This window comes from Hypanus sabinus, chromosome 10 (assembly GCF_030144855.1).
Source record: "Hypanus sabinus isolate sHypSab1 chromosome 10, sHypSab1.hap1, whole genome shotgun sequence".
NCBI lineage: Eukaryota > Metazoa > Chordata > Chondrichthyes > Myliobatiformes > Dasyatidae > Hypanus > Hypanus sabinus.
Genome location: NC_082715.1, coordinates 154,516,073 through 154,588,161, shown reverse-complemented (window position 1 = coordinate 154,588,161; position 72,089 = coordinate 154,516,073). Strand labels below are relative to the sequence as shown.

Here is a 72,089-nt window from a genome sequence, read left to right as displayed (position 1 = left end):
GGTATCGACACTGTACAGGGAGGGGATGGAATGGTATCGACACTGTACAGGGAGATGGAGGGGTATCAAAATGGTACAGGAGGGGATGGAGGGGTATCGACTGTACAGGGAGGGGATGGAGGGGTATCGACACTGTACAGGGAGGGGATGGAGGGGTATCGACTGTACAGGGAGGGGATGGAGGGGTATCGACACTGTACAGGGAGGGAATGGTGGGGTATCGACTGTCCAGGGAGGGGATGGAGGGGTATCGACACTGTACAGGGAGATGGACGGGTATCAATATTGTACAGGAGGGGATGGAGGGGTATCGACACTGTACAGCGAGGAGATGGAGGTGTATAGAGACTGTACATGGAGGAGATGGAGGGGTATCGACACTGTACAGGGAGGGGATGGAATGGTATCGACACTGTACAGGGAGATGGAGGGGTATCAAAATGGTACAGGAGGGGATGGAGTGGTATCGACTGTACAGGGAGGGGATGGAGGGGTATCGACACTGCACAGGGAGGGGATGGAGGAGTATCGACTGTACAGGGAGGGGATGGAGGGGTATCGACACTGTACAGGGAGGGGATGTAGGGGTATAGACTGTACAGGGAGGGGATGGAGTGGTATCGACTGTACAGTGAGGGGATGGAGGGGTATCTACACTGTACAGGGAGGAGATGGAGTGGTATTGACACTGTACAGGGAGGGGATGGAGGGGTATCGACACTGTAGAGGGAGTGGATGGAGGGGTATCGACTGTACAGGGAGTGGATGGAGTGTTATCGACTGTACAGGGAGGGGATGGAGGGGTATCGACACTGTACAGGGAGTGGATGGAGTGGTATCGACTGTACAGCGAGGGGATGGAGGGGTATCGACACTGTACAGGGAGGGGATGGAGTGGTATCGACTGTACAGGGAGGGGATGGAGTGTTATCGACTGTACAGGGAGGGGATGGAGGGGTATCGACACTGTACAGGGAGGGGATGGAGGGGTATCGACTGTACAGGGAGGGGATGGAGTGGTATCGACACTGTACAGGGAGGGGATGGAGGTGTATCGACACTGTACAGGGAGATGGAGGGGTATCAATATTGTACAGGAGGGGATGGAGGGGTATCGACACTGTACAGCGAGGAGATGGAGGTGTATAGAGACTGTACATGGAGGAGATGGTGGGGTATCGACACTGTACAGGGAGTGGATGGAATGGTATCGACACTGTACAGGGAGATGGAGGGGTATCAAAATGGTACAGGAGGGGATGGAGGGGTATCGACTGTACAGGGAGGGGATGGAGGGGTATCGACACTGTACAGGGAGGGGATGGAGGGGTATCGACTGTACAGGGAGGGGATGGAGGGGTATCGACACTGTACAGGGAGGGGATGGAGGGGTATCGACTGTCCAGGGAGGGGATGGAGGGGTATCGACACTGTACAGGGAGGGGATGGAGGGGTATCGACACTGTACAGGGAGATGGAGGGGTATCGACTGTACAGGGAGGGGATGGAGGGGTATTGACTGTACAGGGAGGGGATGGAGGGGTATCGACACTGTACAGGGAGTGGATGGAGGGGTATCGACTGTACAGGGAGGGGATGGAGGGGTATCGACACTGTACAGGGAGGGGATGGAGTGGTATCGACTGTACAGTGAGGGGATGGAGGGGTATCTACACTGTACAGGGAGGAGATGGAGTGGTATTGTCACTGTACAGGGAGGGGATGGAGGGGTATCGACTGTACAGGGAGGGGATGGAGGGGTATCGACACTGTACAGGGAGGAGATGGAGTGGTATCGACTGTACAGGGAGGGGATGGAGGGGCATCGACCCTGTACAGGGAGGGGATGGAGGGGTATCGACACTGTACAGGGAGGGGTTGGAGGGGTATCGACACTGTACAGGGAGGGGATGGAGGGGTATCGACTGTACAGGGAGGGGATGGAGGGGTATCGACACTGTACAGGAGGAGATGGAGGGGTATCGACACTGTACAGGGAGGGGACGGAGGGGTATCGACACTGTACAGAGAGATGGAGTGGTATCGACACTGTACAGGGAGTAGATGGATGGGTATCGACTGTACAGGGAGGGGATGGAGTGGTATCGACACTGTACGGGGAGGGGATGGAGTGGTATCGACTGTACGGGGAGGGGCTGGAGTGGTATCGACACTGTACAGGGAGGGGATGGAGTGGTATCGACACTGTACAGGGAGATGGAGTGGTATCGACACTGTACAGGAGGAGATGGAGGGGTATCGACACTGTACAGGGAGGGGACGGAGGGGTATCGACACTGTACAGAGAGATGGAGTGGTATCGACACTGTACAGGGAGGAGATGGAGGGGTATCGACTGTACAGGGAGGGGATGGAGGGGTATCGACTGTACAGGGAGGGGATGGAGGGGTATCGACACTGTACAGGGAGGTGATGGAGGGGTATCGACACTGTACAGGGAGGGGATGGAGGGGTATCGACACTGTACAGGGAGGGGACGGAGGGGTATCGACACTGTACAGAGAGATGGAGTGGTATCGACACTGTACAGGGAGGAGATGGAGGGGTATCGACTGTACAGGGAGGGGATGGAGGGGTATCGACTGTACAGGGAGGGGATGGAGGGGTATCGACACTGTACAGGGAGGTGATGGAGGGGTATCGACACTGTACAGGGAGGAGATGGAGGGGTATCGACACTGTACAGGGAGGAGATGGAGGGGTATCGACACTGTACAGGGAGGGGACGGAGGGGTATCGACACTGTACAGGGAGGAGATGGAGGGGTATCGACACTGTACAGGGAGGGGATGGAGGGGTATCGACACTGTACAGGGAGGGGATGGAGGGGTATCGACACTGTACAGGGAGGGGATGGAGGGGTATCGACACTGTACAGGGAGGGGACGGAGTGGTATCGACTGTACAGGGAGGGGACGGAGGGGTATCGAAACAGTACAGGGAGGGGATGGATTGGTATCGACTGTACAGGGAGGGGATGGAGTGGTATCGACACTGTACGGGGAGGGGATGGAGTGGTATCGACTGTACGGGGAGGGGATGGAGTGGTATCGACACTGTACAGGGAGGAGATGGAGGGGTATCGACACTGTACAGGGAGGAGATGGAGGGGTATCGATTGTACAGGGAGGGGATGGAGGGGTATCGACACTGTACAGGGAGGGGATGGAGGGGTATCGACACTGTACAGGGAGGGGATGGAGGGGGATCGACTGTACAGGGAGGGGACGGAGTGGTATCGACTGTACAGGGAGGGGATTGAGTGGTATCGACACTGTACAGGGAGGGTACGGAGGGGTATCGACACTGTACAGGGAGGGGATGGAGTGGTATCGACTGTACAGGGAGGGTACGGAGGGGTATCGACACTGTACAGGGAGGAGATGGAGGGGTATCGACTGTACAGGGAGGGGATGGAGGGGTATCGACACTGTACAGGGAGGAGATGGAGGGGTATCGACTGTACAGGGAGGGGATGGAGGGGTATCGACACTGTACAGGGAGGAGATGGAGGGGTATCGACTGTACAGGGAGGGGATGGAGGGGTATCGACACTGTACAGGGAGGGGATGGAGGGGTATCGACTGTACAGGGAGGGGATGGAGGGGTATCGACACTGTACAGGGAGGGGATGGAGGGGTATCGACTGTCCAGGGAGGGGATGGAGGGGTATCGACACTGTACAGGGAGGGGATGGAGGGGTATCGACACTGTACAGGGAGATGGAGGGGTATCGACTGTACAGGGAGGGGATGGAGGGGTATCGACTGTACAGGGAGGGGATGGAGGGGTATCGACACTGTACAGGGAGTGGATGGAGGGGTATCGACTGTACAGGGAGGGGATGGAGGGGTATCGACACTGTACAGGGAGGGGATGGAGTGGTATCGACTGTACAGTGAGGGGATGGAGGGGTATCTACACTGTACAGGGAGGAGATGGAGTGGTATTGTCACTGTACAGGGAGGGGATGGAGGGGTATCGACTGTACAGGGAGGGGATGGAGGGGTATCGACACTGTACAGGGAGGAGATGGAGTGGTATCGACTGTACAGGGAGGGGATGGAGGGGCATCGACCCTGTACAGGGAGGGGATGGAGGGGTATCGACACTGTACAGGGAGGGGTTGGAGGGGTATCGACACTGTACAGGGAGGGGATGGAGGTGTATCGACTGTACAGGGAGGGGATGGAGGGGTATCGACACTGTACAGGAGGAGATGGAGGGGTATCGACACTGTACAGGGAGGGGACGGAGGGGTATCGACACTGTACAGAGAGATGGAGTGGTATCGACACTGTACAGGGAGTAGATGGAGGGGTATCGACTGTACAGGGAGGGGATGGAGTGGTATCGACACTGTACGGGGAGGGGATGGAGTGGTATCGACTGTACGGGGAGGGGCTGGAGTGGTATCGACACTGTACAGGGAGGGGATGGAGTGGTATCGACACTGTACAGGGAGATGGAGTGGTATCGACACTGTACAGGAGGAGATGGAGGGGTATCGACACTGTACAGGGAGGGGACGGAGGGGTATCGACACTGTACAGAGAGATGGAGTGGTATCGACACTGTACAGGGAGGAGATGGAGGGGTATCGACTGTACAGGGAGGAGATGGAGTGGTATCGACACTGTACAGGGAGGGGATGGAGGGGTATCGACTGTACAGGGAGGGGATGGAGGGGTATCGACACTGTACAGGGAGGGGATGGAGGGGTATCGACACTGTACAGGGAGGGGACGGAGGGGTATCGACACTGTACAGAGAGATGGAGTGGTATCGACACTGTACAGGGAGGAGATGGAGGGGTATCGACACTGTACAGGGAGGAGATGGAGGGGTATCGACACTGTACAGGGAGGAGATGGAGGGGTATCGACACTGTACAGGGAGGGGACGGAGGGGTATCGACACTGTACAGGGAGGAGATGGAGGGGTATCGACACTGTACAGGGAGGGGATGGAGGGGTATCGACACTGTACAGGGAGGGGATGGAGGGGTATCGACACTGTACAGGGAGGGGATGGAGGGGTATCGACACTGTACAGGGAGGGGACGGAGTGGTATCGACTGTACAGGGAGGGGACAGAGGGGTATCGACACTGTACAGGGAGGAGATGGAGGGGTATCGAATGTACAGGGAGGGGATGGAGGGGTATCGACACTGTACAGGGAGGAGATGGAGGGGTATCGACTGTACAGGGAGGGGATGGAGGGGTATCGACACTGTAGAGAGACGGGACGGAGTGGTATCGATTGTACAGGGAGGGGATGGAGGGGTATCGACTGTACAGGGAGTGGATGGAGTGTTATCGACTGTACAGGGAGGGGATGGAGGGGTATCGACACTGTACAGGGAGGGGATGGAGGGGTATCGACTGTACAGGGAGGGGATGGAGTGGTATCGACACTGTACAGGGAGGGGATGGAGGGGTATCGACACTGTACAGGGAGATGGAGGGGTATCAATATTGTACAGGAGGGGATGGAGGGGTATCGACACTGTACAGCGAGGAGATGGAGGTGTATAGAGACTGTACATGGATGAGATGGAGGGGTATCGACACTGTACAGGGAGGGGATGGAATGGTATCGACACTGTACAGGGAGATGGAGGGGTATCAAAATGGTACAGGAGGGGATGGAGGGGTATCGACTGTTCAGGGAGGGGATGGAGGGGTATCGACACTGTACAGGGAGGGTACGGGGGGGTATCGACACTGTACAGGGAGGAGATGGAGTGGTATCGACTGTACAGGGAGGGGATGGAGGGGTATCGACACTGTACAGGGAGGGGATGGAGGGGTATCGACTGTACAGGGAGGGGATGGAGGGGTATCGACACTGTACAGGGAGGGGATGGAGTGGTATCGACTGTACAGGGAGGGGATGGAGTGTTATCGACTGTACAGGGAGGGGATGGAGGGGTATCGACACTGTACAGGGAGTGGATGGAGGGGTATCGACTGTACAGGGAGTGGATGGAGTGTTATCGACTGTACAGGGAGGGGATGGAGGGGTATCGACACTGTACAGGGAGTGGATGGAGTGGTATCGACTGTACAGCGAGGGGATGGAGGGGTATCGACACTGTACAGGGAGGGGATGGAGTGGTATCGACTGTACAGGGAGGGGATGGAGTGTTATCGACTGTACAGGGAGGGGATGGAGGGGTATCGACACTGTACAGGGAGGGGATGGAGGGGTATCGACTGTACAGGGAGGGGATGGAGTGGTATCGACACTGTACAGGGAGGGGATGGAGGTGTATCGACACTGTACAGGGAGATGGAGGTGTATCAATATTGTACAGGAGGGGATGGAGGGGTATCGACAGTGTACAGCGAGGAGATGGAGGTGTATAGAGACTGTACATGGAGGAGATGGAGGGGTATCGACACTGTACAGGGAGGGGATGGAATGGTATCGACACTGTACAGGGAGATGGAGGGGTATCAAAATGGTACAGGAGGGGATGGAGGGGTATCGACTGTACAGGGAGGGGATGGAGGGGTATCGACACTGTACAGGGAGGGGATGGAGGGGTATCGACTGTACAGGGAGGGGATGGAGGGGTATCGACACTGTACAGGGAGGGGATGGATGGGTATCGACTGTCCAGGGAGGGGATGGAGGGGTATCGACACTGTACAGGGAGGGGATGGAGGGGTATCGACACTGTACAGGGAGATGGAGGGGTATCGACACTGTACAGGGAGGGGATGGAGGGGTATCGACACTGTACAGGGAGGGGATGGAGGTGTATCGACACTGTACAGGGAGATGGAGGGGTATCAATATTGTACAGGAGGGGATGGAGGGGTATCGACACTGTACAGCGAGGAGATGGAGGTGTATAGAGACTGTACATGGAGGAGATGGAGGGGTATCGACACTGTACAGGGAGGGGATGGAATGGTATCGACACTGTACAGGGAGATGGAGGGGTATCAAAATGGTACAGGAGGGGATGGAGGGGTATCGACTGTACAGGGAGGGGATGTAGGGGTATCGACACTGTACAGCGAGGGGATGGAGGGGTATCGACTGTACAGGGAGGGGATGGAGGGGTATCGACACTGTACAGGGAGGGGATGTAGGGGTATAGACTGCACAGGGAGGGGATGGAGTGGTATCGACTGTACAGTGAGGGGATGGAGGGGTATCTACACTCTACAGGGAGGGGATGGAGGGGTATCGACACTGTACAGGGAGGGGATGGAGGGGTATCGACACTGTACAGGGAGTGGATGGAGTGGTATCGACTGTACAGCGAGGGGATGGAGGGGTATCGACACTGTACAGGGAGGGGATGGAGGGGTATCGACTGTACAGGGAGGGGATGGAGTGGTATCGACACTGTACAGGGAGGGGATGGAGGTGTATCGACACTGTACAGGGAGATGGAGGGGTATCAATATTGTACAGGAGGGGATGGAGGGGTATCGGCACTGTACAGGGAGGGGATGGAGTGGTATCGACTGTACAGGGAGGGTACGGAGGGGTATCGACACTGTACAGGGAGGAGATGGAGTGGTATTGTCACTGTACAGGGAGGGGATGGAGGGGTATCGACTGTACAGGGAGGGGATGGAGGGGTATCGACACTGTACAGGGAGGAGATGGAGTGGTATCGACTGTACAGGGAGGGGATGGAGGGGTATCGACCCTGTACAGGGAGGGGATGGAGGGGTATCGACACTGTACAGGGAGGGGTTGGAGGGGTATCGACACTGTACAGGGAGGGGATGGAGGGGTATCGACTGTACAGGGAGGGGATGGAGGGGTATCGACACTGTACAGGAGGAGATGGAGGGGTATCGACACTGTACAGGGAGGGGACGGAGGGGTATCGACACTGTACAGAGAGATGGAGTGGTATCGACACTGTACAGGGAGTAGATGGAGGGGTATCGACTGTACAGGGAGGGGATGGAGTGGTATCGACACTGTACGGGGAGGGGATGGAGTGGTATCGACTGTACGGGGAGGGGCTGGAGTGGTATCGACACTGTACAGGGAGGGGATGGAGTGGTATCGACACTGTACAGGGAGATGGAGTGGTATCGACACTGTACAGGAGGAGATGGAGGGGTATCGACACTGTACAGGGAGGGGACGGAGGGGTATCGACACTGTACAGAGAGATGGAGTGGTATCGACACTGTACAGGGAGGAGATGGAGGGGTATCGACTGTACAGGGAGGGGATGGAGGGGTATCGACACTGTACAGGGAGGGGATGGAGGGGTATCGACACTGTACAGGGAGGGGACGGAGGGGTATCGACACTGTACAGAGAGATGGAGTGGTATCGACACTGTACAGGGAGGGGACGGAGGGGTATCGACACTGTACAGGGAGGAGATGGAGGGGTATCGACACTGTACAGGGAGGGGATGGAGGGGTATCGACACTGTACAGGGAGGGGATGGAGGGGTATCGACACTGTACAGGGAGGGGATGGAGGGGTATCGACACTGTACAGGGAGGGGACGGAGTGGTATCGACTGTACAGGGAGGGGACGGCGGGTATCGAAACAGTACAGGGAGGGGATGGATTGGTATCGACTGTACAGGGAGGGGATGGAGTGGTATCGACACTGTACGGGGAGGGGATGGAGTGGTATCGACTGTACGGGGAGGGGATGGAGTGGTATCGACACTGTACAGGGAGGAGATGGAGGGGTATCGACACTGTACAGGGAGGAGATGGAGTGGTATCGATTGTACAGGGAGGGGATGGAGGGGTATCGACACTGTACAGGGAGGGGACGGAGGGGTATCGACACTGTACAGAGAGATGGAGTGGTATCGACACTGTACAGGGAGGAGATGGAGGGGTATCGACTGTACAGGGAGGGGATGGAGGGGTATCGACACTGTACAGGGAGGGGATGGAGGGGTATCGACACTGTACAGGGAGGGGACGGAGGGGTATCGACACTGTACAGAGAGATGGAGTGGTATCGACACTGTACAGGGAGGAGATGGAGGGGTATCGACACTGTACAGGGAGGAGATGGAGGGGTATCGACACTGTACAGGGAGGAGATGGAGGGGTATCGACACTGTACAGGGAGGGGACGGAGGGGTATCGATTGTACAGGGAGGGGATGGAGGGGTATCGACACTGTACAGGGAGGGGATGGAGGGGGATCGACTGTACAGGGAGGGGACGGAGTGGTATCGACTGTACAGGGAGGGGATGGAGTGGTATCGACACTGTACAGGGAGGGTACGGAGGGGTATCGGCACTGTACAGGGAGGGGATGGAGTGGTATCGACTGTACAGGGAGGGTACGGAGGGGTATCGACACTGTACAGGGAGGAGATGGAGTGGTATCGACTGTACAGGGAGGGGATGGAGGGGTATCGACACTGTACAGGGAGGGGATGGAGGGGTATCGACTGTACAGGGAGGGGATGGAGGGGTATCGACACTGTACAGGGAGGGGATGGAGTGGTATCGACTGTACAGGGAGGGGATGGAGTGTTATCGACTGTACAGGGAGGGGATGGAGGGGTATCGACACTGTACAGGGAGTGGATGGAGGGGTATCGACTGTACAGGGAGTGGATGGAGTGTTATCGACTGTACAGGGAGGGGATGGAGGGGTATCGACACTGTACAGGGAGTGGATGGAGTGGTATCGACTGTACAGCGAGGGGATGGAGGGGTATCGACACTGTACAGGGAGGGGATGGAGTGGTATCGACTGTACAGGGAGGGGATGGAGTGTTATCGACTGTACAGGGAGGGGATGGAGGGGTATCGACACTGTACAGGGAGGGGATGGAGGGGTATCGACTGTACAGGGAGGGGATGGAGTGGTATCGACACTGTACAGGGAGGGGATGGAGGTGTATCGACACTGTACAGGGAGATGGAGGTGTATCAATATTGTACAGGAGGGGATGGAGGGGTATCGACAGTGTACAGCGAGGAGATGGAGGTGTATAGAGACTGTACATGGAGGAGATGGAGGGGTATCGACACTGTACAGGGAGGGGATGGAATGGTATCGACACTGTACAGGGAGATGGAGGGGTATCAAAATGGTACAGGAGGGGATGGAGGGGTATCGACTGTACAGGGAGGGGATGGAGGGGTATCGACACTGTACAGGGAGGGGATGGAGGGGTATCGACTGTACAGGGAGGGGATGGAGGGGTATCGACACTGTACAGGGAGGGGATGGATGGGTATCGACTGTCCAGGGAGGGGATGGAGGGGTATCGACACTGTACAGGGAGGGGATGGAGGGGTATCGACACTGTACAGGGAGATGGAGGGGTATCGACACTGTACAGGGAGGGGATGGAGGGGTATCGACACTGTACAGGGAGGGGATGGAGGTGTATCGACACTGTACAGGGAGATGGAGGGGTATCAATATTGTACAGGAGGGGATGGAGGGGTATCGACACTGTACAGCGAGGAGATGGAGGTGTATAGAGACTGTACATGGAGGAGATGGAGGGGTATCGACACTGTACAGGGAGGGGATGGAATGGTATCGACACTGTACAGGGAGATGGAGGGGTATCAAAATGGTACAGGAGGGGATGGAGGGGTATCGACTGTACAGGGAGGGGATGTAGGGGTATCGACACTGTACAGCGAGGGGATGGAGGGGTATCGACTGTACAGGGAGGGGATGGAGGGGTATCGACACTGTACAGGGAGGGGATGTAGGGGTATAGACTGCACAGGGAGGGGATGGAGTGGTATCGACTGTACAGTGAGGGGATGGAGGGGTATCTACACTCTACAGGGAGGGGATGGAGGGGTATCGACACTGTACAGGGAGGGGATGGAGGGGTATCGACACTGTACAGGGAGTGGATGGAGTGGTATCGACTGTACAGCGAGGGGATGGAGGGGTATCGACACTGTACAGGGAGGGGATGGAGGGGTATCGACTGTACAGGGAGGGGATGGAGTGGTATCGACACTGTACAGGGAGGGGATGGAGGTGTATCGACACTGTACAGGGAGATGGAGGGGTATCAATATTGTACAGGAGGGGATGGAGGGGTATCGACACTGTACAGCGAGGAGATGGAGGTGTATAGAGACTGTACATGGAGGAGATGGTGGGGTATCGACACTGTACAGGGAGGGGATGGAATGGTATTGACACTGTACAGGGAGATGGAGGGGTATCAAAATGGTACAGGAGGGGATGGAGGGGTATCGACTGTACAGGGAGGGGATGGAGGGGTATCGACACTGTACAGGGAGGGGATGGAGGGGTATCGACTGTACAGGGAGGGGATGGAGGGGTATCGACACTGTACAGGGAGGGGATGGAGGCGTATCGACTGTCCAGGGAGGGGATGGAGGGGTATCGACACTGTACAGGGAGGGGATGGAGGGGTATCGACACTGTACAGGGAGATGGAGGGGTATCGACTGTACAGGGAGGGGATGGAGGGGTATCGACTGTACAGGGAGGGGATGGAGGGGTATCGACACTGTACAGGGAGTGGATGGAGGGGTATCGACTGTACAGGGAGGGGATGGAGGGGTATCGACACTGTACAGGGAGGGGATGGAGTGGTATCGACTGTACAGTGAGGGGATGGAGGGGTATCTACACTGTACAGGGAGGAGATGGAGTGGTATTGTCACTGTACAGGGAGGGGATGGAGGGGTATCGACTGTACAGGGAGGGGATGGAGGGGTATCGACACTGTACAGGGAGGAGATGGAGTGGTATCGACTGTACAGGGAGGGGATGGAGGGGTATCGACCCTGTACAGGGAGGGGATGGAGGGGTATCGACACTGTACAGGGAGGGGTTGGAGGGGTATCGACACTGTACAGGGAGGGGATGGAGGGGTATCGACTGTACAGGGAGGGGATGGAGGGGTATCGACACTGTACAGGAGGAGATGGAGGGGTATCGACACTGTACAGGGAGGGGACGGAGGGGTATCGACACTGTACAGAGAGATGGAGTGGTATCGACACTGTACAGGGAGTAGATGGAGGGGTATCGACTGTACAGGGAGGGGATGGAGTGGTATCGACACTGTACGGGGAGGGGATGGAGTGGTATCGACTGTACGGGGAGGGGCTGGAGTGGTATCGACACTGTACAGGGAGGGGATGGAGTGGTATCGACACTGTACAGGGAGATGGAGTGGTATCGACACTGTACAGGAGGAGATGGAGGGGTATCGACACTGTACAGGGAGGGGACGGAGGGGTATCGACACTGTACAGAGAGATGGAGTGGTATCGACACTGTACAGGGAGGAGATGGAGGGGTATCGACTGTACAGGGAGGGGATGGAGGGGTATCGACACTGTACAGGGAGGGGATGGAGGGGTATCGACACTGTACAGGGAGGGGACGGAGGGGTATCGACACTGTACAGAGAGATGGAGTGGTATCGACACTGTACAGGGAGGAGATGGAGGGGTATCGACACTGTACAGGGAGGAGATGGAGGGGTATCGACACTGTACAGGGAGGAGATGGAGGGGTATCGACACTGTACAGGGAGGGGACGGAGGGGTATCGACACTGTACAGGGAGGAGATGGAGGGGTATCGACACTGTACAGGGAGGGGATGGAGGGGTATCGACACTGTACAGGGAGGGGATGGAGGGGTATCGACACTGTACAGGGAGGGGATGGAGGGGTATCGACACTGTACAGGGAGGGGACGGAGTGGTATCGACTGTACAGGGAGGGGACGGCGGGTATCGAAACAGTACAGGGAGGGGATGGATTGGTATCGACTGTACAGGGAGGGGATGGAGTGGTATCGACACTGTACGGGGAGGGGATGGAGTGGTATCGACTGTACGGGGAGGGGATGGAGTGGTATCGACACTGTACAGGGAGGAGATGGAGGGGTATCGACACTGTACAGGGAGGAGATGGAGTGGTATCGATTGTACAGGGAGGGGATGGAGGGGTATCGACACTGTACAGGGAGGGGACGGAGGGGTATCGACACTGTACAGAGAGATGGAGTGGTATCGACACTGTACAGGGAGGAGATGGAGGGGTATCGACTGTACAGGGAGGGGATGGAGGGGTATCGACACTGTACAGGGAGGGGATGGAGGGGTATCGACACTGTACAGGGAGGGGACGGAGGGGTATCGACACTGTACAGAGAGATGGAGTGGTATCGACACTGTACAGGGAGGAGATGGAGGGGTATCGACACTGTACAGGGAGGAGATGGAGGGGTATCGATTGTACAGGGAGGGGATGGAGGGGTATCGACACTGTACAGGGAGGGGATGGAGGGGGATCGACTGTACAGGGAGGGGACGGAGTGGTATCGACTGTACAGGGAGGGGATGGAGTGGTATCGACACTGTACAGGGAGGGTACGGAGGGGTATCGGCACTGTACAGGGAGGGGATGGAGTGGTATCGACTGTACAGGGAGGGTACGGAGGGGTATCGACACTGTACAGGGAGGAGATGGAGTGGTATCGATTGTACAGGGAGGGGATGGAGGGGTATCGACACTGTACAGGGAGGGGACGGAGGGGTATCGACACTGTACAGAGAGATGGAGTGGTATCGACACTGTACAGGGAGGAGATGGAGGGGTATCGACTGTACAGGGAGGGGATGGAGGGGTATCGACACTGTACAGGGAGGGGATGGAGGGGTATCGACACTGTACAGGGAGGGGACGGAGGGGTATCGACACTGTACAGGGAGGAGATGGAGTGGTATCGACACTGTACAGGGAGGAGATGGAGGGGTATCGACACTGTACAGGGAGGAGATGGAGGGGTATCGACACTGTACAGGGAGGAGATGGAGGGGTATCGACACTGTACAGGGAGGGGACGGAGGGGTATCGACACTGTACAGGGAGGAGATGGAGGGGTATCGACACTGTACAGGGAGGGGATGGAGGGGTATCGACACTGTACAGGGAGGGGATGGAGGGGTATCGACACTGTACAGGGAGGGGATGGAGGGGTATCGACACTGTACAGGGAGGGGACGGAGTGGTATCGACTGTACAGGGAGGGGACGGAGGGGTATCGAAACAGTACAGGGAGGGGATGGATTGGTATCGACTGTACAGGGAGGGGATGGAGTGGTATCGACACTGTACGGGGAGGGGATGGAGTGGTATCGACTGTACGGGGAGGGGATGGAGTGGTATCGACACTGTACAGGGAGGAGATGGAGGGGTATCGACACTGTACAGGGAGGAGATGGAGTGGTATCGATTGTACAGGGAGGGGATGGAGGGGTATCGACACTGTACAGGGAGGGGATGGAGGGGGATCGACTGTACAGGGAGGGGACGGAGTGGTATCGACTGTACAGGGAGGGGATGGAGTGGTATCGACACTGTACAGGGAGGGTACGGAGGGGTATCGACACTGTACAGGGAGGGGATGGAGTGGTATCGACTGTACAGGGAGGGTACGGAGGGGTATCGACACTGTACAGGGAGGAGATGGAGGGGTATCGACTGTATAGGGAGGGGATGGAGGGGTATCGACACTGTACAGGGAGGAGATGGAGGGGTATCGACTGTACAGGGAGGGGATGGAGGGGTATCGACACTGTACAGGGAGGAGATGGAGGGGTATCGACTGTACAGGGAGGGGATGGAGGGGTATCGACACTGTAGAGAGAGGGGACGGAGTGGTATCGATTGTACAGGGAGGGGATGGAGGGGTATCGACTGTACAGGGAGTGGATGGAGTGTTATCGACTGTACAGGGAGGGGATGGAGGGGTATCGACACTGTACAGGGAGGGGATGGAGGGGTATCGACTGTACAGGGAGGGGATGGAGTGGTATCGACACTGTACAGGGAGGGGATGGAGGGGTATCGACACTGTACAGGGAGATGGAGGGGTATCAATATTGTACAGGAGGGGATGGAGGGGTATCGACACTGTACAGCGAGGAGATGGAGGTGTATAGAGACTGTACATGGATGAGATGGAGGGGTATCGACACTGTACAGGGAGGGGATGGAGTGGTATCGACTGTACAGGGAGGGGATGGAATGGTATCGACACTGTACAGGGAGATGGAGGGGTATCAAAATGGTACAGGAGGGGATGGAGGGGTATCGACTGTATAGGGAGGGCATGGAGGGGTATCGACACTGTACAGGGAGGGTACGGGGGGGTATCGACACTGTACAGGGAGGAGATGGAGTGGTATCGACTGTACAGGGAGGGGATGGAGGGGTATCGACACTGTACAAGGAGGGGATGGAGTGGTATCGACTGTACAGGGAGGGGATGGAGTGTTATCGACTGTACAGGGAGGGGATGGAGGGGTATCGACACTGTACAGGGAGTGGATGGAGGGGTATCGACTGTACAGGGAGTGGATGGAGTGTTATCGATTGTACAGGGAGGGGATGGAGGGGTATCGACACTGTACAGGGAGTGGATGGAGTGGTATCGACTGTACAGCGAGGGGATGGAGGGGTATCGACACTGTACAGGGAGGGGATGGAGTGGTATCGACTGTACAGGGAGGGGATGGAGTGTTATCGACTGTACAGGGAGGGGATGGAGGGGTATCGACACTGTACAGGGAGGGGATGGAGGGGTATCGACTGTACAGGGAGGGGATGGAGTGGTATCGACACTGTACAGGGAGGGGATGGAGGTGTATCGACACTGTACAGGGAGATGGAGGGGTATCAATATTGTACAGGAGGGGATGGAGGGGTATCGACACTGTACAGCGAGGAGATGGAGGTGTATAGAGACTGTACATGGAGGAGATGGAGGGGTATCGACACTGTACAGGGAGGGGATGGAATGGTATCGACACTGTACAGGGAGATGGAGGGGTATCAAAATGGTACAGGAGGGGATGGAGGGGTATCGACTGTACAGGGAGGGGATGGAGGGGTATCGACACTGTACAGGGAGGGGATGGAGGGGTATCGACTGTACAGGGAGGGGATGGAGGGGTATCGACACTGTACAGGGAGGGGATGGAGGGGTATCGACTGTCCAGGGAGGGGATGGAGGGGTATCGACACTGTACAGGGAGGGGATGGAGGGGTATCGACACTGTACAGGGAGATGGAGGGGTATCGACACTGTACAGGGAGGGGATGGAGGGGTATCGACTGTACAGGGAGGGGATGGAGGGGTAACGACACTGTACAGGGAGGGGATGGAGGGGTATCGACTGTACAGGGAGGGGATGGAGGGGTATCGACACTGTACAGGGAGGGGATGGAGTGGTATCGACTGTACAGTGAGGGGATGGAGGGGTATCTACACTGTACAGGGAGGAGATGGAGTGGTATTGTCACTGTACAGGGAGGGGATGGAGGGGTATCGACTGTACAGGGAGGGGATGGAGGGGTATCGACACTGTACAGGGAGGAGATGGAGTGGTATCGACTGTACAGGGAGGGGATGGAGGGGTATCGACCCTGTACAGGGAGGGGATGGAGGGGTATCGACACTGTACAGGGAGGGGTTGGAGGGGTATCGACACTGTACAGGGAGGGGATGGAGGGGTATCGACTGTACAGGGAGGGGATGGAGGGGTATCGACACTGTACAGGAGGAGATGGAGGGGTATCGACACTGTACAGGGAGGGGACGGAGGGGTATCGACACTGTACAGAGAGATGGAGTGGTATCGACACTGTACAGGGAGTAGATGGAGGGGTATCGACTGTACAGGGAGGGGATGGAGTGGTATCGACACTGTACGGGGAGGGGATGGAGTGGTATCGACTGTACGGGGAGGGGCTGGAGTGGTATCGACACTGTACAGGGAGGGGATGGAGTGGTATCGACACTGTACAGGGAGGGGACGGAGGGGTATCGACACTGTACAGGGAGGAGATGGAGGGGTATCGACTGTACAGGGAGGAGATGGAGGGGTATCAACACTGTACAGGGAGGAGATGGAGGGGTATCGACACTGTACAGGGAGGGGACGGAGGGGTATCGACACTGTACATGGAGGAGATGGAGGGGTATCGACACTGTACAGGGAGGAGATGGAGGGGTATCGACACTGTACAGGGAGGGGACGCAGGGGTATCGACACTGTACAGGGAGGGGATGGAGGGGTATCGACTGTACAGGGAGGGGATGGAGTGGTATCGACACTGTACAGGGAGATGGAGTGGTATCGACTGTACAGGGAGGAGATGGAGGGGTATCGACACTGTACAGGGAGGTGATGGAGTGGTATCGACTGTACAGGGAGGGGATGGAGGGGTATCGACACTGTACAGGGAGGAGATGGAGGGGTATCGACACTGTACAGGGAGGGGATGGAGGGGTATCGACACTGTACAGGGAGGGGATGGAGGGGTATCGACACTGTACAGGGAGATGGAGGGGTATCGACACTGTACAGGGAGGGGATGGAGGGGTATCGACTGTACAGGGAGGGGATGGAGGGGTATCGACACTGTACAGGGAGGGGATGGAGGGGTATCGACTGTACAGGGAGGGGATGGAGGGGTATCGACACTGTACAGGGAGGGGATGGAGTGGTATCGACTGTACAGTGAGGGGATGGAGGGGTATCTACACTGTACAGGGAGGAGATGGAGTGGTATTGTCACTGTACAGGGAGGGGATGGAGGGGTATCGACTGTACAGGGAGGGGATGGAGGGGTATCGACACTGTACAGGGAGGAGATGGAGTGATATCGACTGTACAGGGAGGGGATGGAGGGGTATCGACCCTGTACAGGGAGGGGATGGAGGGGTATCGACACTGTACAGGGAGGGGTTGGAGGGGTATCGACACTGTAAAGGGAGGGGATGGAGGGGTATCGACTGTACAGGGAGGGGATGGAGGGGTATCGACACTGTACAGGAGGAGATGGAGGGGTATCGACACTGTACAGGGAGGGGACGGAGGGGTATCGACACTGTACAGAGAGATGGAGTGGTATCGACACTGTACAGGGAGTAGATGGAGGGGTATCGACTGTACAGGGAGGGGATGGAGTGGTATCGACACTGTACGGGGAGGGGATGGAGTGGTATCGACTGTACGGGGAGGGGCTGGAGTGGTATCGACATTGTACAGGGAGGGGATGGAGTGGTATCGACACTGTACAGGGAGGGGACGGAGAGGTATCGACACTGTACAGGGAGGAGATGGAGGGGTATCGACTGTACAGGGAGGAGATGGAGGGGTATCGACACTGTACAGGGAGGAGATGGAGGGGTATCGACACTGTACAGGGAGGGGACGGAGGGGTATCAACACTGTACTTGGAGGAGATGGAGGGGTATCAACACTGTACAGGGAGGAGATGGAGGGGTATCGACACTGTACAGGGAGGGGACGGAGGGGTATCCACACTGTACATGGAGGAGATGGAGGGGTATCGACACTGTACAGGGAGGAGATGGAGGGGTATCGACACTGTACAGGGAGGGGACGCAGGGGTATCGACACTGTACAGGGAGGGGATGGAGGGGTATCGACTGTACAGGGAGGGGATGGAGTGGTATCGACACTGTACAGGGAGATGGAGTGGTATCGACTGTACAGGGAGGAGATGGAGGGGTATCGACACTGTACAGGGAGGTGATGGAGTGGTATCGACTGTACAGGGAGGGGATGGAGGGGTATCGACACTGTACAGGGAGGAGATGGAGGGGTATCGACACTGTACAGGGAGGGGATGGAGGGGTATCGACACTGTACAGGGAGGGGTTGGTGGGGTATCGACTGTACAGGAGCGATGGAGGGGTATCGACTGTACAGGGAGGGGATGGAGGGGTATCGACACTGTACAGGGAGGGGATGGAGGGGTATCGACACTGTACAGGGAGGAGATGGAGGGGTATCGACTGTACAGGGAGGGGATGGAGGGGTATCGACACTGTACAGGGAGGAGATGGAGGGGTATCGAGACTGTACAGGGAGGGGATGGAGTGGTATCGACTGTACAGGGAGGGGATGGAGGGGTATTGACACTGTACAGGGAGGGGATGTAGGGGTATCGACTGTACAGGGAGGGGATGGAGTGGTATCGACACTGTACAGGGAGGGGATGGAGGGGTATCGACACTGTACAGGGAGGGGATGGAGGGTTATCGACTGTACAGGGAGGGGATGGAGGGGTATCGACACTGTACAGTGAAGAGATGGAGGGGTATCGAGACTGTACAGGGAGGGGATGGAGTGGTATCGACTGTACAGGGAGGCGATGGAGGGGTATCGACACTGTACAGGGAGGGGTTGGAGGGGTATCGACTGTACAGGGAGGGGATGGAGGGGTATCGACACTGTACAGGGAGGAGATGGAGGGGCATCGAGACTGTACAGGGAGGGGATGGAGTGGTATCGACTGTACAGGGAGGGAATGGAGGGGTATCGACACTGTACAGGGAGGGGATGGAGGGGTATCGACTGTACAGGGAGGGGATGGAGTGGTATCGACTGTACAGGGAGGGGATGGAGGGGTATCGACACTATACAGGGAGGGGATGGAGGGTTATCGACTGTACAGGGAGGGGATGGAGGGGTATCGACACTGTACAGGGAGGGGATGGAGGGGTATCGATTGTACAGGGAGGGGATGGAGTGGTATCGACACTGTACAGGGAGATGGAGTGGTATCGACACTGTACAGGGAGGGGATGGAGGGGTATCGACACTGTACAGGGAGGGGATGGAGGGGTATCGACACTGTACAGGGAGGGGATGGAGGGGTATCGACACTGTACAGGGAGGAGATGGAGGGGTATCGACTGTACAGCGAGGGGATGGAGGGGTATCGACACTGTACAGGGAGGAGATGGAGGGGTATCGAGACTGTACAGGGAGGGGATGGAGTGGTATCGACTGTACAGGGAGGGGATGGAGGGGTATTGACACTGTACAGGGAGGGGATGGAGGGGTATCGACTGTACAGGGAGGGGATGAAGGGGTATCGACACTGTACAGGGAGGGGATGGAGGGGTATCGATTGTACAGGGAGGGGATGGAGTGGTATCGACACTGTACAGGGAGATGGAGTGGTATCGACACTGTACAGGGAGGGGATGGAGGGGTATCGACACTGTACAGTGAGGAGATGGAGGTGTATAGAGACTGTACATGGAGGAGATGGAGGGGTATCTAGACTGTACAGGGAGGAGATGGAGGGGTATCGACACTGTACAGGGAGGGGATGAAGGGATATAGAGACTGTACACGGGGGAGATGGAGGGGTATCGACACTCTACAGGGAGGGGATGGAGGTGTATAGAGACTGTACATGGAGGAGATGGAGGGGTATCTAGACTGTACAGGGAGGAGATGGAGGGGTATCGACACTGTACAGGGAGGGGATGAAGGGATATAGAGACTGTACACGGGGGATGGAGGGGTAACGGCACTGTACTGGGAGGGGATGGAGGGGTATAGAGACTGTACGGGGGGGCGTTGCAGTGGTATCGACTCTGTACAGGGAGGAGTATTCCGGGGTCCCGTTGGAAGGACTACTGGCCATCTAAACCCTCCTCAATTGCATGCTTCCACAGCAGGCTCAGATTTTTAAAACGTGAAGTTTGAACTGGCAGACTATGTCCTGGCCGGAGAAATTTACCACACTGGTAAACGTGGATAAGGAGGGACTTTTTGTCAGGCCATGAGATGGCCCTATGGCACATAGAAGACAGTTCTATAGGCAGGACCGGGGAGAAGGCAATGAAAGAGAAAGTAGAAGGGGACAGAGAAGGGATAAGTCCCAGGATATATGTCAGAAGTGTAACTAAAATTCACCCCGAACCTTATCTCTACTTTGGGAAACAAGGATTGGGTATCCTGGTACGCCTCTCTGCGGAGCGAAATAGAACCAATAGACCTACAGGAGTGACACCTCAGTGAGCACAGGGTCCAGACCCCTAGTATGTGCCAAAAAATTAGCTCTGATATGGAATGACGAGCATACTCTGGCCTTTGCACAAGCCATATGTAAAACAGCGTCTGAACTGCATGAGAGGATGAGACAGGCGCAGGGCCCTGTTAGAGATGCCCCTGTAAATGCATTCCAACCAGGAGAGAAGTATGTGTAAACAATTTAAACAGTGATTCTCTTTCTCCTCGGTGGAAAGGACCTTACACTGTGCTGCTAACAACCCGGAAAGTAGGCGGAAAAGAAGATTGGGTTCACGTAGCTAGATGCAGAAAGCATCACCCATCGAAAGCAGAAAGCGATGGAGTCAACTAGCAACTAACAATCAGCGGAGGATACTGGCGGGAAGGGCTACGGGAATGGTTTCCCGGATGGGGAAAATGGGTCATGCATGGAATTATAATAGTGGCTGTGGGGTGTTGTGTATGTGGGTTTTTCAGGTTGGGCTGTAGTCAGTTGATAAAAGGGACTTTGACCAGCCCCTATGGTACCAGTGGTGTCCCAGATGATGAACTACTGACCAGGTACAGGACACTGGTGGGGAGAAAAGGTGTACCCTGGAAAGGCAAGGCCCTTTCCCTATGGATATGAACCCCCTTATGATGAAGAGGAGGAACTATCAAGGAGGGAACTGTGGAAGAAATTCTGTTAGCTGCTAGATACTAAGGTGTTATAGAGTTTTTTCTTCACAGCAGTTGTTCTGTACTTGAACTGTGGAAGAAGATACCCAGAGCTGACACTGTATTGAGCAAGGAAGTGTTAATGATCTTCAGATGTAAAATCAAAGTCTACTGTGACTAATGTACTCTGTGCTGCTGACAATGTGCCTTTCAGTCCGGCTGATTAAAATAACTGTATTTGTTGTTCTAAGAATCATCACATGTCTGATATACTCTTTTGAGAAATTAACACAGAAGTAAATGTGTAACTGCTCAAGGACATATCCTGCAATTTTACCACTCAGCAGAACGGCCATTGAAGTTCCTTCTTCTGATTTATGTGTTTTTCTCTCATGTGCTTGGGATTTAAATAAGAGCGTGACCTGTTGTCAGGCAGAGTCTCGGAACTCTGCTGTTAGGAGGGTGAGCTCTCCATGACGTCATGGAGACTTTCTCGGGCGATCTCCCTTCGTGTCCGAGTAATACCTTTCCTGCAACAGGAACCATGAGCAATGGTATCTGCAGGAGAGCTCACGGGGTGTTGTGGCCCGCAGCCTGTGCAGGGGAGCAGGCCACCTGTATATGGCCTGCCCAAGACGTGCCAGTAGGAGAAGCCGGCTTCAACAACACCCTCCCCCAGGAGCACCCCAGCAGAGACACAGACCAGAAAGGGCAAGGTAATTCTGGCCTCTTTTAACTGCAAACCCCCAGGCGTACCCCGGATTGTTCCACACGAGGAGGAGCTGCTGGAATACGGGAGGGCAGGAGGGAGATGAAAGGTACTTAAGAGGAAGGAATCCCAGTGGCGTTCCAGAGGCACTGGGAAGAAAAGGGCTCCACAACAGGAAGAACTCAGCAACCTCTCCTATTAAGAAAACAAATCTGGGAAGCCTACAAGCAAGCAAAGGGGAAGGGAGAAAGCTGAGGAGGAGTGCCTGTGGGCAGAGATGTGAAGAAATTAGCTCCAGGAGACCAGTGTCCAACAACTCACCAACCACTCCATCTCCTAAACTCGTTTGTGGAGCATCTCAACAGTAAATACATTTCCATTAGGCTATTGTGTTTTGACTACAGCTCCACCTTAAATAATATAATTCCAAGCAAAAGTACCCCCAGACCCCTACACCTGGCACTCAGCATCTCTCTTAGCAACTGGATTCTTTACCAATAGGCTGTAATATGGATATATAGCAAAGCTTCCGCCATGATGACCCTCAACATGTTCCCAACATCTTTTTATCCCCATTGTGGAATTCTGGAGCGTACGCAAATTATTATTGTTGTTGTTTATCTCCGCCATTCTTGACTACCTTATCCTGACATGTGTCTAACTACTTTTTTGAGATACAAAGTCTCATAAAGATATTTAAACAGTTAAATGTTTTAAGTTGGAATGTCTGTGGTTGGAATCATTCTATTAAGCATAAGAAAACATTTAAAACTATTAACTGATTCCAACCTGATATAATCTTTGCACAAGAGACGCATATCAGGTTATGTGATAAAAATCGATTTTTTAAATTTTGGAAGGGTCCTCAGTTTCATGCAAATTCTTGAAGTAAATTTAGAGGTGTTTCTATTTCTATTTATTCCAATATTCCTTTTAACTAGGAGGATATTATAGCTGATATTAATGGTAGATTTTTGATTGTTAAAGGAAAAGTTTACACCAGGAAAATGGTTTTGGTTAATATATATGGACCAAATGTTGATGATCCCTCATTTTTAAAGCTGTTTTTGCTTTATTACCTGATCTAAATGAATATATGTTATTAATGAGTGGTGATTTTAATACTTGTTTAAATCCTTTAATAGATAAGTTATCATCCAAACATCAACTCCCTAATCATTCTGCATCACTATTCCTTTTAATTAATTATGGCTTAATTGAAGTTTGGAGACATATGCATCATAGTGATAGAGAATATTCCTTTTTCTCATATGTTCATAATAAATATTCGAGAATCGACTATTTTATAGTTGACCCTCGACTTCTATTTAATGTTCAGAAATATGAATATGATGCAATTGTTATCTCTGATCATGCTCCCTTGAACCTAATATTTGAACTGAAAGGTGTTTCTTCTACAAGACCATTTTGGCATTTTCCAGAACACTTGTTACAAAGCTCAGAATTTGTTGGGTTTATTGAAACTCAGAAAGAAGAGCTTTTTCTCTTTAATAATCCAGGAAATCTCTCAAAGTTAGTAATTTGGGATACATTAAAAGCTTATTTACGTGGTCAGATTATTTCGTATATAGCTAAGCTGAAGAAACAGGCAAGAACGGAATTAGATAACATTTCTAAACAAATTAAAGATTTAGATACATCAATGCAACCCCTCCAAATGTTGATTTGTTTAAAAGAAGAGTAGAATTGCAATCACAATATAATTTATTATTAACTTACCCTATTGAAGGATATTTGCTTAAATTGAAAAGTCAGTTTTATATTTCTGGGGATAAAAATAATAAGCTATTAACTTCCTGATTAAGGGCAGCTAGAGCTAAAAGACAAATTTTAAGGATTCGTAATGATAATGGAAATGTAGTAAGTAATCATGAAGACATTAATAACATTTTCCAAGATTTTTATTCTGATCTTTATAAATCTCAATTTCCTGCAGATTCCTCCAAAATGAATGCTCTTTTACATAAGATTAAATTTCCTCAAATTACTGTTGAAGATCAACAGATGCTTGATGCTCCAATTACCGAGCATGAAATTCAGAAAGCTATGTTGTCAATGCAATCAGGTAAAGCTCCTGGACTTGATGGTTATTTGGTAGGATTTTACAAAAAATTTGAAAAATTACTTTCTCCATATCTTTTGGAAATATTTCATGAATCTTTTGAGAAGGGTAATTTACCTTCTTTTTATGAAGCTTCTGTTTCCTTAATCCTTAAGAAAGATAAAGATCCTACTGAATGTTGATTATATAGACCTATTTCGTTATTAAATGTGGACACAAAAGTTCTCTCTAAGATAATGGCTAACCGATTGGTAAATATTTTAACTAAAATTATGGATCAAACAGGCTTTATTAGAAGGCAGTTACTCTTTCTCTAATGTTCGGAGATTGATGAACATTATATATTCATCACTATCTAAGATACCCCAATGTGTTATCTCTCTTGATGTAGAAAAGACATATGATAGAGTTGAATGGACATAACTGTTTGAGGTATTAGAAAAATTTGGCTTTGGTAATAACTTCAATAGGTGGATTCAAATGATCTATAAAAATCCTACTGCTACTGTTATTACTAATGATCTCAGGTCTTTTTTTTTCACTTTCACGAGGTACTAGACAGGGATGTCCATTAAACCCTTTATTATTTAATCTTGTACTGGAGACTTTGGCCATAATACTCTGTGAAGCTAAAAATATTCATGGTATCTCTATAAACGGGACCACACATAAGATTTCTCTTTAAGCAGATGATCTTTTGGTTTATATTTCGAACCCTGAAGCATCTATTCCTAATCTATTGGACATAACTAAATGATTTTGGAAAATTTTCAGGATATAAACTTAATATAAAAGTGAATTGTTTCCATTAAGTGCTCCTGAGTACAGGAGCAGGGAGGTTCTACTGCAGTTATACAAGGCCTTGGTGAGACCACTCTCTGTGTGAAGAAATTTTTCCTCATCTCAGTCAGTTGAGGCCAGTTCATTGGTTATATTTAAGAGGGAGTTAGATATGGCCCTTGTGGCTAAAGGGATCAGGGGGTATGGAGAGAAGCAGGTACAGGGTTCTGAGTTGGATGATCAGCCATGATCATACTGAATGGCGGTGCAGGCTTGAAGGGCTGAATGGCCTACTCCTGCACCTATTTTCTATGTTCCTATATATAACAATATTCCATTTAAAATTGTTAATTCTTTTAAATATTTAGGTTTTATAATTACTAAAAATATGAAGATCTTTATAAAGCTCATGTAGTACCTTTATTGGACTCTATGAAACAATTATTTTCTAGATGAAACCCACTTACACTTTCTTTAATAGGTCATATCCATGCCATGAAAATGATGATTTTACTGAGATTTTTATATAATTTTTAAATATTTTATATATTTTTAATATTTTTTAAAAATATATAACTTTTTAACTAAATTTTTTGATCAATTTGACTCTATTATTTCATCCTTTATTTGGACCAATAAAAGACCAAGAATTAATAAGTATCATTTAAAAAATCTAAAAAAGATGGTGGACTTGCACTTCCTAATTTAAGATTGTATTATTGGGCTGTTAATTGTGACGATTATGTTTTTGGCTATATTGGCTCCATAAAAGCCAAAAACCAGCTTGGATTGATTTGGAATTAAAAGCTATCAAACAATTTCATTTAACCTCATTATTAGGAGCTCCATTACCTTTACAACTCTCTAAAATTCCAAACTTAAATCTCTACCCTGTTATTAAACAGTCCTTATGGATTAAGGCAACACGAGTGAATCTGCAGATGCTGGAAATAAATAAAAACACAAAATGCTTGCAGCACTCAGCAGGCCAGACAGCATCTATGGGAGGTGGTATGACGACGTTTCAGGCCAAAACCTGGATTTGATTTCAGTTTTGCAATTTTTAAAATTTTAAACAATTTAAATTGTCTAGCTCTTTATATTGAATTTTTTTATTTAAACCTTCAATAACCGATCCCATTTTTCTCTTATGGAGGAATAAGGGGATAAGTTTTTTTGCAGATTTATTTTGTGATGGTCGATTGATTACTTTTGAAGAATTAATTAGGAAATATTCTCTCTCTCATACAGACTTTCTGCAATATTTTCAGGTTAGACATTTTTTTACAAAAATACTTATCTATGTTTCCATATATGCAAGAATCTGATTTGTTGATTTGTTGGATACTATTTTGAATATGAATCCTCTAGTAAACGGTTCCATTGGTAGAATTTATAATTTATTTTTACTATGAAAAGATAACCTCTCACTAAAGATTAAACAAGATTGGGAGAGAAAACTTAACAAGGATGTTGCCTGGATTGGGGAGCATGTCTTATGAGAATAGGTTGAGTGAACTCAGCCTTTTCTCCTTGGAGTGACGGAGGATGAGAGGTGACCTGACAGAGGTGTATAAGATGATGAGAGGCATTGATCGTGTGGATAGTCAGAGGCTTTTTCCCAGGGCTGAGATGACTAGCACGAGAGGGCATAGTCTTGAGGTGCTGGGGAGTAGGTACAGAGGAGATGTCGGGGTAAGTTTTCTACGCAGAGAGTGATGAACGCATGGAATGGGCTGCCGGTGATGATGGTACAGGAAGATACGATAGGGTCTTTTAAGGGACTCCTGGATAGATACATGGAGCTTAGAAAAATAGAGGGCTATGGGTAACCCTAGGTAATTTCTAAAGTAAGTACATGTTCAGCACAGCTTTGTGGGCCGAAGGGCCTGTGTTGTGCTGTAGGTTTTCTATGTTTCTATGACTGTCAGACACAGGGTAAAGGCTATTACTGTTAGAATTGTCCTCCTCTGTATAGAGATTATTACTGTATGGACTCACCTATACTGGGTAAAGACTATAACTGTTTGGACTGTCAAAACTGGGTAATATCTTCCTGATGGTGTCCCCAGGGACACCAGTGGTCCCCAACCACCGGGCCATGAGGAAACGATATGATTTGTCGATATGAAACGATATGAGTCAGCTGCACCTTTCCTCATTCCCTGTCACACCCACTGTTGAACCTAAACGCACACAAGGTCATCAGTCACCTAAATGCAGTGATACCCTTGTGTTGGGGGTCACTGGTTGGCTTCGGGTAACTGGCTGCCTAGCACGGAAAGTGCCAATGCTGCTGGCCTGGAGCGCGGACAGATGGGCACTGCCCCTATACCTGTTTAGCACTTTGAATGTTTGTGGGGAACCCGGTGCTAAAATATTCGCAGACGACCTAATTCGGGCTCAGGGTTTTGTAAGTAGCAGAGCAGCTACCTCGCTGCGATCTAGCAAAAGTCATCCCTTGAGCCAAACCTTTGTCGGCCGAAAGATCCTACAGGGGTGGGGGCCTGCTCCCTGTCGCACTCCTCCTCGCTCTCCGGACTGCGACCGCCACGGCCCCAGCACGGGGACCTCCGGCCCTGATGTTGTCCTCTCACCCCACCCTTGACCAGCTGCACCTGGCCAAGGCGTCTGGCAGCGGGTGGGCGGGAGGCTGGAGTTGGGGCCCGGAGGCTGTCTAATGAGGCAATGAAGTCCTCAAAACTGGTTTGGCACCTTGAGTCCGAGACCTTGCACTTAAAAACAAACCCGCTGAGTTTTTTGAGCGGAAAAAACGTGAGCAAGCGAGACAGAAGCAAGTGCTGATAGCCATGAAAACTAAATTGCGGAAGAGACCGGAGATAAGGAACCCCCTTCGAGTATTGCTGTATTCCGGTCGTGATTAACACCCCCCCCCCCCTCCCCATCCGTCGGCCGGTCCACAAGAATATTGTCAATATTAAACTGGTCTGCGGTGCAAAAAAAGTTGGTGACCCCTGCCCTACACTGTATAAAGATTATTACTGTTTGGACTCCCCTACAGTGGGTAAAGACTATTATGTACTGTTTTGACAGTTTGGGTAAAGACTATTACTGTTTGGACTGTCCAAACTGGGTAATGTCTTCCTGATGGTCCAATAAGGTTTTGCTGTAACAATATCATGGTCGTCAAAAGGTGTTGATAGCACAAGTGCATAGATCCTAGTAGGTGTCATCCCCGGTCGATAAAGTGTGCCAAGAGCATGTAGGAGACCTGCCTTCATTAACCAGGGCACAAAAGGAAGGTCTTTATAGAACATTGGCAACACCTGAGACGGCAGATGTTGGAATCTGAAGCAATAGACAACATGCTGAAGAACTCAGCATCAAAGTCGAAGTAAATTTATTATCAAAATACAACTATAAGACATAAAATATAGGAGCATAATTCAACCATTTGGCCATCGAGTCTGCTCCTGAACATTTCATCATGGCTGATCCAATTTTCCTCTCAGCACCAATCTTCTGCCTTCTCCCCGTATCCCTTCACACCCTGACCAATCAAGAATCTATCAACCTTTGCCATAAATATACAGAAAGACGGCCTCCACAGATGCCTGTGGCAAAGAATTCCACAGATTCACCACTTTCTGGCTAAAGAGGCTGTGTCCTCTGGTCTTACACTCTTCCACAACAGGAAATGCCCTTTTCCACATCCACTCTATCATGGCCTTTCACCATTCCATAGGTTTCAATAAGGCTGCTGAATTGTAGTGAATACAGTCCCAGACATCCCACCTTCCCAGAAGTGCTGTGAGTCTCCCGCATATTGGTAGCGGCTCCCTGACGCCCGCAAGTTATATACAATATCCCAGAAATCGATTTTTTGAGAGTGGGAGAGAAAGTGAAAGAAAGAACGAGTAAGCGAGAGACAGCAAGATTGAGACAGACAGCAAGAGAGAGAGAGAGAGAGAGAGAGAGAGCGCACGAATGCCATAACAGAGTATTCCAGAAAAAGAAAATAGAAAATCTACTTCACCCCAGACTACACTAAAGTGTACTCCTGTCTAGTAGGGGTCAAAAATAATGACAGTGTTGCTCGCTGCACTGTTTGCAACGGTGACTTTTCTATTGCCCGTGGTGGGTTAAATCACTGTGAGGTGAGTTTAACAGGTGTCATTCGTTCATTAGCATAGCTAACATTATTTAAACTAGCTGGCTGGCCGCTAAGGAGCTACTCCATTGCAGACATTCCACCTCTCCTGGAAGTTCCGGGAGTCTCCTGCAAATTGATGGTGCTACCTCCCTTAAATGAGTTTTTGCAGGGTGTGATGTCTGCAGACCCAGAGCCATCAAAACAGGCCCAGAGCCATCAATATAGTTCCAGAGCCATCAATACAGGCCCAGAGCCATCAATACAGGTCGAGAGCCATCAATACAAGCCCAGAGCCATCAATACAGGCCCAGAGCCATCAATACAGTTCCAGAGCCATCAATATATTTTCAGAGCCATCAATATAGTTCCAGAGCCATCAATACAAGCCCAGAGCCATCAATACAGTTCCAGAGCCATCAATAGAGGCCCAGAGCCATCAATACAGGCCCAGAGCCATCAATACAAGCCCAGAGCCATCAATACAGGCCCAGAGCCATCAATACAGTTCCAGAGCCATCAATATAGTTCCAGAGCCATCAATACAAGCCCAGAGCCATCAATACAGTTCCAGAGCCATCAATACAGGCCCAGAGCCATCAATACAGGCCCAGAGCCATCAATACAGTTCCAGAGCCATCAATACAAGCCCAGAGCCATCAATACAAGCCCAGAGCCATCAATACAGGCCCAGAGCCATCAATACAGGCCCAGAGCCATCAATACAGTTCCAGAGCCATCAATATAGTTCCAGAGCCATCAATACAGTTCCAGAGCCATCAATACAGTTCCAGAGCCATCAATATAGTCCCAGAGCCATCAATACAGTTCCAGAGCCATCAATACAGTTCCAGAGCCATCAATACAGGCCCAGAGCCATCAATACAAGCCCAGAGCCATCAATACAGTTCCAGAGCCATCAATAGAGGCCCAGAGCCATCAATACAGGCCCAGAGCCATCAATACAAGCCCAGAGCCATCAATACAGGCCCAGAGCCATCAATACAGTTCCAGAGCCATCAATATAGTTCCAGAGCCATCAATACAGTTCCAGAGCCATCAATACAGTTCCAGAGCCATCAATATAGTTCCAGAGCCATCAATACAAGCCCAGAGCCATCAATACAGTTCCAGAGCCATCAATAGAGGCCCAGAGCCATCAATACAGGCCCAGAGCCATCAATACAAGCCCAGAGCCATCAATACAGGCCCAGAGCCATCAATACAGTTCCAGAGCCATCAATATAGTTCCAGAGCCATCAATACAAGCCCAGAACCATCAATACAGTTCCAGAGCCATCAATACAGGCCCAGAGCCATCAATACAGGCCCAGAGCCATCAATACAGTTCCAGAGCCATCAATACAAGCCCAGAGCCATCAATACAAGCCCAGAGCCATCAATACAGGCCCAGAGCCATCAATACAGGCCCAGAGCCATCAATACAGTTCCAGAGCCATCAATATAGTTCCAGAGCCATCAATACAGTTCCAGAGCCATCAATATAGTTCCAGAGCCATCAATACAGTTCCAGAGCCATCAATACAGTTCCAGAGCCATCAATACAGTTCCAGAGCCATCAATATAGTTCCAGAGCCATCAGATGCTCTTCACCATACACTCCCCTGCGATTCACCTTCTTGCAGGCACCTAAAGCAAAACAAAGTTCAATAGAATTTATGAAAAACTACACATAACAAGGACTGACAAATAATCAATGTGCAAAAGAAGACAAATAATGCAAATAAAAAATAAATAATGTAGAGTCCTTGAAAGTGAGTGTGTAGTTTGTGGAGTCAGTTCAGCATTGAGGTGAGTGAAGTTATCCACAGTGGTTCAGGAGCCTGATGGTTGGAATGCCACATTAGCACAATGCTATTACTGCTTGGGCCAATTCCAGCACTGTCTGGAAGGAGTTTGTACATTCCCATGAACCCATGGGTTCCCTGTGGGTGCTCCAGTTTCCTGCCACAGTTCAAAGATGTACCAATTGGTAGGTGAATTGGCCATTGTAAATTGTCCTGTGACGAGACTAGGGTGAAATCAGTGGGTCGCTGGGCAGCGTGGCTCAATGGGCTAGAAGGGCCAGTTCTGTGCTGACTCTCCAAATAAATAATCAAAACATAACATTATTTGAGAAACCCGTTGAATTAATGTAGGGACAGAGGTATCTTTCCATTTCAATAAAATAGTCCTTCTTGCCAGCAATGTAACAAATGCAATTACATGTTGATCTGAAGATGAAATACCCTGCATATGATGTGGAACTATTCCAAATAGAACAGTCAATATAATAGGTTGTAAATTAATTTTCAGAGCTTCAGAAATTGTTGAAAATAAAGAGTCTACTACCATTATCTGAATTATATGCTTTCCTAAATAGCTCTATCAAGCACGTACTTGCCTTGGTTACATTTTTAAGCATCTTATTAATATATTGTTGCACCTGCAAATACCAATAAACGTCTTGTTTTTCTAATAAGAAAACTGAACAGTGTTCCTCCTTTCATTAAATTGCAAAGAACTGGTATTCCTTTAGCTGTCCAGTCCTTAAATCTAGCATCCAGTTTATTTGGTGTAAAATCCGAGTCATATGCACACCATTTAAGAATTGCAATAACTCCATCTAGATTATATTCTTTTATAGTAATTTTCCATATTTTAAGAGTCCATTTCACCCATGGGTTATCAATAGTATTTATGTAACTTTGTAGGTTGTTATCAGCCAAAATTGCCTGTATGGGGTTGGAAAGTATTCTCTTTTCAATATTTTTCCATTGAGCGTCATATGATAAGTTACACCAGCATATCACAGCTCTCAACTGTGCTGCAAAATAATAATCTCTAAGAGAAGGTTGGCCCCATCCCCCCTTTTCCTTGGCTAATTGTGAAGTTGTGAGACAAACTCTAGGCCTTTTACCTTGCCAAATGTACCTTGATAACATTTTGTTCCATTCATTGAATTGATTTTGATTAATCTCTATTGGTAGGGTCTGAAAGAGATATAACAGTCTGGGCAGTATATTCATTTTAATAGATTCAATCCTTGAACTGAGACTAAAAAAAGGAATTAGGTTCTATCTTGTTATATCTTTCTTAATTTTTAATATATAGTCTGATAATTGCATTCTAATAATTTTGCCAAATCTTTTGGCATAATGATGCCCAAAATTTGAAAGACTCTGTTTGCCATGCCCTGGGATATCTACTTTCAATTTCTCTTGGTGAGCTATAGTTATATGAAAGTAGTTGGGTTTTATCTATGTTGATCCTGTATCCTGGTAATTAACCATATTGTTCAAAGGATTGCATCAATTTAGTTAAAGAGTATGTCGGTTGCCCTATATAGATCAAAATGTCATCCGCATAACAGGCCAATTTATGCTCTGTCCCTTTATTAGTAATTCCCCTGATATCTTCATTTTGTCTGATGCATTGAGCTAATGGTTCCAGATATAATGCAAAGTGTAGCGGTGACCATGCACAGCCCTGTCTCGTGCCCCTTTCTAGGGTAAAACTATTTGATAAATATCCGTTGATTTTAATCCTAGCAGTAGGATTGTCATATAGTGCCTGTGTAGTTTTAATAATTGTGTTATGAAAACCAAATCTATGTAAAACTCTGTAAAGAAAATACCAATTAACCAAATCAGACCTTTTCAGCATCCACGCTTATTACTATTGCTTCAATTTTATTTTTTTGTATGTGGTCCATAATGTGAAGTGTCTGCCATATATTGTCTTGTGTTTGGCGTTGTTGTATAAAACCTGTCTGATCATTATGCATCAGTATGGGTAGAAACTCTTCTAATTGTTTGGCCATGATGGAGGTAAATAATCTATAATCTACATTAGGAACGGATATTGGTCTAAATGACTTGCATTCCATTTTATCCTTGCTTTCTTTTGGGATAGCTGAGATTATTGCTTCCTTCCAACTGGGTGGTATTTTTACATTTTTCAGAGCCCAGTTCAGTGTGGGGAGTAAGACGGGAATTAACTCATTTTTAAATTCTTTGTACCACTCTGCCGTATACCCATCTGATCCTGGTGACTTGCTTATTTTAAGCCTATTAATTGCAGTTTTTAGTTCAGCTTCAGTTACATCAGCAATCATCGTTCTATTTTGATCTTTGCTTAAAGTAGGTAACTCTAGAGAAGTCAGGAAGGTGTCAATTTGGGTTTTGCTTCCCCCTGGAACTTTGGAATATAGAGTTTTGTAAAACACTTCAAAAGCTTCTTGAATTTCACTTAGCTTATTTTTTATAATTTTTGTTCTTGGATCCCTAATTCTATGAATTATATTTTCTGCTATCTTTTATTTTTCAGTTTCCACACCAGTATTTTCATAGATTTCGATCCACTTTCATAATGTCTGTTTCAGAAACATTAAATTTTCCTGATTTCTTGTGTAGCCAAACTATTAATTTTATTAATAAAATTTATTTCATTCCTAATTTTTAAAATTTCCTCTAATGTATCCTGTGCCAAACTCAATTTGTGTTTTTTTCTAGTTCCTTCAGTTTATTTTGTAATTCCTCTAATTTTTTTTCCTTATTCTTTTTCCTTATATTGCTATAATTTTCCCTTTTAAGACTGCCTTCAGAGTATCCCAATAGAATCGGAGTTGAAACCTCTCCATTATCATTGAATTCTAAGTAAAGTCCAATTTATTTATTAATTTGTTCTTTAAAATAGGGACTTTAAATAGTAGACTTAAATTTAGTTTCCAAATAGTATTCTTTGGTTGTGGGTCAAAATCAACAGATAAATATACAGGTGCATGGTCACTTACATCTATAGTCCCAATTCCACAGGTGTTTATTTTGTCTTTATCTTTTCCAAACATTATGAAATATTCTATTCTTGTATATACAGAATGGGGGGCAGAATAATGAGTGTTAACCCTTCTGTTGGGGAAAAGGTCCCTCCATATATCAATTAAACCAACATCCTCAAAAAGTGTATTAACTTTCTTCTGTAAGGATTTTGTTTCATAGGTTTTTCTATTGGAAGAGTCTAACTTTGGTTGTAATTGTAAATTTAAGTCTCCCCCACATATTAAGAGACCTTCTGTTTCTGTTACCATAATATTGGTAATTTTCTGGAAGAAACTAATATCACTTCCTGGGGTTGCATATATATTCAATAGAGTAACTGAATTTACATCTATATTCCCCCTTACCAGAATGTATCTGCCCTTCTTATCTCCCATTTCGAATACTTTTTCAAAATTTAGCTTGCTTGAGATAAGAATAGTAACTCCTCTCCTACTTCCTGATTTATATGAGAAGAAAAACAAATTAGTGAAGTCCATTCTCTTTAGTTTTCTATGCTCATTAACACTTAAGTGAGTTTCCTGTAAATATACTACATGGGCTTGTTCTTTCTTCATTTTGGATAGAATTTTACTTCATTTGAATAGATGTAACAGCCCATTGATATTAAAAGAAATGAATTTTACCCAGTCCTTAGCCATGTGTATTTATCTGTCAATATATCATTGAAATTAACAGAATAAAACTTAATCGATCTACTCCCTGAACAAATAAGAACCAAGAAACGCGAATAATAAAAAAAGGCGACGAAGGTGTGATTCCAAGGCTGAGGTCTCTAGTAGATGACCCTGGGTTGAGCTAGAGGAAATGTCTAGCTGTGGGGGATAGCCCCTCCTACCTGTGAGTTAAGGGCCCCCAGTGCAGTACCCATAAAACTAAGTGAACAAATCTACGTCCATTACACAGAAAAGACTTCCCTGTGTATTCCTCCCATGTATATATTCTCATTTAGCTGGGAAAAAGGAGTGAATGAATGAATAAAAAATGAAATAATATAAAATACACATTGTAATATGTACTTGAGGTATGTATAGCACCGTCTATTTTTGCTTCTGTTTAGCTTATCAACACTTTTGAAGTTAGTCAGACCTTATGACTTTCTGGAGGGGGTGAGGGCTGTCTTCAGAAAACTCAGTCTCTTCCTAATATTCTCCTCTCTTCCTCCTCCCATCTCCTGCCTTCTTGATTCTCGCACTATTTCCCAAGCAGAGCGGGATAGCTGCTGAGCCAGGCTTTCCCTCAGTTTGAACACACTGGTGGGCAACCCTCTGGCCTTCTTGTCTGTAGTCACCTCTTCCACTGTCTGATACAGTCATGTCCCATCTTCATAAAACACTCGCAGTTTAGCAGTGTACGGTCTGGAAGCTAAGCTTTCTTTGCTTTAATAGTTGCTTTGCTTCAGAATATTCCTTACGTTTCTGTAGGACCACTGGGGGGGGGGTAATCTTGATCAAAATATATTAATTTCCTGTTCAAAAATATCTTCTTCTTTCCCCAGGCCCTGAGCAGAATCTCTGCTTTGGTTTTGTATTGAAGGAATCTACACTGACACACATGTTTTGGTCTTGTTCTATACTGGAACAGTTTTGGAAGTCAGTTTTTTTCTACAATTTCTAAAGCACATAAAATTAACTTACAACCTAACAAATTAACTGTGCTTTTTGGAATAATTCCTCAAGTATCCATGGTATTTCTTTGTCTGACCAACATGTTATTGCGTTTGTTACATTGATAGCTGGAAGGGCCATTTTGCTGAAGTAGAAGGATTCGTCGGCTCCCACTCTGTCACAGTGGTTCTTTCAAGTGATGTTATGTCTTAGTTTGGAGGAAATTAGTCAAACCTTTGAACCTATGTCTGATTTTGAGAAAAGATGGGGTTCATTTGCTTGTTATGACCATTTGAGTTAATTGATAGATTTCCTCCACAATCTAATTGTAAATTTTGATGTTTTTTTTGCTGGCGGTTTGATGTTTATGTATGACGTGTGGCTCCAGGGGCCGAACACCTCATGGGTTCTTCTTCTTCCCTCACTTTGCTCCAGTAGGGGTTTTTCTTTTCTTTTTTTTGTGTCACCATATTTTTCAATCTTTAAAACATTATTTTTTTTCCTTTGAGACATTGTGTACCTACTTTGATGTGCTCGTTAGTTTGGATAATAATAATAAAAAGATTTGAAAAGGAAGAATTTAATTACTATTGACTGTGGCTTATTTTCCCTATCTCGAGAAGGCCTCGGGGTGTGCTCTCAATGTCAAGTGCCATGGTCGGAGGAAGCTCCTGTGTGTCCCTTAGCAAGTTTTCTACAAACTCTGCTCCTTCAGGAACATTATATATCCTGATATTCTTCCGTCCTGACCTCCCATCTTGGATGAGTAGTTTATTTTCTTGCTGATTTAACACTTTTATCATCTTACTTAGCATCCGTTCCATGTTTTGTCATTTTAAAATCTTTTTATTAATTATTATTGAAGATTAACAGAAAAAGATACATTAAGTCAATATGTCATTATATACAATAAGGAATTAAATTAGCAAGTAACTGATTAACAAAGCTAAGCAATATATCAATAATAAGAGAAAATAAAGTGTTAAGAATATTTTTTTTGAAAGAAAAAAGAAAGAACCCCAACTAGCTGAAAAAAAACAAACAACCCAATGGGAGCGCAAGGCCCGAGCTTCCATAAAAAACATCAATCCGCCAACTCAAATCCACTTAAAGAAAAATCAGAAGGAAACCTTATTAATTAACTCAAATCAGATGATAGTAGCGGGCGAATGAAACCCACCTTTTCTCAAAATCAAAATAAAACCCGACAGAATACCATCCAGAGTAGAGATTCCGCCTGTGGAGTGACGCACAGATCTGTATGGCTGCAGTTAATTCTTCCTTTTCCCCAATGTTTAACTTCTATTTGTCAGATCTCAGAGGGGAATAGTTGTTACTACTTCACAATGTCTAAGAGGTGGAAAGCAGCTTCCCGAATCCAGAAAATGGAAAGGGTAAAAAGTCGGAGGAAACACCAGCTTGGGCAGAGCGTCTGGAAAATTCCCTGCAGGGTCTCGGTAAGAAGATAGACAACAACACGGTCAAACTTCTGAGATGAAGTGATTACAAGAGAGTTTTCATTTTGTACAGGAAAACATTATCTCCCTGAATTCTGAACTTAAAGAGGCGAAGTGGCAAATCATGGAAAAATCAGCTCGCTTGGAAAAGTCCCAACGTAAGATTATCGATTTGGAAGCAAGATCTCGTCAGAATAATATTCGAATTGTTGGATTCGAGGAAGGATCTGAGACCGGAGATTTATTAGACTATTTCGCGAACTTGTTTCAATCTCTGTTTCCGGATATTTTACCTCAACCTCCCGACATCGGAAGAGCGAATAGAATTTTCACTTTGAAACCTCGGAACCCGGATAAACCAAGGTCAGCTTTGGTCTCCTTTCTTCATTTTAAAGTTAAAGACCAAATCATAAAATACACAAGGAAACAGTTTTTAAATTTAAAGGTTCCGCGGTTCGGTTTTTGAAGATGATCCATGGGAAATTATGGCTCTGTGGTCTAAATTCGTTCCAACCATGAAGATAGCCTATGATAAGGGATTATTCCCATCACTTCAACATCCAGCCCGATTAAAATTATTTCCCAAAGATTCGACTCCATGTGTTTTTCTGGACGCCAAAGAGGCGCTGGACTGTGTTAACTCTATTCCGGTTGTAGCCGAGGTTTGAATGGTTTTAGGTCTGCTGAATAATTGTTCTTTCGGAAAGAAGATAAGCTCTGAATATGTCTGATTTGCTTAAGATGTCCTTTGATCGATTGACCATTTAAAGATGTGAACTTTTCGATGTGGATGATGAACGACTTTTCTGAAATCCGTTTGATCTACTGAGCGAATTAAGACATCTAACAGATTGTTTGATTATTTGTTTTTAATCCTCCCTTTTTCATTAATTAAGTGATAGTTTCCATAGTTCATAAGGTTTTATATATATTAGAGTTGGGAGTGCTTAGTCGATAGATAATTGTCTTTTTTAAAAGAAGTTTTTCACTGGGCGTGTCAGTTAAATGGAGAATGGTGCTGATTTTTCTTCATTAGAGATTATATAGGTATTTTTCTCCTTTGTTTAATTTTATTGTTTTGGCGTCCTTGGAGATTGTTTTCGCATTCCCTGGCTGCTTTTAAGGATTAAGTATAAACACTTCTTTCTCTGAACTTTTATGCTGGATATGGGGAGCTAGATGTTGTAGAGAAAAACTGCACAGTGCTGGCCGTTCAGCCCATATTGTTCTGCTTACCTTTCAATCTACTTCATGATTAATCAAATGCTTTTGTCCTGTAGAGAATTCTATTTGTCTTTTACTATGAGCCTATTTAGAAGTTTCTTTAATGTCTTTGTTGTGACTGTCTCTATGACTACCCATGGCAGATCTTTCCATGTACCCACTGGTCTATGAAAAAAACATCTGAGATCCCTATATTTTCTTCTGATCACCGTAAAATTGTGCCCAACCACAAACTTTGTGTCATCAGCAAATTTACTAAACCATCCCTCCATTTCCTCATCCAGGTCATTTATAAAAATCAGGAAGCAAAGGGGTCCCAGAACAGACCCAAGGCACTCCTCTGGTGACTGACCATGTAGAATATGACCCATCTACAACCGTTCTTTGCCTTCTGTGGGCAAGCCAATTTTGGATCCACAAAGCAAGGTCCCCTTGGATCCCATACCTCCTGTCATAAGGGGTGGGCACTGGGAGCGGACGCAAATGCAAGACACAGACACTGAAGTACTAGGAACCGGACTGGAATAGAGTTAGGGATGGGACGGGACACAGACTAGGAGCTGGGACAGGAACACAGACTTGGCTAGGACTTTGGCTAGTAAAGCGGGACCAGGACAGGGAACTGGGAACTAGGAGCCTGGGCTTGGACTCCGAGCCAGAGACTGGACAAGGGTCCCAGAACCCGAGTCTTGACTTGGGCTTGGACCATAGAACTAGGCAAGGACATGATGAGGCTACAGGACTGGACATGGCTTGGGTTCTTCGAGGCTTGGCTGCAGACTAGACATGGAAACCCTGTACAGGATGAGGCACATGGACAGGACAAGAACCTGAAGTCTGACTCGATCTTGGGACTCCTGAACCTGGAGCCTTGGTTTTGAGAGGGACAGGAACCATAGAACATTACAGCATGGAAACAGGCCTTTTGGCCCTTCTTGGCTGTGCCAAACTATTTTCTGTCTAGTCCAACTAACCTGCACCTGACCCATATCCCTCCATACACCTCTCATCCATGTACCTGTCCAAGTTTTTCTTAAATGTTAAAAGTGAGCCTGCATTTACCACTTCATCTGGCAGCTCATTCCACAACATGGAGCCTTGGTCTTGACGGGGTCAGGAACACAGAGCCAGGATCCCTCCTTAGGAACAGGACTTGGGGCCGGGACTCATACACAGAACACAGAGTGATGGTTCCCATCACAACATAGTGGCAAACAGCCAGACCTACCTAGCGAAGGCATGGACACAGAGCCAGTTCCAAACAATGATATACAGTTCCTTATATTGACACAGCAAGGCTTCAGTCTTGCTCAAGCAGTAGAACTTGACAGTGATACAGGTGAGGTTGCAGGCAAAGGCTTCAGGAGGAGGAGGAAGGGAACAGCCCAGCAAATGAAGCTTCTTCTTCCTCAGGTGTTCATGGCAGTTGGCATCCACACTGTTGCATTACTGCCATCGTCAGGATTTACTGTCCCTCATTGTCCATTCACCTGACTGCCTAAAGTCGTCTTTCCAGTCCCATCGCCCTTAAAAACCTAAACAACCATTTCCCCCCCCCCGATCACTCTCTCCACATTCCAATAAACCTTTAACGCTGTTCTCTACCAGTCCTATTTTGCGTAATTGTTGTAGCATTTGTTGACTTTCCTGTGCAAATTTCCTGCATGAAATAAGGATATGCTCCACTGTTTCAGTCTCCTGACATAGATCGCAAAGACCTGTCGGATGATTATTTATGATGGCCAGAGTACCATTAAGGTTGCTGTGCCCAATTCTCAGTCTACTTATAATTACTTGTTCCTTCCGCTTTACTCCCCTACTCCTTCCCATATCTACTCTGTTTTGAATTGAATGTAAATGTCTTCCTTTTATTGCTCTATCCCAACACTGCTGCCACTGTTGATTTATCCTTCTCCACACTATGCTCTTCCCCACTGATTTTGATAGCTTAATATTGACCTCTACAGATCCTTTTTTGACTGCTGCTTTTGCCAGCTTATCTGCTGTCTCATTTCCCATAATACCCGAATGTGCTGGAACCTACATGAATGCGATATTTTTGTCTTGTCTAGCCAGTCTTGAATTTGCAAACAGGATTTCATAAAGCAGAAACAACACACACAAAATTCTGGTGGAACACAGCAGGCCAGGCAGCATCTATAAGGAGAAGCACTGTCGATGTTTTGGGCCGAGACCCTTCGTCAGGACTAACTGAAAGGAAATATAGCAAGAGATTTGAAAGTAGTGGGGGGAGGGGGAAATGTGAAATGATAGGAGAAGACCGGAGGGGGTGGGATGAAGCTAAGAGCTGGAAAGGTGATTGCTGAAAGTGATACTGAGCTGGAGAAGGGAAAAGGATCATGGGACAGGAGGACTCAGGAGAAAGAAGGGGGGGGGGGAGAAGAAGGGGAGGAGGGGCATTAATGGAAGTTAGAGAAGTCAGTGTTCATGCCATCAGGTTGGAGGCTACCCAGCCTGTATATAAGGTGTTGTTCCTCCAACCTGAGTGTGGCTTCATCTTGACAGTAGAGGCCATGGATAGACATATCAGAATGGGCATGGGATGTGGAATTAAAATGTGTGGCCACTGGGAGATCCTGCTTTCTCTGGTGGACTGAGCGTAGGTGTTCAGTGAAACGGTCTCCCAGTCTGGGACATTGACTTCTCTAACTTCCATTAATGCCCCTCCTCCCCTTCTTACCCCATCCCTGATATATTTAGTTGTTTGCCTGTTCTCCATCTCCCTCTGGTGCTTCCCCCACCCCCACCTTTTCTTTCTCCCAAGGCCTCCCGTCCCATGATCCTTTTCCCTTCTCCAGCTCTGTATCACTTTCGCCAATCACCTTTCCAGCTCTTAGCTTCATCCCACCCCCTCCAGTCTTCTATCATTTCGCATTTCCCCCTCCCCCCACTACTTTCAAATCTCTTACTATCTTTCCTTTCAGTTAGTCCTGACAAAGGGTCTCGGCCCAAAACATTGACAGCGCTTCTCCTTATAGATGCTGCCTGGCCTGCTGTGTTCCACCAGCATTTTGTGTGTGTTTGAATTTCCAGCATCTGCAGATTTCCTCGTGTTTCATAAAGCAGATCCTGGTGTCCTTTAGCTGTACCCACCTTAATGCTTGCAAGATCTGATACAGAATCGCTACATATCACAAAATTACTACAATCAACCTGCTCACTCCATTCTAGCGCTAACAATATGGCAAACATTTCAACTGCATAAACACTCAAGAAATCCGGCGTTCTCTCACTAATTTCCACTTGACAACTTGGCACAATTGCAGACCCTGTTGCACCCGTTTCTGGATCCTTTGATCCATCTGTAAAAATCTGTACGCCTTTATATTTACATTCCCTATACCTATGATAGTCACTGATATATCAGCTGTTTTATTACTGCATTTAATTTTAAGCAATTCTAAATCTACAGAGGGATTTTCTAATGCCCAGAAAGGTCTGACAGGCCACACCACACTTGGACAAAACTTTTTATCATACACACCCATATCTTTTGCTGTTTGCTCTGCTGTCCAGCCAAAACTTTCTTTTTGTGTCCTTTCCTTCTCCCAGCATGTCTGCAACACCCCTTTTGTAGGATGGCTATCACCATGCCCCCTTAAATTAATCCAGTAATTGGCCTCCAGCTGTTTACATCGCAGCCCCAGTGGCATTTCATTTGCTTCAACTTGGAGTGCACACCCTGGGGAAGTTCTAACCGCTCCCTTAGAGCCCGAGCTTGCACGATATCCAGTTCTGCTAACACAGATTTTGCTGATGACCCGTATACAATACTTCCATAATCTAATCTTGATCTTATTAATGCTACATAAATATACTTCAATGACACAAAATCAGCACCCCATTCCAAACCAGCAAGACACCTCATGACATTTATCACATTGTTACATTTAGCAACTACATATCTAACATGTTCTCTCCGTGTTAATCTCAAGTCTCCCAAAAACAGAAAACTTTCAACTCTCTCCAGGTTACTTCCATACAGAGTCAGATTTAGTCCCCTGAGCTTTTTCCTTGCAAAGAAAATGGTTTTTGTTGTCTTCTCCACTGAAAATTTAACATCCCACTTTGTCCCCCACTCTTCAACTTGATTAATTTCATTTTGCATTTTCATAACTATATGTTCAATATTTCTCCCTCTTTTCCACAAAGCCCCGTCATCTGCAAACAATGACTTCCCCACTTCCATTGGTATATTTACAAATACATCATTTATCAAAATGGAGAATAAAGTTGGACTCACTACACTCCCCTGAGGCCTCCCGTTTTCTACAACAGACTGGCTTGATAGCTCTGATCCTATCTTCACCTGAATAGTTCTCCCATTTAAAAAGTCCTCAACCCAATTGAACATTGGCCCCCCGATTCCCATTAAATGCAGCTTGATTAGGAGCCTCTCCTTCCATAACATATCATAAGCTTTCTCAACATCCAAAAAGACAGCAACCACTGTCTCTTTATTTACTTGTGCTTTTCTTATTTCGTCCTCTAGACACACCACTGGATCCATAGTATTCCTTCCTTTCCTGAACCCGCTTTGATGCGTAGCCACCATACCTCTACTCTCCAGGAAGTACACTAACCTCTCATTTATCATACGTTCCATAAGCTTACATATATGAGACGTCAAGGCAATTGACCTGCAATTTCCTGGCCTGCTGGCATCTTTTCCAGGTTTCCTTATTGGAATAATTATTGCCTCTTTCCAGCTCCCTGTTATTCTCCCTCCATTCCAAACTTTGTTATACAAAAACAATAGTTTCTCCAGACTTCCTTCACTCAGGGGTTTTATCATACTATAGCATATTTCATCTTTACCTGGTGCAGTCTTTCCTGTTCGATTTCATGCCTTTCTGAATTCTCCCATGCTGAAAGGACATCTTGCACACCGTCAAGGTTAGTTTTCCTACATAAAGCCGCCATATTTTCAGCTTTTGTTCTCTCTCTACTTCTTCCCTTCTCAGACAAATTATCAGAACTATTTACCATAACAAAAGTACTTGCCAACAACTCTGCCTTTTCCTTATTTGTTACTGCAGTCACATTTCCATCCACCAGAACTGGGTACCTCCACTCTCTCCTGTCCCCTCCCATCCTTTTTATCATCCCCCACACCTCTCCTGCTTGGGTTGTGTTTCTGACTGAATCACAATACTTCTTCCAGTGTGTCCTTTTAGCATGTCTTATTGTCCTCCTTATTGTTTGTACTGAGCCTTATGTTGGCAGTTATAAGTTCTTTTAACCAAATTAAAAGCCTTATTTCTATTTCTCACTGCTTCCTTACAATTATCAACCCACAATGGCATTACTCTTTGTTCCTCCTTTACTTTTAGGAATGGATTCTAACGCAGTTGATATTATACCTTGTTTTAATATGCTGTCAGGTGTTTCTATGTCCTAACTTAGATATCTATCACTTTTTTCCAGAAACTTCTCCCAATTGGCTTTCTCAAGGATCCAAGTCCCACCTGTATTTTCTGTGACCAATGAGGCAGAAATATTCATCTTGCACCAGATTGGGTAATGATCACTTCCTACAGTTCCTTCTTGGTACACTAACCACTCACATACTGATGAAATAGAGTTTAATACTAATGTAAGATCAAGCACAGATTCTTTACCTGTATTAACATCAATTCTAGTACTGCTGCCATCATTTTAGGCACACTAAATACTTCTCATCTAGCAACTCCTCTAATACCTGACCACTGATGTTTGTTCTGTTGCTCCCCCATAATAAATTATGTCCATTAAAATCACCACACCAAACAACGTTACTACTATTCTGCCCTTCTATCTCCTCAAGCTTGTTTATCTCTAGCCTTTTGCATGGATTATAATAATTCACAATCACCAACTCTTTTTCAGCCCATACTTTTACTACCACATACTCTTGTTCACTTCCTATACCTAGTATTCTATAAGGAATACCTTGCTTTACATAAGTTGCACATCCTTCTCCTCCTCCTTTTCTCCTGTCTCACCTTACTGCCTCATAACCATATAAAACAAAATCTAAATTAGGTTTTAACCAGGTCTCCTGGATACACACATCTGGCTTTTCTTTCCTACTAGCTATAAACTGCTTGAAACCTTGTCCATTACCAATCAGGCTTCTTGCATTCCACTGAAGTAGTATTATTAGTAATATCAACCCACACATACTGGCTCTTGACTTGACTGTACCCTGAGTTCATCATTTGCCTCTTCCCATTTAAATCCTATCATACCCAAATGGTGCTCTGCAGCTTTCACAATAATCTGAATCCTTTCAGTTTTAGATTTGATCTCACAAGTTGCATTTACCACTCCTGCTATAAAGGTCACCAATTTCTTCTTTTCTATCCATTCATTCTTCTTATCTTGCCTTTCTTTAGCTGCCACTTGCTCTTTGCTACATCCTCCCTCATTCATTGTTTTCTGTCCTGCCAACTTGACTGCCTCAGCATATGAGACTTTTTCCTTCACCCTTATCTGCTGCACCTCCACCTCTTTTTTCACCACTTCACATCCCCAGTACACTACACTATGGTTACCTCCACAATTACAGCACCTTGGTCCTACTCCCTCTCCATATTTTCCATATACATGTTCCCCACCACACCTTGCATCTCTTCTCTTTCCTTTGCATACTTTGGCCACTTGCCCAAACTCCTGGCAATTGAAACACCTCATAGGTTTTGGTATATATTCTCTTACACTGCATCTCAGAAATCCAAAATATAACTCCTTTGGAGGCACCTTATCCTCAAATTCTACCAGAACAGTTTCAGTCTCCCTTTTCTCTGTTCCTCATCATTCTTTCCACACTCTTCACTGGACTATTCCTCACCCTTAAGTTCTTCACTAGCTCCTTCATATTAACACTGAGGAGAACCCCAGAGATCACCCCCTTGCAACCATTGACCCTTTGTGCTCCAACTCTTACAACCCTGGACACTTTGACTTTCCCAACATTAGTCACCGTCATTGCCTTCTCCATCTGCTCTTTAGTTTTACATCCCATCAGCAGGTTTCCATCTCCTAAAATTCTCCCATGGCTCACTTCCCCTACTTCCCCTTGATGATTTTTGTTAGATTAAGCAAATTGATTTTCTTTATTTCCCCTTCCCCCTCAAATCTTACCACTACATTTAGCAATTTTGCCCTCAGGCCCTTCTCCTCAACTTCTCTTCCCTCATTTTCCAATCCACCTACACTAGACCCTCTTTTCTACACTACACTCTTTTCTTTCTCTTCCAACCTATCACCTTCCTATTTAGTCCCTCTCACAACCTCTCCCCACCTCTTTCCACTCAAACTCCATGTTGCTGCTGTCACCATCAGTCTCCCTCCCTGCCATCCTATCAGAGTTTGCAAGGAACCATGTACCAATATCATTCTAGACCTATACAGGCCATCAGTCAATATTCCCACAGAATGTCCCTCACAACAACCCAGCCCCACTCCAAGCCATCCACTAACCACTCAGCTCACTCTCTACCCCAAAAAACATCAGCAGAGGACCAGCTTGAATTCAATGTCCACCACCAAATCTACTCAGAGAAGCCACCCAGCCCAGCAAATAAAGTTGAACCCAGGAGCTATTTATGTAGCCAGCCCAAAATGAGGATCAGGTGCCTCAATTAGAGCACCCAACAGAATAAAGGAAAACCAGAAAACCTGGAATAAGGAGCATAGACCAGATCGTGAACCTGAATACGGACTTTACGGACCGGACCATGAAACCTCCTTACTTTCTCAATAAGCCTTGCATGAGGTGCCTTGTCAAATGCCTTGCTAAAATTCATATACACTGCATCTATTGCTCTACCTTCATCAATATGTTTAGTCACATCCTCAAAAAATTCAGTCAGGCTTGTAAGGAACAAACTGCCCTTTACAAAGCCATGCTGATATTCCTAATCATATTATGCCTATCCAAATGTTCATAAATCCTGCCTCTCAGGACCTTTTCCATCTACTTACCAACCACTGAAGTAAGATCACTAGTCTATAATTTCATGGGCTATCTCTACTCCCTTTCTTGAATAAAGGAACAACATCCACAACCCTCCAATCATCCAGAACCTCACATGTCCTCACTGATGATGCAAAGCTCATCGCCAGAGGCTCAGCAATCTCCTCCCTTGCCTCCCACAGTAGCCCGCGGTATATCTCGTCTGGTCCTGGTGACGTATTCAACTTGATATTTCCCAAAAGCTCCAGCACATTCTCTTTCTTAATCTCTATATACTCAAGCTTTTCAGTCCGCTGTAAGACATTCCTACAATTGCCCAGGTCCTTTTCCATAGTGAATACTGAAGTAAAGTTTTCATTAAGTACCTTCTGCTATCTCCTCCGGTTCCATACACACTTTTCCACTGTCACACTTGATTGATCCTATTATCTCACGTCTTAATCCACTTGCTCCTTCACCTACTTGTAGAATGCCTTGGGGTTTTTCTTAATCCTGCCCACCAAGGCCTTGTCTTTGCCCCTTTTGGCTCTTCTAATTTCCTTCTTAAGCTCTTTCCTGCTAACCTGACATTCTTCTAGATCTCTATCATTACCTAGCATTTTGAACCTTTCGTAAGCTTTTCTTGACTAGATTTTCATCAGCCTCTGTACACCACAGTTCCTGTACCCTACCATCCTTTCCCCATATCATTGAAACATACCTACGAAGAACATCACGCAAATATCCCCTGAACATTTGCCATATTGCTGTTGTACTTTTCCCTGAGAACATCTGTTCCCAATTTAAGCTTCCAAATTCCTGCCTGATAGCCTCATATTTCCCCTTACTTCAATTGAATGCTTTCCTAACTATTAACCATATAACCATATAACAATCACAGCACGGAAACAGGCCGTCTCGGCCCTCCTAGTTCGTGCCGAACTCTTAATCTCACCTAGTCCCACCTACCTGCACTCAGCCCATAACCCTCCACTCCTTTCCTGTCCATATACCTATCCAATTTTACCTTAAATGACACAACTGAACTGGCCTCTACTACTTCTACAGGAAGCTCATTCCACACAGCTATCACTCTCTGAGTAAAGAAATACCCCCTCCTGTTTCCCTTAAACTTTTGCCCCCTAACTCTCAAATCATGTCCTCTCGTTTGAATCTCCCCTACTCTCAATGGAAACAGCCTATTCACGTCAACTCTATCTATCCCTCTCAAAATTTTAAATACCTCGATCAAATCCCCCCTCAACCTTCTACGCTCCAATGAACAGGGACCTAACTTGTTCAACCTTTCTCTGTAACTTAAGTGCTGAAACCCAGGTAACATCCTAGTAAATCGTCTCTGCACTCTCTCTAATTTATTGATATCTTTCCTATAATTCGGTGACCAGAACTGCACACAATATTCCAAATTTGGCCTTACCAATGCCTTGTACAATTGTAACATTACATCCCAACTTCTGTACTCAATGCTTTGATTTATAAAGGCCAGCGTTCCAAAAGCCTTCTTCACCACCCTATCTACATGAGACTCCACCTTCAGGGAACTATGCACTGTTATTCCTAGATCTCTCTGCTCCTCTGCATTCCTCAATGCCCTACCATTTACCCTGTATGTTCTATTTGGATTATTCCTGCCAAAATGTAGAACCTCACACTTCTCAGCATTAAACTCCATCTGCCAACGTTCAGCCCATTCTTCTAACCGGCATAAATCTCCCTGCAAGCTTTGAAAACCCACCTCATTATCCACAACATCTCCTACCTTAGTATCATTGGCATACTTACTAATCCAATTTACCACCCCATCATCCAGATCATTTATGTATATTGCAAACAACATTGGGCCCAAAACAGATCCCTGAGGCACCCCGCTAGTCACCGGCCTCCATCCCGATAAACAATTATCCACCACTACCTCTGGCATCTCCCATCTAGCCACTGTTGAATCCATTTTATTACTCCAGCATTAATACCTAACGACTGAACCTTCTTAACTAACCTTCCATGTGGAATCTTGACAAAGGCCTTGCTGAAGTCCATATAGACTACATCCACTGCCTTACCCTCATCAACATTCCTCGTAACTTCTTCAAAAAATTCAATAAGGTTTGTCAAACATGACCTTCCACGCACAAATCCATGCTGGCTACTTCTAATCAGATCCTGTCTATCCAGATAATTTTAAATACTGTCTCTGAGAATACTTTCCATTAATTTACCCACCACTGATGTCAAACTGACAGGTCTATAATTGCTAGGCTTACTTCTAGAACCCTTTTTAAACAATGGAACCACATGAGCAATACGCCAATCCTCCGGCACAATCCCCGTTTCTAATGACATATTAAAGATCTCCGTCAGAGCTCCTGCTATCTCTACACAAACTTCCCTCAAGGTCCTGGGGAATATCCTGTCAGGACCCGGAGATTTATCCACTTTTAAATTTCTTAAAAGTGCCAGTACTTCCTCCTCTTTAATTGTCATAGGTTCTGTTCCTATGCCTCACCAATGCTATGGTAAGAGATAGAATTGTGATCACTATCTCCAAAATGCTCTCCCACTGAGAGATCTGACACCTGACCAGGTTCATTTCCCAATACCAGGTCAAGTACAGCCTCTCCTCTTGTAGCCTTATCTACATAATTGTGTCAGGAACTCTTCCTGAACACACCTGGCAAACTACAATCTATCTAAACCCCTTGCTGCAGGAAGATGCCAATCAATATTGGGGAAATTAAAATCTCCTACCACAACGACCTTGTTATTATTACACTGTTCCAGAATCTGTCTCCTTGATTTCCCTGTTACTATTGGGTGGTTTATAAAAAACACCCAGGAGAGTTATTGACCCTTTCCTGTTCCTAATTTCCACCCACAGAGACTCAGTAAACAATCCCTTCATGACTTCCTCCTTTTCTGCAGTCGTGACACCATCTCTGATCAGCAGTGCCACACCCCCACCTCTTTTGCCTCCCTCCCTGTCCTTTTTGAAGCATCTAAAGCCTGGCACTCTAAGTAGCCATTCCTGCCCCAGAGCCATCCAAGTCTCTGTAATGGCCGCAACATCATAGCTCCAAGTTCTGATCTATGCTCCAAGCTTGTCCACTTTGTTCATGATGCTTCTTGCATTAAAATAGACGCACCACAAGCCATCAGTCCAAATGGTAATAGTCTTTACCCAGTGTCTGACAGTCCAAACAGTGATACTCTTTCCCAGGTGCAGGGGTTTCCAAACAGTAATGGTCTTCACCCAGTGTGGGGTGGGGGTCCAAACAGTGATACTCTTTCCCGGGTGTACGGGACAATTGCCATACCACAGTGAGATGCAGTGTCGGGGTGGGGTGGGGTGGGGGGGGGGGGGGAAGGTCCAAACAGTAATGGTCTTCACCCAGTGAATGGGGACTCCAGACATCTATACTCTTCAACCAGTGTGGGGTGGGGGTCCAAACAGTAATGGTATCATTTCAGAAACGCTGGGATGGTACACGGGGGAAGGGATTTTGACCGCGCACAGATAACCGGGAATAGCGGAGTGGATCTGAGCCTGTATGTGTGCTCCATCTCTCTCAGGCTCCGTTTGTATTTGCATCTGTCCTCTGGTCTCTCCAGCTGGCCCAGTCCCACATATTACAATTGCGTTCACGGGGCAGTCCGGGCGTTGGTAGTTCCCTCCCTCCCGAAGGCGGAGCCCGGTCCGGGGAATCAATCCACAGTGATAGGCTGTTCCCTCTGAACAGGCTAACTTACTCGATCTTTGGACTCGGAGTTGTTGGTCAGGAATCCCTCGCTCTGTGCTCGTCCGGTTTCATCCCGTCCTGCGCCATGGATCTGGAGCTTTACCTCGACCTGCTGTCCCAGCCCTGCCGCGCCGTCTACATCTTCGCCAAGAAGAACAACATCGCCTTTGACTTCAAGTTCGTCAGTCTAAGGGCAGGTAGAGTTCGCGTCAAACTGTCCAGCCCCTCCATATTCCCTCCGACATCCCACCCGTCACTCCTCCGACATCCCACTCCGTCAACTGCTCTCAACAGCCCACTTTGTTAACCCCTCGTCTCTTCTCCACACCATCTTCAGCCCCACCATCTCTCCAGCACCACTTGACTGCTCCATTGCCCACTGACTTTTCTCCACTTACCTGCCCACAACCCCTCCCATCAGGCTATTCCCCTTTCCACCCCTCCTCCTCCACTTCTTCTCTCTCCCCCATTTTCTTCCAGAGGCTATTTCCAGTAGATACCATGACATGATTGATTGAACCCACTCTGACACTTCCTTCCTCCGCTTTGCCCAGGCACTTCTCTGTCCCCCTACCCCCTACCAACCTCATTGTCCACTCCAGTCTCTGCCCCCTCTCTTCATCTGTCTAGTCCCCCGGCCACCACTTTCTCCCAATCCTTGCATGAGGTTTCAGGCTGGGCAGGATCAGATACTCTGCACCGTGTTCCCTCTCCGCAGGGCAGCAGTTCAGCGAGGAGTTTGGCAAAGTGAACTTGCTCCGACGGGTGCCTGCTTTGAAGGATGGTGACTTCATCCTGGCTGAGAGGTGAGGGCACAGTCAGTGCCGGCAGAGCAGATATCAGAGAGAAGGTTCTCCTCAGACCCAAGGATTTATTCCCAGCTCCTGAGAAAAGATGACTGCACAATGTCCATTTCAGGAAGAAAGGAAAATGGTTGGCAGAGTCGGTGTGAGAACAGGGTTAGTGTAAACGAGTGTACAATGATTGGCAGAGTCGGTGTGAGAACAGGGTTAGTGTAAACGAGTGTACAATGATTGGCAGAGTCGGTGTGAGAACAGGGTTAGTGTAAACGAGTGTACAATGGTTGGTGCAGTCGGTGTGAGAACAGGGTTAGTGTAAACGAGTGTACAATGGTTGGTGCAGAGTCGGTGTGAGAACAGGGTTAGTGTAAACGAGTGTACAATGATTGGCAGAGTCGGTGTGAGAAAAGGTTAGTGTAAACGAGTGTACAATGATTGGCAGAGTCAGTGTGAGAACAGGGTTAGTGTAAACGAGTGTACAATGGTTGGTGCAGAGTCGGTGAGAGAACAGGGTTAGTGTAAACGAGTGTACAATGGTTGGTGCAGAGTCGGTGTGAGAACAGGGTTAGTATAAACGAGTGTACAATGGTTGGCGCAGAGTCGGTGTGAGAACAGGGTTAGTATAAACGAGTGTACAATGGTTGGTGCAGAGTCGGTGTGAGAACAGGGTTAGTGTAAACGAGTGTACAATGGTTGGCACAGAGTCGGTGTGAGAACAGGGTTAGTGTAAACGAGTGTACAATGGTTGGTGCAGAGTCGGTGTGAGAACAGGGTTAGTATAAACGAGTGTACAATGGTTGGCGCAGAGTCGGTGTGAGAACAGGGTTAGTATAAACGAGTGTACAATGGTTGGTGCAGAGTCGGTGTGAGAACAGGGTTAGTGTAAACGAGTGTACAATGATTGGCAGAGTCAGTGTGAGAACAGGGATGGTGTAAACGAGTGTACAATGGTTGGCACAGAGTCGGTGTGAGAACAGGGTTAGTGTAAACGAGTGTACAATGGTTGGTGCAGAGTCGGTGTGAGAACAGGGTTAGTGTAAACGAGTGTACAATGGTTGGCACAGAGTCGGTGTGAGAACAGGGTTAGTGTAAACGAGTGTACAATGGTTGGTGCAGAGTCGGTGTGAGAACAGGGTTAGTGTAAACGAGTGTACAATGGTTGGCACAGAGTCGGTGTGAGAACAGGGTTAGTGTAAACGAGTGTACAATGGTTGGCACAGAGTCGGTGTGAGAACAGGGTTAGTGTAAACGAGTGTATAATGGTTGGCACAGAGTCGGTGTGAGAACAGGGTTAGTGTAAACGAGTGTACAATGGTTGGTACAGAGTCGGTGTGAGAACAGGGTTAGTGTAAACGAGTGTACAATGGTTGGTACAGAGTCGGTGTGAGAACAGGGTTAGTGTAAACGAGTGGATAATGATTGGTGTCACTGTTTGTCTCTCCCTCTGGGTCTGGATCTAGTGTCAGTGTTTGTAACTCTCCCTGGGGTCTGGATCTAGTGTCACTGTCTGTGTCTCTCCCTGGGTCTGGATCTAGTGTCAGTGTTTTTGTCTCCCTCTGGGTCTGGATCTAGTGTCAGTGTTTGTGTCTCTCCCTGGGGTCTGGATCTAGTGTCATTGTCTGTGTCTCTCCCTGGGTCTGGATCTAGTGTCAGTGTTTTTGTCTCCCTCTGGGTCTGGATCTAGTGTCAGTGTTTGTGTCTCTCCCTGGGGTCTGGATCTAGTGTCATTGTCTGTGTCTCTCCCTGGGTCTGGATCTAGTGTCAGTGTTTGTGTCTCCCCCTGGGGTCTGGATCTAGTGTCAGTGTTTGTGACTCTCCCTGGGGTCTGGATCTTGTGTCACTGTCTGTGTCTCTCTCTGGGTCTGGATCTAGTGTCATTGTCTGTGTCTTTCCCTGGGGTCTGGATCTTGTGTCAGTGTTTGTGTCTCCCTGGGGTCTGGATCTTGCTGGATAGTGATGCCAATCTGAGTTACAATGGAGAGAGGCACTCCCTCACCCCCGCACCGGGCAAGATGGAGCTGTTGCTGGATGTTCTGGAAGAGAGTGGTTGAAGTAGGCTGGAAGCTAACCTGATAAGAGAATGATGCTCCCTATCTCCCCCCTCCCTCCCCCCCCTCCCCCCCTCCCAGTGTGGCCATCCTGAAGTACCTGGCTGGTAAATACCGGACCCCCAACCACTGGTACCCCTCCGATCTGCAGCTGAGAGCCCGTGTGGACGAGTACCTGGCCTGGCAGCACACGGCCATTAGGTTCCAAGGATCAAGGCTCTTTATGTTCAAGGTAAACTTGATGGTTCCTTCCAATTCACACTCCTCCAACCAGTCCCACTCTCCACCTCCGCTCCCCTCCAACCACCCTGCTCTTCCCACCCTCCATACCCACACCCCATCACCTCCAAGTCGCCCCTCCCCCCCCCCCCCCCCCCCCCCAGCTCTAACCCTTCCCTGCCCTGTCACACTGCCTCAGTTTGCAGGTATCGCTGAAACTTTGCTGGGTTGTCAGTTAACTGCAGGGATCGTGCTTCAACAATAGAGTCTGTGGCTTCACTCTGATCGTCCACGTGAACAAACTGTGGTTTTCACGAGGATTTGCTCATCTGGTGCTCAACCAGCCAGAGTCCAGTGGCCCCGGGATCACTCACCGAATGCCCCAAGCTTCCACATTTCTGCAGGTTTTCACACACATTCTCCCTTCGCCTTGGTAGAGCCATGGGAAAGGGGCTGTGTGGGGGGAAGGGGCAGTGGGAAGGATGTGGTTCTGACGTAAGGGGGTGGTTAGATAGGAGCATTTGGGGGAGGGGCGTAGGGGTGGGGGTGATTGGAGAGGGGCTGCGGGGGAGGGGAGGAGGATCAGAGAGGGGGTTTGGGAGAGGGGAGGTGGTGATTGGAGGGGCTGTGGCGGAAGGGGAGGGGTGATCAGAGAGGGGCTATGGGAGGGGAGGAGAGGGGCTGTGGGAGTGGGGAGGGGATGATCGGAGAGGGGCTGGGGAGGGGTTTAGGGTGATTGGAGAGGGGCTGTGGTGGTGGGGAGGGGTGATCGGAGAGGGGCTGTGGGGGAGGGGAGGGGGTGATCGGAGAGGGGCTGGGTAGTGGGTTAAGGTGATTGGAGAGGGCCTGGGGAGGGGGTTAAGGGGATGAGATGATTTGGGAGGGGTGTGGGGAATTGGGGAGGGCCCAATGTGAGACAGCAGTACAATTGTACGTTCCTGCACTGCTCTGTGTGTCACAGGGACAACAGTCCCCGGGCCTGTGCTGGAGCAAATGGCAGCGCTCCAAATAGCCAGAGCGCAGTTGGAGTCCAGCGGGGTGTTGGTGGAGGAGGAACACTGCTCAGAGATGTTCGGGAAGGGGTGGAATCAAAGCCAGGGTTCTGGTTGGGTGTTTTAGAGACAAGATCTGAGAGATAGGGAGAGGAGATCAGAGTCCAAGGCCGAGTGATACAGTTGGGGATAATTAAGAATTTTCACAGACCGTCTGGAAGAGAATGGGGAGACGGGGTGGGGTTCGAAAGGTCGGGGAGTGTGAGGTTTCTTGGGGTCCATTGCACTCCCCTCGGAGGTGCCACACTCGACTTTTGCCTGCTTGGGAAGTTTGATCGCATGTATTTCAGAGCAGGGCCTACATTAAGAGTGATCAGAATCAGAATCAGGTTTATTATCACCGGCAGAGAAATCAATTATGTATATTGAGTAGATTTTAAAAAATGTGCAAAAACAGAAATATTGTATAATAAAAAAGTGAGGTCGAAAGCTTCAAAGTCCATTTAGGAATCAGATGGCAGAGGGGAAAAAGCTGTTCCTGAATCGCTGAGTGTGTGTCTTCAGGCTTCTGTATCTCCTACCTGATACAGGGTATAACCTGCACTGCCAGATCATTTCCTCTGCATAACTTGAATAGCCCCAAAACTCTCCCACATTGCCCTGGACACCCAGATCTATGTCCCCATGTCTGGAATTCCCTCTCTCCCCTCCCCACCTCCCACTGCCCCCCAGCCAAACCGACTTGCTGCTTGAGCAGAGCTGGGCTCCAGGCCCATTCAGCTGTCCACACGGACAGTGCCGGTGGAACAGCCTCCGATTGCCCTCACCTTTGTGCGTGGCATCATTGCCCCTGCTCATACTGCCACTAGCTCTCAATGACGTCCCCCTCCACTGCTGAGCTCAGGGGAGGGGCTCTGACTGAGATTTATTCCGTTACAATGCACTGCAGAGTGGCACTGGAACTGGGCCATCTCAGTTCACCCGACTGCGCTCACACGCAGAGCACCGACCCCCCACCCCCATGGCGAGTGGCTGCTCCTGCTAACACAACACCATCATCATAGTGTCCTACTGCAAGCAAACAGGCCACTCAGCCCCTCACCCGTGCTAGTCCCAAATACAGCTGTATTTGATCATTGGCCAAATACCGACAAATTGCACTGCACAGCACATCCACAGTAGAGTATCCTTACTGCCAAGTTAGCAACCCCAGTCCAATTCTCCCACTGTCAGTACGTTCTCCCCGAGACCGTGACCTCCAGTTTCCCTACAGCTTAGTCAGGTGACTGGTCATATGGATGTAATTTGGTAGCATGGGCTTGTTGGGACGAACGCGACATCACACGTCATCCTGATGTACGGTTAGATGTGTTCCCTCCATCACTCGTCACCCTGATGTACGGTAAAATGTGTTCCCTACATCACATGTCACCCTGATGTACGGTAAAATGTGTTCCCTACATCACATGTCACCCTGATGTACGGTAAAATGTGTACCCTACATCACATGTCATCCTGATGTACGGTAAAATGTGTTCCCTACATCACTCGTCACCCTGATGTACGGTAAAATGTGTTCCCTACATCACTCGTCACCTAATGTACGGTAAAATGTGTTCCCTACATCACTCGTCACACGCTGTACGGTAAAATGTGTTCCCTACATCACACGTCATCCTGATGTACGGTAAAATGTGTTCCCTACATCACACGTCACCCTGATGTATGGTAAAATGTGTTCCCTACATCACACGTCACCCTGATGTATGGTAAAATGTGTTCCCTACATCACACGTCACCCTGATGTACGGTAAAATGTGTTCCCTACATCACATGTCACCCTGATGTACGGTAAAATGTGTTCCCTACATCACATGTCACCCTGATGTACGGTAAAATGTGTTCCCTACATCACATGTCATCCTGATGTACGGTAAAATGTGTTCCCTACATCACATGTCACCCTGATGTACGGTAAAATGTGTTCCCTACATCACATGTCATCCTGATGTACGGTAAAATGTGTTCCCTACATCACTCGTCACCCAGATGTACGGTAAAATGTGTTCCCTACATCACTCGTCACCTAATGTACGGTAAAATGTGTTCCCTACATCACTCGTCACACGCTGTACGGTAAAATGTGTTCCCTACATCACACGTCATCCTGATGTACGGTAAAATGTGTTCCCTACATCACTCGTCACCCTGATGTACGGTAAAATGTGTTCCCTACATCACACGTCACACGCTGTACGGTAAAATGTGTTCCCTACATCACACGTCACACGCTGTACGGTAAAATGTGTTCCCTACATCACTCGTCACCCTGATGTACGGTAAAATGTGTTCCCTACATCACACATCACCCTGATGTACGGTAAAATGTGTTCCCTACATCACACGTCACCCTGATGTACGGTAAAATGTGTTCCCTACATCACACGTCACCCTGATGTACGGTAAAATGTGTTCCCTACATCACACGTCACCCTGATGTACGGTAAAATGTGTTCCCTACATCACTCGTCACCCTGATGTACGGTAAAATGTGTTCCCTACATCTCACATCACCCTGATGTACGGTAAAATGTGTTCCCTACATCACACGTCACCCTGATGTACGGTAAAATGTGTTCCCTACATCACACGTCACCCAGATGTACGGTAAAATGTGTTCCCTACATCACACGTCACCCTGATGTACGGTAAAATGTGTTCCCTACATCTCACATCACCCTGATGTACGGTAAAATGTGTTCCCTACATCACACGTCACCCTGCTGCAGCCCACAGCACAAACCATTTACCTACATTAAGTCAGGAGCAGGCAGAGTGCTCCCTCATGTCTACATCAGGCATGCTCTGGAGGTTTCTTCACCTGTTTTGCAGGGCATCCAAGTTGGAAGTTCCTGGCTTACAGACACTGTCCATCATTGAGCTGATAGTTTGCTGTTAGTGTTTTTCTTGATGCTCACCTCCTGGGGTGAGATGGTAGCTGTGGGAGGGGATCCATTCTCTCTGGTCCCTGGATTATGTTCTCAGAGATTACAGTGGGAATCCAGGAACTGAATCTCGTCCATCTGTCCGTTTCAGTGCGGACCAGTTTATAGTCTTTACAAGTAATGAGTAGAGGGGACTGGAGGAATGATCTCCCACTGGACAGATGTTAGACACTAGAATACTACAGCACATTACAGGTCCTTCGGACCTCAATGTTGAGCCGACCCATATGGTCCACAGGGAGGCAGGAACACTCCAGGAATGTGTGTGCTGAGAGGGACACCCGTTTGCAGGAAGTAACAGAAAGGGAACTCTGGTCCACAAGACATGGGAGCAACATTAGGCCCTTCTGCCCATTGCGTCTGCTCTGTAATTCCAACATGGCTGATGTATTCATCCCTCTCAATCCCATTCTCCCACTATCCCCCTTTGGCCTTTAACAGCCTTATCAATCAGAAAGCTATTAAACTGCTTTAAATATCTCAATGACTTGGCCTCAACAGCCACCTGTGGCAAAGAATTCCACAGATTCACCAGCCTCTGCCATCTCTGTTCTAAAGGAATGTCCTTTTATCGGAGGCTGTGCCCTCCCACTATTGGACACATCCTTTCTATGGCCACTCCATCTCGGCCCGTTGATACTGAATAGGATGACTGACCTCTGCACTGTTTGCCTCAGCGTCTGCTCCCTCTGCTGACGGGCCAGCCAATTCCGAAGGAGCAGCTGGATGAGGCGGTGGAGGACCTGCAGAGTTCAATTCAGCTGTTGGAAGACAAGTTCCTCCAGGACAGGCCATTCATCGTAGGGAACGAGGTGTCCCTGGCCGACCTCTTCGCAATCGTGGAGCTGATGCAGGTGAGGTGGAAGGACCGGTTACTACCGAGGCCTAGAGCCTCTGGACACCCTCCTCGGTGGCCTCGGCGGTCCTCGAGGGTCCTGGGCTGAAGGCCAGGTGTCCTCACTCCCCAGCCTGGGTGCTTAAATCGTGACGAAGCATTCATCCCACCCACTGTTCTCTGCTCCACGATCAGAGATTCTCAGTCCCTCCACTTCTGACGCTCGGTCCCAGGGGAATACTCCCATTCCAGCCTCCCAGATACAGCACACTTCCATCCCACCTCAGCCATGGACTGCTCTGCCTCTCCCTCCTCTCTCCTCTGTCAGATTTGGCATCACGTCTTGTAGCTCGATGTTGCACAGACTCCCCATCTGTGTAACTCCACGCAGTCACTACAGTAAACACCTGCCTCTGCCTCTCCCACTTCTCTCCTTCTCACTTCCTTTTTCACTCATTCTCTCCTCCCTCTCTCTGTTTCCCTCACTCCCATTTTTTCCACTTTCTCACATTCATTCCCCACACTTGTGGTTTAACTCTCTCATTGTCCCCTCCCTCTCTCACCCTCTGCCCCTCCTGCCCTCTTTTACCCCCTTCCGCCTCTCTCTTGCACTGCCCCCCTCTCTATTCTCAGACTCTCATGTTCTGGTCAGTCTCAGCTCCCTCCATATTACTCTCTGCTTTGACGAATCACTACCTGAGTCCCTTCACACACCGTGGACAGCTCCCTCGAGTCTCAGCTGTGGACAGCTCCCTCGAGTCTCACGGCCATGGACAGCTCCCTCGTGTCTCACGGCCGTGGACACCTCCCTCGAGTCTCACTGTCGTGGACACCTCCCTCGAGTCTCACTGTCGTGGACACCTCCCTCGAGTCTCACTGTCGTGGACACCTCCCTCGAGTCTCACTGTCGTGGACACCTCCCTCGAGTCTCACTGTCGTGGACACCTCCCTCGAGTCTCACTGTCGTGGACACCTCCCTCGAGTCTCACTGTCGTGGACAGCTCCCTCGAGTCTCACTGTCGTGGACAGCTCCCTCGAGTCTCACTGTCGTGGACACCTCCCTCGTGTCTCACTGTCGTGGACAGCTCCCTCGAGTCTCACTGTCGTGGACAGCTCCCTCGAGTCTCACTGTCGTGGACACCTCCCTCGAGTCTCACTGTCGTGGACACCTCCCTCGAGTCTCACTGTCGTGGACAGCTCCCTCGAGTCTCACTGTCGTGGACACCTCCCTCGAGTCTCACTGTCGTGGACAGCTCCCTCGAGTCTCACTGTCGTGGATACCTCCCTCGAGTCTCACGGCCGTGGACAGCTCCATCGAGTCTCACTGTCGTGAACAGCTCCCTCGAGTCTCACGGCCGTGGACACCTACCTCGTGTCTCACTGTCGTGGACAGCTCCATCGAGTCTCACGGCCGTGGACACCTCCCTCGAGTCTCACGGCCGTGGACACCTCCCTCGAATCTCACTGTCGTGGAAAGCTCCCTCGAGTCTCACTGTCGTGGAAAGCTCCCTCGAGTCTCACGGCCGTGGACAGCTCCCTCGAGTCTCACGGCCGTGGACACCTACCTCGTGTCTCACTGTCGTGGACAGCTCCATCGAGTCTCACGGCCGTGGACACCTCCCTCGAGTCTCACGGCCGTGGACACCTCCCTCGAATCTCACTGTCGTGGAAAGCTCCCTCGAGTCTCACGGCCGTGGACAGCTCCCTCGAGTCTCACTGTCGTGGACACCTCCCTCGAGTCTCACTGTCGTGGACTGCTCCATCGAGTCTCACTGTCGTGGACAGCTCCCTCGAGTCTCACTGTAGCTTTCCCACCATTCCTTCGTCTTGCTGTGCTGCTGGCTGATGATTCTCACTTATCGTCTTTCCTTTCCTGCAGCCCGTGAGTGTTGGGTTTGACCCATTTGCTGATCGGCCCAAGCTAGCTGCCTGGCGGGATCGAGTCAAGGCAGCCCTGGGTAAGGAGTTGTTTGATGAGGCCCATGAGCAGCTCATGAAGAGTGGAGAAGCTCCAAGTACTTTGGACCTCCAGTCTCCTGCAATACAACGTCTAGCAAAAAACCTGAAGAAACGATACAAGTGATGGAGCCAAGCATCTGCTCTCTCCAAATATTTCCTCCAATGAAATAAAGAGCTGAAAAGAGAGGTTTGCTTCCTGTGTCTCAGTGAAATGGGAACGGCAATAGCAATGTATGATGGACAGCTTGTTTCTGTTCATACAGGTCAAATCAGTATAACAGTGCATTGAGGTAGAACAGGGCACAGTAACCGAATGCAGACTAACGTGTAGCTGAACACAGAACATTACAGCACAGTAGTCCCTTCAGCTCACAATCCATCTGACTCTTCCCACCATTCTTCTACCCTGCTTTGTAAGAGTTTCTTAAATGCCCCTATCACCACCCTGCATACCCACCACTCTCTGTTTAAAAAGCCTAACTCTGATCCTCAGAACTTCCTCCAATTCCCTCACTCCCTCATGTTAGCCATTTTGGCCCTGGAAAAATGTCTCTGGCTATGCACTCAATTCGTGGATCTTAACATCTTGCTCACCCGCACCAAGTCGCCTCTCATCTACCTTTGCTCCCAAAAGAGAAGTCCTGACATTTCCGGAGAACGTGCAGTGCAGGTGAACAGTAAGGTGCAAGGTGATAGTGAGGTTGATTGTGAGTCAACAGGAGACCATCTTGTCGTTCTAGCAGCTCCGACCTGCTGCTAACAGTCCTTATCCCTGGTGGTAGTGCTTTCAGATTCCTGGACCTTCTGCCTGATGGAAGAGAGCAGATCCAGGTTGGATGTGGTCTTTGGTTAACTGGGGGGTCTGGATGTTGTCTTGACTCTTCATCCACAGTAGGTGACAACTCTTGTAGCTGCAATTCACCCTAACAGCTCAAACACACAGCAGGTGCTGGAAATCGGAGACACAATGAGTAACTCAGAAATACTCAGCAGGTCGGGCAGCATCTGTGCAGAGGGAAGCAGTTAATGTTTCAGGTCTGGGGCCCTTCATTAAAACTGAGAAAGGAAAAGAAAAATGAGCTTTGAGTCATAGGGTAGCTGAGGAAGGGTTGGGTTGTGCAAAGGGAATGAGGGTGAGGCCAGATGAATTGATGACAGTTTGAAGCAAGTATTGATCCTTTGTGTGAGATAAGTTATGGTGCGGAGTCTCCGATGGGGACATACTCATGAGAGAAGGCTGAACAATGACATTAGTACCTTGCTGACAATGTCGGTGTGCACCTGGAAAATCTACGGGGTTGTTCAGAACAGCATTGAAACACTGCTTGGATTTAGTTGGGTTACGGTGCGTGAGCAGTTTGAGCTGCAGGTCCTGACAGAAGAGGTGAGGTTGGGTTTCGGAGTCTGTGTCTGTCCTTCTCACCAGACTGATGGGCAATTTGCCGCTTCTCTTTTCCACATAACTTTCCCATTGAAAGGGGGATCTCACTGAAACCTATCGAATATTGAAAGGCAATCATGAGGAAATCTGCAGATGCTGGAAATTCAAACAACACACACAAAATGCTGGTGGAACGTAGCAGGCCAGGCAGCATCTATAGGGAGAAGCGCTGTCGATGTTTCGGGCCGAGACCCTTCGTCAGGACTAACAAAGGGTCTCGGCCCGAAACGTCGACAGTGCTTCTCCCGATAGATGCTGCCTGGCTTGCTGAATATTGAAAGGTGTGGACAGAGTGGGTGTAGAGAAGATATTTCCCATCGTGAAGGAGTCTAGCCCTAGAGGGCACAGCCTCAAAATAGAAGGATGTTCTGTAAAACAACTGCGATGAGGAGGAATTTCTTTAGCCGGAGGGTGGCGAGTCTGTGAAATACATTGCCATAATCAGGTGTCACTGGGTATATTTAACACAGGTTATAGTTTGTTGATTAGTAAGGGTATCAAAGGTTACAGGGACAAGACAGTTTTGGGTTTGAGAGGGAAAATAAATCAGCCATGACAGAATGGTACAGAGGTCTCAATGGGTGGAGTGGACTAGTTCTGCTCCAATGTGTAGCCCTCTCACCATGGGCTGATAATGAGTTAGCTATTACTTTGAATACAAACTAACAGCAACATAACTCTGCAATGCATGGGGAATAATGATGAGAAGGCCATTTCCAGTAAATTAACATTTTAAACCATAACAAACAAAATAAAGGAAAGGGCCCATTATATATTAGTCTATAATGTGCATTTAATCGTTGGAGCTGATTGTTGTGTGATCAATCCAGTTTGCTTCACTTCATTTACTCGCGGAACTGAAATAATTCTGCAGTTCAAGCGAATCATAAATAAATACCTACACAACGACCAAGAGAAAAGGTATCGAACTTTCTCTAATTCCAGGTGCTAACGAGCTAACTAAAAGTTATCTGCACATTCTCCAACAGACCAAAGTCTGCATGAGGATTTTACAACATCAGTATCTGTCCTTCCAAACGGGTTCTGCAGGTATTTCAGCATGTTCTCCCATTACATCTGCGTCCCAATCCCATCTCCCTTCTTTCTCCTGCTCCCTCGAAACTCCCGCTCTCTCTAGAAAAAATACAGCTTCCTGTTTTTGTAACCATGCTCTCTCTTGAAAAAAAATTAACAAGACAAATATTATTGGCTAATTCAACAAGCCTACCTTAATCAAATGATTCTTTATTTTCGACAGCAAAAATGAAATACTCGATTGTTTGATGTAATTAAAGGAACACTTACTGCATTGTGAGAAAATCTACAAAAAAAACCAACAGTATAACTGTATTAATAAAACAATGCATGGTCTTAAAAAGGGTAATACAAATGTCTTATAGTCTTGTAATAACACTGGAAATTAAACACCTTACTGAACTAATAGCTTCTGGCTGTGCCATGTCTCCATTCCCCACAGATTCATGTGCCTCTCAAAGAGCCTCTTAAACATTTTTATTGCATCTGCCTCCACCACCACCCATGGCATCACAATTCAGCACCCAACACTCACTGTGTGAAAACAATTGCCATGCACATCTCCTTTTAACATACCCCTCTCTCACCTTAAATGCGTGCTCCCTGTTATAGGCATTTCAACCCTGGGAGAGAGATATTGGCTTCTCATAACATTATAAACCTCTTGTCAGGAGTCCTCTCAGCCTCCGCCACTCCAGAGAAAACTACGCAAGTTTGTCCAATTTCCTGTTATAGTGCATGTCCTCTGATCTGGGCAGCATCCTGCTAAACCTCTTCTGCATCTTCTCCAAAGCCTCCACATTCTATGGAGGGGCAACCAGAACTATATGCAATACAGTGGATGCAGCTTAACTGGAACTTTATAAAGCTGAAACATAACTTCCTGACTATTGACCTCAGTGCCTCAACTAATAAAGGCAAGCATATCATACACCTTCTTTATCACCCTATCAACCCGTGCAGCCACTTTCAGGGACCTAAGGACTTGGACCTCAAGATCCCCTGTACATCAACACTGTTCAAATCGTCCCATTAACTGTGTACTGTTTGCTTGCATTTCTCCTTACAAAGTGCAACAGCTGCTGGAATAAAGTCCATCTGCCATTACTCTGCCCGTTACTGCACAGTATATGCGGCTATCTTCTTTGGCAATCTTCTATACTGTTCACAATGACATCAAACAATCATTAACTAAAAAAATAAATCTATGTTCTTATCATTGTCCCAGTTTGGATCCTGGAGGAACATCACTAGTCACAATCCACCAGCCAGAATATATCCCATCAGTCATGACCCTCTATCATCTATGAGCAAGCCAAATCATCAAGGACTTCATGCATCTTCATCTTCAGGATAGGCCCTCTCCGAGGAACCTTATCAAGCCTCTATTAAAATCCAAGTAGTATGATGCTAACATTCTAGGCTGTGCTGGAACAGGAGACTGTGTACCCAGACCATGCTGGAACGGATGACTGTGTACCCGTACCGTGCTGGAACGGGAGACTGTGTATCCAGACCGTGCTGGAACGGGTGACTGTGTACCCAGACCATGCTGGAACGGGAGACTGTGTACCCAGACCATGCTGGAACGGGTGACTGTGTACCCAGGCTGTGCTGGAACAGGAGACTGTGTATCCAGACCGTGCTGGAACGGGTGACTGTGTACCCAGGCCGTGCTGGAACGGGTGACTGTGTACCCAGGCCGTGCTGGAACGGGAGACTGTGTACACAGGCCGTGCTGGAACTGGTGACTGTGTACCCAGGCCGTGCTGGAACGGGAGACTGTGTATCCAGACCGTGCTGGAACGGGTGACTGTGTACCCAGACCGTGCTGGAACGGGTGACTGTGTACCCAAGCCGTGCTGGAACGGGAGACTGTGTATCCAGACCGTGCTGGAATGGGAGACTGTGTACCCAGGCCGTGCTGGAATGGGAGACTGTGTACCCAGACCGTGCTGGAATGGGTGACTGTGTACCCAGGACGTGCTGGAACGGGAGACTGTGTACCCAGGACGTGCTGGAACGGGAGACTGTGTACCCAGGCCGTGCTGGAATGGGAGACTGTGTACCCAGACGGTGCTGGAACGGGTGACTGTGTACCCAGGCCGTGCTGGAACGGGAGACTGTGTACCCAGGCCATGCTGGAACGGGTGACTGTGTATCCAGACCGTGCTGGAACGGGTGACTGTGTACCCAGGCCGAGCTGGAATGGGAGAATGTGCACCCAGGCCGTGCTGGAATGGAGACTGTGTACCCAGGCCGTGCTGGAACAGGAGACTGTGTACCCAGGCCGTGCTTGAACGGGTGACTGTGTACCCAGACCGTGCTGGAACGGGTGACTGTGTACCCAAGCCGTGCAGGAACGGGAGACTGTGTATCCAGACCGTGCTGGAATGGGAGACTGTGTACCCAGGCCGTGCTGGAATGGGAGACTGTGTACCCAGGCCGTGCTGGAATGGGTGACTGTGTACCCAGGACGTGCTGGAACGGGAGACTGTGTACCCAGGACGTGCTGGAATGGGAGACTGTGTACCCAGGCCGTGCTGGAATGGGAGACTGTGTATCCAGACCGTGCTGGAACGGGAGACTGTGTATCCAGACCGTGCTGGAACGGGTGACTGTGTACCCAGGCCGTGCTGGAACGGGTGACTGTGTACCCAGGCCGTGCTGGAACGGGAGACTGTGTACACAGGCCGTGCTGGAACTGGTGACTGTGTACCCAGGCCGTGCTGGAACGGGAGACTGTGTATCCAGACCGTGCTGGAACGGGTGACTGTGTACCCAGACCGTGCTGGAACGGGTGACTGTGTACCCAAGCCGTGCTGGAACGGGAGACTGTGTATCCAGACCGTGCTGGAATGGGAGACTGTGTACCCAGGCCGTGCTGGAATGGGAGACTGTGTACCCAGACCGTGCTGGAATGGGTGACTGTGTACCCAGGACGTGCTGGAACGGGAGACTGTGTACCCAGGACGTGCTGGAACGGGAGACTGTGTACCCAGGCCGTGCTGGAATGGGAGACTGTGTACCCAGACGGTGCTGGAACGGGTGACTGTGTACCCAGGCCGTGCTGGAACGGGAGACTGTGTACCCAGGCCATGCTGGAACGGGTGACTGTGTATCCAGACCGTGCTGGAACGGGTGACTGTGTACCCAGGCCGAGCTGGAATGGGAGAATGTGCACCCAGGCCGTGCTGGAATGGAGACTGTGTACCCAGGCCGTGCTGGAACAGGAGACTGTGTACCCAGGCCGTGCTTGAACGGGTGACTGTGTACCCAGACCGTGCTGGAACGGGTGACTGTGTACCCAAGCCGTGCAGGAACGGGAGACTGTGTATCCAGACCGTGCTGGAATGGGAGACTGTGTACCCAGGCCGTGCTGGAATGGGAGACTGTGTACCCAGGCCGTGCTGGAATGGGTGACTGTGTACCCAGGACGTGCTGGAACGGGAGACTGTGTACCCAGGACGTGCTGGAATGGGAGACTGTGTACCCAGGTTGTGCTGGAACGGGTGACTGTGTATCCAGACCGTGCTGGAACAGGTGACTGTGTACCCAGGACGTGCTGGAACGGGAGACTGTGTACCCAGGACGTGCTGGAACGGGAGACTGTGTACCCAGGCCGTGCTGGAATGGGAGACTGTGTACCCAGACCGTGCTGGAACGGGTGACTGTGTACCCAGGCCGTGCTGGAACGGGAGACTGTGTACCCAGGCCATGCTGGAACGGGTGACTGTGTATCCAGACCGTGCTGGAACGGGTGACTGTGTACCCAGGCCGTGCTGGAACGGGAGAATGTGCACCCAGGCCGTGCTGGAATGGAGACTGTGTACCCAGACCGTGCTGGATCAGGAGACTGTGTATCCAGACCGTGCGGGAATGGGAGACTGTGTACCCAGGCCGTGCTGGAATGGGAGACTGTGTACCCAGACCGTGCTGGAATGGGTGACTGTGTACCCAGGACGTGCTGGAACGGGAGACTGTGTACCCAGGACGTGCTGGAACGGGAGACTGTGTACCCAGGCCGTGCTGGAATGGGAGACTGTGTACCCAGACCGGGCTGGAACGGGTGACTGTGTACCCAGGCCGTGCTGGAACGGGAGACTGTGTACCCAGCCCATGCTGGAACGGGTGACTGTGTATCCAGACCGTGCTGGAACGGGTGACTGTGTACCCAGGCCGTGCTGGAACGGGAGAATGTGCAGCCAGGCCGTGCTGGAATGGAGACTGTGTACCCAGGCCGTGCTTGAACGGGTGACTGTGTACCCAGACCGTGCTGGAACGGGTGACTGTGTACCCAGACCGTGCTGGATCAGGAGACTGTGTACCCAAGCCGTGCTGGAACGGGAGACTGTGTACCCAGGCCGTGCTGGAATGGGAGACTGTGTACCCAGACCGTGCTGGAACGGGTGACTGTGTACCCAGGCCGTGCTGGAACGGGAGACTGTGTACCCAGGCCATGCTGGAACGGGTGACTGTGTATCCAGACCGTGCTGGAACGGGTGACTGTGTACCCAGGCCGTGCTGGAACGGGAGAATGTGCACCCAGGCCGTGCTGGAATGGAGACTGTGTACCCAGACCGTGCTGGATCAGGAGACTGTGTATCCAGACCGTGCGGGAATGGGAGACTGTGTACCCAGGCCGTGCTGGAATGGGAGACTGTGTACCCAGACCGTGCTGGAATGGGTGACTGTGTACCCAGGACGTGCTGGAACGGGAGACTGTGTACCCAGGACGTGCTGGAACGGGAGACTGTGTACCCAGGCCGTGCTTGAACGGGTGACTGTGTACCCAGACCGTGCTGGAACGGGTGACTGTGTACCCAGACCGTGCTCGATCAGGAGACTGTGTACCCAAGCCGTGCTGGAACGGGAGACTGTGTACCCAGGCCATGCTGGAACGGGTGACTGTGTATCCAGACCGTGCTGGAACGGGTGACTGTGTACCCAGACCGTGCTGGAACGGGTGACTGTGTACCCAAGCCGTGCAGGAACGGGAGACTGTGTATCCAGACCGTGCTGGAATGGGAGACTGTGTACCCAGGCCGTGCTGGAATGGGAGACTGTGTACCCAGGCCGTGCTGGAATGGGTGACTGTGTACCCAGGACGTGCTGGAACGGGAGACTGTGTACCCAGGACGTGCTGGAATGGGAGACTGTGTACCCAGGTTGTGCTGGAACGGGTGACTGTGTATCCAGACCGTGCTGGAACAGGTGATTGTGTACCCAGGCCGTACTGGAACGGGAGACTGTGTACCCAGGCCGTGCTGGAATGGGAGACTGTGTACCCAGATCGTGTTTGATGTGGAGACTGTGTACCCAGACCGTGTTGGATGTGGAGACTGTGTACCCAGGCCGTGCTGGAACGGGAGACTGTGTACCCAGGCCCTGCTGGAATGGGTGACTGTGTACCCAGGACGTGCTGGAACGGGAGACTGTGTACAGAGGACGTGCTGGAACGAGAGACTGTGTACCCAGACCGTGCTGGAGTGGGAGACTGTATCCAGACCGTGCTGGAATGGGAGACTGTGTACCCAGGTTATGCTGGAACGGGTGACGGTGTACCCAGGCCGTGCTGGTACAGGTGACTGTGTACACAGGCCGTGCTGGAACGGGAGACTGTGTACCCAGACAGTGCTGGAACGGGAGACTGTGTAACCAGACCATGCTGGAACGGGTGACTGTGTACCCAGACCGTGCTGGAACGGGTGACTGTGTGCCCAGACCGTGCTGGATCAGGAGACTGTGTACCCAGGCCGTGCTGGAACGGGTGACTGTGTATCCAGACCGTGCTGGAACGGGTGACTGTGTACCCAGACCGTGCTGGAATGGGAGACTGTGTACCCAGACCGTGTTTGATTTGGAGACTGTGTACCCAGACCGTGCTGGAATGGGAGACTGTGTACCCAGGCCGTGCTGGAGTGGGAGACTGCGTATCCAGACAGTGCTGGAATGGGAGACTGTGTAACCAGGTTGTGCTGGAACGGGTGACTGTGTACCCAGGCCGTGCTGGAACAGGTGACCGTGTACCCAGGCCGTGCTGGAACGGGAGACTGTGTACCCAGACCGTGCTGGAACGGGTGACTGTGTACCCAGGCCGTGCTGGAATGGGAGACTGTGTACCCAGACTGTGCTGGATGTGGAGACTGTGTACCCAGGCCGTGCTGGAACGGGAGACTGTGTACCCAGGCCGTGCTGGAACACGAGACTGTGTACCCAGACCGTGCTGGAACGGGTGACTGTGTACCCAGACCATGCTGGATCTGGAGACTGTGTACCCAGACCGTGTTGGAATGGGAGACTGTGTACCCAGGCCGTGCTGGAACGGGAGACTGTGTATCCAGACCGTGCTGGAACGGGTGACTGTGTACCCAGACCGTGCTGGAACGGGTGACTGTGTACCCAAGCCGTGCTGGAACGGGAGACTGTGTATCCAGACCGTGCTGGAATGGGAGACTGTGTACCCAGGCCGTGCTGGAATGGGAGACTGTGTACCCAGACCGTGCTGGAATGGGTGACTGTGTACCCAGGACGTGCTGGAACGGGAGACTGTGTACCCAGGACGTGCTGGAACGGGAGACTGTGTACCCAGGCCGTGCTGGAATGGGAGACTGTGTACCCAGACCGTGCTGGAACGGGTGACTGTGTACCCAGGCCGTGCTGGAACGGGAGACTGTGTACCCAGGCCATGCTGGAACGGGTGACTGTGTATCCAGACCGTGCTGGAACGGGTGACTGTGTACCCAGGCCGTGCTGGAACGGGAGAATGTGCAGCCAGGCCGTGCTGGAATGGAGACTGTGTACCCAGGCCGTGCTGGAACAGGAGACTGTGTACCCAGGCCGTGCTTGAACGGGTGACTGTGTACCCAGACCGTGCTGGAACGGGTGACTGTGTACCCAAGCCGTGCAGGAACGGGAGACTGTGTATCCAGACCGTGCTGGAATGGGAGACTGTGTACCCAGGACGTGCTGGAACGGGAGACTGTGTACCCAGGCCGTGCTGGAATGGGAGACTGTGTACCCAGGTTGTGCTGGAACGGGTGACTGTGTATCCAGACCGTGCTGGAACAGGTGACTGTGTACCCAGGACGTGCTGGAACGGGAGACTGTGTACCCAGGACGTGCTGGAACGGGAGACTGTGTACCCAGGCCGTGCTGGAATGGGAGACTGTGTACCCAGACCGTGCTGGAACGGGTGACTGTGTACCCAGGCCGTGCTGGAACGGGAGACTGTGTACCCAGGCCATGCTGGAACGGGTGACTGTGTATCCAGACCGTGCTGGAACGGGTGACTGTGTACCCAGGCCGTGCTGGAACGGGAGAATGTGCACCCAGGCCGTGCTGGAATGGAGACTGTGTACCCAGACCGTGCTGGATCAGGAGACTGTGTATCCAGACCGTGCGGGAATGGGAGACTGTGTACCCAGGCCGTGCTGGAATGGGAGACTGTGTACCCAGACCGTGCTGGAATGGGTGACTGTGTACCCAGGACGTGCTGGAACGGGAGACTGTGTACCCAGGACGTGCTGGAACGGGAGACTGTGTACCCAGGCCGTGCTGGAATGGGAGACTGTGTACCCAGACCGTGCTGGAACGGGTGACTGTGTACCCAGGCCGTGCTGGAACGGGAGACTGTGTACCCAGCCCATGCTGGAACGGGTGACTGTGTATCCAGACCGTGCTGGAACGGGTGACTGTGTACCCAAGCCGTGCTGGAACGGGAGAATGTGCAGCCAGGCCGAGCTGGAATGGAGACTGTGTACCCAGGCCGTGCTTGAACGGGTGACTGTGTACCCAGACCGTGCTGGAACGGGTGACTGTGTACCCAGACCGTGCTGGATCAGGAGACTGTGTACCCAAGCCGTGCTGGAACGGGAGACTGTGTACCCAGGCCATGCTGGAACGGGTGACTGTGTATCCAGACCGTGCTGGAACGGGTGACTGTGTACCCAGACCGTGCTGGAACGGGTGACTGTGTACCCAAGCCGTGCAGGAACGGGAGACTGTGTATCCAGACCGTGCTGGAATGGGAGACTGTGTACCCAGGCCGTGCTGGAATGGGAGACTGTGTACCCAGGCCGTGCTGGAATGGGTGACTGTGTACCCAGGACGTGCTGGAACGGGAGACTGTGTACCCAGGACGTGCTGGAATGGGAGACTGTGTACCCAGGTTGTGCTGGAACGGGTGACTGTGTATCCAGACCGTGCTGGAACAGGTGATTGTGTACCCAGGCCGTACTGGAACGGGAGACTGTGTACCCAGGCCGTGCTGGAATGGGAGACTGTGTACCCAGATCGTGTTTGATGTGGAGACTGTGTACCCAGACCGTGTTGGATGTGGAGACTGTGTACCCAGGCCGTGCTGGAACGGGAGACTGTGTACCCAGGCCCTGCTGGAATGGGTGACTGTGTACCCAGGACGTGCTGGAACGGGAGACTGTGTACAGAGGACGTGCTGGAACGAGAGACTGTGTACCCAGACCGTGCTGGAGTGGGAGACTGTATCCAGACCGTGCTGGAATGGGAGACTGTGTACCCAGGTTATGCTGGAACGGGTGACGGTGTACCCAGGCCGTGCTGGTACAGGTGACTGTGTACACAGGCCGTGCTGGAACGGGAGACTGTGTACCCAGACAGTGCTGGAACGGGAGACTGTGTAACCAGACCGTGCTGGAACGGGTGACTGTGTACCCAGACCGTGCTGGAACGGGTGACTGTGTGCCCAGACCGTGCTGGATCAGGAGACTGTGTACCCAGGCCGTGCTGGAACGGGTGACTGTGTATCCAGACCGTGCTGGAACGGGTGACTGTGTACCCAGACCGTGCTGGAATGGGAGACTGTGTACCCAGACCGTGTTTGATTTGGAGACTGTGTACCCAGACCGTGCTGGAATGGGAGACTGTGTACCCAGGCCGTGCTGGAGTGGGAGACTGCGTATCCAGACAGTGCTGGAATGGGAGACTGTGTAACCAGGTTGTGCTGGAACGGGTGACTGTGTACCCAGGCCGTGCTGGAACAGGTGACCGTGTACCCAGGCCGTGCTGGAACGGGAGACTGTGTACCCAGACCGTGCTGGAACGGGTGACTGTGTAACCAGACCGTGCTGGAACGGGTGACTGTGTACCCAGACAGTGCTGGAACGGGTGACTGTGTATCCAGACAGTGCTGGAATGGGAGACTGTGTAACCAGGTTGTGCTGGAACGGGTGACTGTGTACCCAGGCCGTGCTGGAACAGGTGACCGTGTACCCAGGCCGTGCTGGAACGGGAGACTGTGTACGCAGACCGTGCTGGAACGGGTGACTGTGTACCCAGGCCGTGCTGGAATGGGAGACTGTGTACCCAGACTGTGCTGGATGTGGAGACTGTGTACCCAGGCCGTGCTGGAACGGGAGACTGTGTACCCAGGCCGTGCTGGAACAGGAGACTGTGTACCCAGACCGTGCTGGAACGGGTGACTGTGTAACCAGACCGTGCTGGAACGGGTGACTGTGTACCCAGACAGTGCTGGAACGGGTGACTGTGTACCCAGACCGTGCTGGAATGGGAGACTGTGTACCCAAGCCGTGCTGGAATGGGAGACTGTGTATCCAGACCGTGCTGGAACGGGTGACTGTGTTCCCAGACCGTGCTGGAACGGGTGACTGTGTACCCAAGCCGTGCTGGAACGGGAGACTGTGTATCCAGGCCGTGCTGGAATGGGAGACTGT

At 49.4% G+C, this 72,089-nt stretch overlaps 1 protein-coding gene across 4 annotated transcripts; it reads left to right on the top strand.

Annotated features, from left to right (window-relative positions):
• Positions 1 to 21,987: 21,987 nt before the first annotated feature.
• Positions 21,988 to 60,089, top strand: LOC132401262 (glutathione S-transferase theta-3-like). Of its 4 annotated transcripts, XM_059983289.1 has the most exons (10): positions 21,988 to 22,237; positions 24,188 to 24,316; positions 26,345 to 26,364; positions 37,180 to 37,469; positions 43,779 to 43,871; positions 50,046 to 50,242; positions 50,764 to 50,851; positions 52,975 to 53,125; positions 57,787 to 57,963; positions 59,824 to 60,089. In XM_059983289.1, the coding sequence occupies exons 1-10, from the start codon at positions 22,003 to 22,005 to the stop codon at positions 60,025 to 60,027; spliced, it is 1,584 nt and encodes a 527-aa protein (XP_059839272.1). In that variant the 5' UTR covers positions 21,988 to 22,002; the 3' UTR covers positions 60,028 to 60,089. The 4 variants fall into 4 exon arrangements, with proteins under 4 accessions (XP_059839272.1, XP_059839275.1, XP_059839273.1 ...); XM_059983290.1 differs by lacking the exons at positions 21,988 to 22,237; positions 26,345 to 26,364 and adding an exon at positions 36,963 to 37,106 and having other exon boundaries at positions 24,266 to 24,316; XM_059983291.1 differs by lacking the exons at positions 21,988 to 22,237; positions 26,345 to 26,364 and having other exon boundaries at positions 24,266 to 24,316.
• Positions 60,090 to 72,089: the final 12,000 nt, after the last annotated feature.

What these genes read in the sequence shown, in the direction of transcription:
- LOC132401262 (XM_059983289.1), top strand. Translation starts at nt 22,003, where the DNA reads ATGGAGACTTTCTCGGGCGATCTCCCTTCGTGTCCGAGTAATACCTTT. An exon ending in CGGAACCCGGATAAACCAAG is followed by an intron (nt 37,470 to 43,778) that starts GTCAGCTTTGGT and finishes ACTTTTTTCCAG; the next exon opens with AAACTTCTCCCAATTGGCTT. An exon ending in GACTTCATCCTGGCTGAGAG is followed by an intron (nt 50,852 to 52,974) that starts GTGAGGGCACAG and finishes CCCCCCTCCCAG; the next exon opens with TGTGGCCATCCTGAAGTACC.